This window comes from Plectropomus leopardus, chromosome 2, assembly GCF_008729295.1.
Source record: "Plectropomus leopardus isolate mb chromosome 2, YSFRI_Pleo_2.0, whole genome shotgun sequence".
NCBI classification, from domain to species: Eukaryota; Metazoa; Chordata; class Actinopteri; order Perciformes; family Serranidae; genus Plectropomus; species Plectropomus leopardus.
The window spans coordinates 3133679-3194626 of NC_056464.1; the positions used below are offsets into that span (position 1 = coordinate 3133679).

Here is a 60948-nt window from a genome sequence, read left to right on the forward strand (position 1 = left end):
CGGCTCAGACACCACAGAGACACAGATGGGATGAGCTCTTTCTTTTCACTGTTGAACAAGTCTGGACTATTCAGTGTCTCTGATTCACCGTGAGGGAGTGAGAAGTGTCTCCGTAGTGTGAAACCACAGGAAATGATTTCTACACTGTGAAGGAAAAATGATGCTTTGCACCGCTGATATTTTCCTGAAGTTCCTTTATTTTTGCTGTCATTACACCACACTCTGCAGACTGGTACTGTTTACACAATAGTTTGGTGGGAAAAAAGAGGTTGTGCATATCTTATTTGTGCAGAAGTAGTTTGTGAATTATCTTTCGGCCTTTTAGTCCAACCCGAAACCACTTGTGACTTTTGTGTATACTTCAATGGGCCAGAGGAATGTTGGACTAGGAAAATATATCCTTATTGTGTTCCTGTCTACAACCCTGGTCTGATTTGCAGGCCAGATCAGGCCAGAGCCAGACTCATTATTCTTGAGGCAGGAACTCAGATAAAGGTTGCTGGGGCAGAGGACATCACAGATCGAATAAATTATTAAGTGAAATCCTTCCAGGGCACAGACCAACCAGCTGCGTGCCTTTGGCCCTCACATCCTGCTTCATTAAAACTGGAAGAAGGCAGGGGTTACTTCCACAGAATCCTGAGTGACATCAGACCTGTTCCGGTAATGACTGAAATATTCCCCAGGTGCACGCCTAAACTTTTACTTTCATTCTTGCTAAATCACAGCTCCAGAGAAATAAGGCAGCTGAGCTCAGGAGAAACAGCTGCACTCTTGCCTTTGATGTTGAGTAAGGCCCATTTCCAAGCACACATTTTATCTAAACTGGATAAAGTTATTCACCAACAACTGCATTACTTTCTACGAGAGAATGAAATATCCAAAACTTTTCAGTTTGGTTTTAGGGAGCCACATAGCACTGAATCAGCTCTTTTTAAAATTAACAGTCAGTGTGTTTACATGATGTTAGAAAAAGTGGAATTCTTGTGTTAGTCCATCTAAAACTGAACTTGTAAAACACATGTCAACATGTTAGTCCGACTGAAATTGGACAAGGTTGAACAAAGTCGGACATACTGAATGGGTGTGGGGGTCGATTTACTTTTTCATATATACGTGTCCTGAACAGGCCTATGCGTTTCTGCGCACGCTTCATTGGCGCCATGTAGGCCTCTGACCTGGAAGTCGAATGGTATAAATTTGTAAAAGAAAGCTGAGAAAACCAAAAGAAGAAAAGGGGAAGAAAACAAAATAAGATGAAGGTGCAAAGTACAGTGTAGAGTATGAATGAAAAGTTGTACATGTTTTCACTGTTCAACATGTAACCTGTTTGCCAACTGTGTAAATTTCTTGGACCATCTTCCTGTTGACCTATTTCGTCACATATCAAACAAGTGTGGCAGTATAGAGACCTGTGGGTGAGCCTGCCTAACTAGCAACACCACAGCCAACCACCAGAGGCGCACCCTCCTATAAAATGGGCCGATCCCTCCCTGCCGGCTCTCTCTCGCTGCTCCTGACAGTGACGTCACTTCCGGGTCGGACCTTTGTGCTTGGACAGGTAACGCGGTTTGTCTGCTCACCTGCTGCTTTCGGCTCATGTGGCCGGGAGCTAATGTTTGTGTGTCATGCAGAGCGGCTGACTTGGGGCTTCCAGAGACTCCTGTGTGTGTGTGTCACCTGGATGGCCTGCTGCGGTGAGTTTCTCTCCCTCTCTGTAAACTGCTGCTCATGCCCGCGGCTAACAATTGCATGATTGTAGGTGAACGCCAGTAGCTGCGCGATTCTCTCCCTCTTCCTCTGGTGCGTCATACCCAGCCGACCCTGCTAACCGGTATGTAGCCTCCCGCATTCCTAATTGTTATAAGCACGTGTGAATGTGTAGAGGATGATTTGTCGGGTCCTCAGATCCCAGCCGCCCAAGAGTGTGTGAGCGTCAGCTGCCCAACAGTGCGCGAGTGACGTCGGCATCAGCTGATCGGGTGCGGGGGTTTAAAGCGACACATCGCCACAGCTGCAGGACCGCTGGCTGCGCTGCTGCTTTTTTGCTGCTTTGCTTTGTTTTACCGCTGCTGCTTTTCTTGCTGCTTTTGACCGCTGCTCTCTTGCTGCTTTTGCTGCTTGCTGCTTTTGACTGCTGCTGCTTTTGACCGCTGCTGCTTTTCTTGCTGCTTTTTTGCTTTTCTTTGCTTTTTTGCTTTTCTTTTGCTTTTACCGCTGCTTTGTTTGCAGCTTTGCTTTGCTTTGCTCCTTGTCCTTGTTTTAGGTGCTGCTTTTGGTGCTATGCTTTCTGTTTTTGCTTTTCCTGTTTTTCTTTGCTTCTGCACCAAGTTTTTAATCACCATTAATTCACCAATTTTAATGTAGTGATTGAATAGTGGGGTTAGATCCCTCCCCACATTTGTTTATTTCTTTTGTTTTTGTTCTCATTAGTTACTTATTTAGTTTCTCTGCCTGTTTGCCTAATTTGTTATCTAATTTCTTTGGTTTTGATATTTTGGTTGGGCAGAGGGTTATTCTTTCAGTATTTGTCTTTATTTCTTTCATTTGTGGTTGGTAGTTTGTATTTTAGTTTCTGATTTGTATATAAGTTTTGGATATTTCTGTTCGTTGAATTTTGTTGCGACCCCACTAATTTTCTTTTGTTTTCCTCTTTAGTTGCTGAGGTCCGGTGGTGGTGGTGGTGACTTGGTGGCGCCCCCCCCCCCCTTCTCGTGTCGTGTGCCCCCCCCTGGGTTCTGGGTTTCCTCACCAAGTGTGTGCTGTGTGTGACTGTCACGTGTGTTTGGGTGTTTATATTTTTGGTTGGGGATTCTCCACATCAGTCAGTAGCCCACGCACCCCGGTAAGCCTCAGCTTTAATTTAGTTCCCCCTGTTGGTTTGTCCCTGTGTGAATGGTGTTTTTAGTGTTTTAAATCGATTGTTAAAATAAAGAATAGTTGTTTGAACGGAACCGTGTCTACTCTGTCTTGGGTAAAACGAACTGCGTGCCTTAAAGGTGAAATTGGTTTAAAACTAATTCCTGGGGCGAAACTCCCCAGGTGGCGTTGTTGGCAACAATATAGTTGAAGTGTACAATCTGACCAAAAACTCTTATATTCTCTCAATTTGTTTATTTTTGTTTTTTATTGCTTTTTTAAAATTATTTATTTATTATTAATTTTTAGTTGCACATCAGCCTCGTTTTTTTTTTTTTTTTTTTAAAGAAATCAAGCCAATTTTCAGGTATTAAAGGGTTAAAGTAGTGGTATTTTTTGGTACCTACATGAAATTGCAATGTAAGTCATTGGCTGTATTCTGAAATGTTACCAAACGAAATCTAAGTAATGGCACAATGCAGTTCCTATTGCTACTGCTGCTAAAAAAATACCCTTTACTTTCTGACCCAGAATTAACCCACTTTCACATTTCTCTGACAGATTGTAACCAGGGCTTAAGACTGTTCACGAGAACAGGCGCAGGCAGCAGCTTCAGCGTCCTGAAATTCTCTCAGTAGTCTGTGAATTAGCACAGGGCAGATACATATCTGCTACATAGCTGAGCAACCACAAGATTCAACATGCATCTTCAGTCAACATTTACTCTTTAAATAAAAAAACCCCACCCGATCACATTTTGATAGCAAATGTATTTTACGCTTATCAGACAGTCTGCTCATCAGAGAGTTTCCCCGATGCTACGTGCAGCACCTACGTTTAGAAATTAGTCATCACATGCAATATTATCACAGTCAGAAAAAGGCAGTGTGGGACAGAAATAATTTGTCATCTGTATTAAACTGTTGTGTTTACGACCACAGGGGAAAGCTGTGCAATAATATACAGGCAGAGGTGTAGTTTTCCTACAGAGTAAACAGGAGGGTTTGGGGTTCCTCCACCAAAAATGTAATACTTAACTTTTGAAATCTGGATGACTCATGCACCAATTTGAGCATTTTCTGCATACATTTTATGGTGTAACAATAAATTGATTTTGTTTGCTACTTTCATATTTTTATTGGAGGAGACAAATGCGAGTGTTCTAAATATTGAGTGTTGACATGTGCCTGAATCTTACCTGTAACACAGGGGTCATTTCTAATAATTTTACATCATGTTCTCTATGTTGGAAAGGCCACAGAATGTCTCTGGTCCTTCTCATCAGACCTTTGAAGAATATTAAAATGTATTACAGCACAAAGTGACTGACATATGGTAAATGCACAAGTTAAAATAAATGATCTTTTTAGGCGATATATCACGCCTTTATTTCTAATGTCTCAGCTGCTCATTCTGCAGCTCTGAGACTTTAAACTTGATGCAGCAGATTTAAACATTATAATCTAAGACTATATTCAGGTCTGACTCTGTCCCATGATGAATGAGGCGTATAAATCACTTTAGTTTTTAGACAAATCAAAGTAAAATTAATTTTATGGATTGAATGGTATCTGTGGTAAATATTACCAGACTAATCTATCAACTGCAATATAACATCAGTGTTATAACAGACTTCAGCAAAGCAGAACTAACTAGCCTATATGAACAGAAGTGTAACGGTATGTATGATTTGAAGGAATTATATAGCAATTACTGTTAATTTACACCATCCTGATTAAAATATACAGTGACCTGTTCATGTGTTTTGTAGTTTTAAAGAAACTTATTTTAGAGCCACTATGAACAAATTGACCAGCAAACACCACAGACACATTCAGTAGTTCAGTGAGAGCCACAAACACACGAATATGGTCAAACTAAAATATACCGTCTCAGATTTTCTGCGTCACTGATAAACTGCAGGCTCCCGTGGGGAAAAATAAAGCTTTGCAAAGCTTTGTTAGGAGGCATTTATGTAACATTACGGCTCAACGAGTTGTATAAAATGTGTTATTAACGTTCTCGGTTCATATGCTGACACTGATTATAGGTAGATTGATGCTTCTCAAGGAGCTGTGAAAGATGCTTTTCAGCTGATTTCAAGCTGAAACTCAGAACATAACCTGCTCCTGACCAGATTAAGTTTGACACACAAGTTACCATGGTGATCCAGTCAGGTTAGAAGAGAGCCACCTTCGTAGTACAGGAAACCCTGGCTTTAGACTCAGCAGACCTCGCTAAGGCACTAATCTCACTTTGTAGTATACCCCAGGAGATTAAAAAACAAACAAACAAAGAAGATGAAAAAAAAACTAAATTATTTTTTAAATAATTTTAGAAATCATACTAATTTATTGCAATTTGATATTTCTTTCTAAGTTGCTCATTTGCTTTTTCCCCATGGTTTTGAAAGAAATCAAACCAAAACCAAAAGTTTAAATACCAGTCAAAGGCATATGCATGCAGCATAAGTAAAGTGATGTCCATCCACGTTTCAAAGGGTTTAAAGCTCTCATCAGTAAAAGGGTGAATGAATTGGTTGGTACTTGTCATTTTCCGTGAGTGTTTTAAAATTTCTATATGATTACTGTTTATCTTTTATGTTTTTTATTGTGGTTTCTTATGCTGCTGTCTTGGTCTCCCTCAAAAAAGAGATAGTTGATCTCAACAGGACTTCTCTGGTTAAACATGTGTCAAATTAAAAGTAAATAAAAATGAACTTAAAAAACCCCACATCTGACAGGCGGCATTGTGCATAATGAGTAGCCTACTTTAATTTGTGATATGTTCATAATACTTTTGTATTTTTATTTAAGTTAACATTTGAACATACAATACTTTCACTTGTAATTAATACATTTATACAGTGTGACATTTGTTCTTTTACTTAACATCTTCTCCACATTTACAGCACTGACATAACTGTTGCAGCTCCTTATTAAGTATATAAAATATAAATATATCCATCTATATATTCTCTTAACAAACTTGCAATATAAGGCTGTGCCTCTGTTCTGAAGCCTTTAACCGAGTTTCAGTTTCACATAAAGCCTGGAAAACACAAACCACTGCCAAGGCTGTCAAAAGCTTCATCTGTAACAGTGCAAAGGTGGTTCAGCATATCGCACACTATAAACAAGTCCCTGGCATAGCTCAGGCACAATACATGGATATGACTGTTCCTTTCCACCTGCACTGTGCAGCCACTGGACACCAACACAGTTAGACACAAGTGCAAAAGAAATATCAACAGCACCTTGGTACAATACTGGTACAATAAATAAGTGCACAGAATGAGATGCTAACATGTATTTCAGCTGCAAAAAGCGCGTTCTGTCTGTTGTTCAGTAGCTACAGAGAAAATCCTCCATCTGATTTCCTCTCTCATAATAAGTTTAATATCTCGCAAACCATCGCTCTTTATTGTACTTCGCTTCCGGAAATGTGGAAGTTCTGGGCGGGTGATAGGCATGGAAAGAGCCGCTCGGAAGGGTGACACAGGTGAACCGATGGTGTGTTTCATCCATTCAACAAGTCCGTGTTTACGCGCGTCTCTGGCGGCGAGTCCGCCTCCACGGATTTGCGGTAGATGACTGCGCCTCTGAGGCCGGCCAGAGACAGCCGGGCCCGCCTGTTGAGGTTGTGCAGCTTCATGAGGAAATCATCATTTCCAACAATATAAATCAGCGGGTTTATTGCGCTGTTTAGACACGCCAGACATCTGCCCACCTGGTGCGCAATGTAGATGTCGCGAAAACTGGGGTAGCAAATCCCATCTTCTTTTGAAATCCTGGTGCTCAGATTAAGATTTCGGAACACGTGGTAGGGGATGAAACAGATAGAGAACAGTATCACCAGAATCACGACCAGTTTCAAACACCGCTGCTTCAGTAAAGGGTTAATGTTTGCTTTTTTGGCAAGGACCACGACGACGTGTCCATAACACGCCAGGATGATCAGCAGCGGGATGGCGAACCCTGTGACGGTCCAGCCGATGCTGTAGGGCAGGTAGCGTCTGATCAGGTCTTTGGAGGTGGTGTCGAAACACGCATTTGAGTGCTCTCGATCATTCTTGTCGAAGAACATGTCGGGGAGGATCTGAAGAATGACGAGAAGCCACACCAGCGCGCTGATGGCCAGCGAGTGTCGGCTGGTAATTTTTCCCATTACTTTCATGGGGTGCACGATGCCCAGGTACCTGTAGATGCTGATGCACGTGAGGAAGCCGATGCTGCCGTACAGGTTCAGGTTGAAGGAGAAGCGGGTCACCTTGCAGAAAGGCTGCTCGAACGGCCAGACGCTATTGTGCGCGTAATAGTACACGAGGAAGGGCAGGGTGGACAGGTAGAGCAGGTCCGCCACCCCCAGGTTCAACATGAAGATGTTGATGCTCCCGATTTTGTTCCAGCTGTGGTACACACTCCTCAGCCCCCAGATGTTTGACAGCGTCCCGACAACAAACACAGTAACGAAGACGGGCGGCAGAAAGCTGTGCGTAAAGTTCAGGTTTATGCTCTCGCAGGTGATATTTCCAGACATGACTCGGGTTCCCGCTGGTTTTAATAGTTCCTTTAATTCAATATGAACTTCCCCTAAAAAGTAAAACAGCAGCCAGTGATCTCTTCTCGCTCACACCGAACACTACTCGTGCGTCGTGCAAAACAATCCTTATGTGAAAGCAACAAGATGCACGCCCACTTCCGAGTCTAGGGTGATAAGCACCAGGAGCCACGCCGACAGCCATGGTAATAGAAAACAAAAGCAAGAAATCAACATCACAGACACTTACAGAGAACAAATCAAATGATTTATTCCTGTGGAAAAATTGACATCACTCCTACCTGTCAGGGCAGAGGAGGCTCTGTCTGTAAATCAGCTAATCATTTTTGCTGTACCTGTATAAATTGGTAATTTAATTTATAGCAAAACATCATATTTTATTAACTCCATTCATGTTTTTTAATGCAAAAATTCTAATTTGTATATAATAACTAAAATTGTCAGATAAATGTAGTGCAATAAAAAGTGAATTATTGCCCTCTGAAATGTAGTGGAGTAAAAGTACAAAGGGACATGAAAAGAAAACACTCAAGTAAAATGCAAGTACCTCAAATTTGTACATAAGTAAAGTACTCTAGTAGTTACTTTCCACCACTGGATGAAATGGCCTATGGATTTTTTATTGGCAAAATATCCAAATGGCTTGCTTTGGATTTGGCCCTGTAGGCTGAAACACTCACACACTCCCTCTTGTCAAACACTGATCATGTACACATTAAAATCAAATGCAGACAACAAATGGCATTTTACTGAGATCTTATACATAAAACCACAAATAAAGGCAGTCTGATTATTCATTTATTCATCGGTTTAGGGGTGTTCTCAATTAAACAATTATTGTATCACTGCAGCTTTTTAAATCAAATCTGATCTTTTTGAAAGTAACTGAAAATCCATCCTAACATTTTCAAATGAATACTGCATATACATACCCAAATAAAACAAAAAAATATATATAACAAGATATGTGAAATTGTATATTCTAAAAATATGCATATTTTATGTAATGATAATTTTTGCATAGAACTCTATTCATATCTCAAATTACTGTGCAGCTGAGCTCCTTTTCCTTTTCCTTCTCTCAATGCCGCCATCGGAAAATCATGCACGTCTGTCAACTGCATTGCCATTTGCAAGCTTAGCTTAGCCTCAGTAGTAAGTAAGCTTAGCCTTACACCTGTAATAGCCATGTGGTACTGTCACTACCTGGGGCTCGCGATTATGGAGCCTGGGTCTGTTGAACTGCACTACGCTAATCCTGTTGCCTCTCGTGAGCATTCCTGCGCCCTCGTTTCCTAGTTTTCCCGGATCCTGGCCGTAACCTTGGCTGTGCCTGACCGTGGTGATAGCTGTGCTGATGCTGTGATCCTGCCTTTGGTTGTGCTCGTGCTGTAGCTGTACTGATACTGTGCCCCCCGCTCGCCCTGATCGTGGTCTTGGTCCTGGTTGCGACAATGCCGTGATCTTGCCTTTGGACAACTCCCTATCAATATATGCATGAGACTGTTATCATCACCCTCAATATCATCATAGAGTGCAATTAATAATTTCACACCTACCATTATTGTAATATGACATGCGTCTGTTTCTATTATTGCAGTGCCTCTCTCCCCCTCTCTCCCCCTCTCTTCCCCTCCCCCCTCTCTCTTTCTCTTTCCTTTTTCCCACAATTGTATTTCATTTGTTATTTACAACATCTATTGCATGTCTGTCCGTCCTGGAAGAGGGATCCCTCATCATCCTCTGTCGCTCTTCCTGAGGTTTCTTCCTTTTGTTTTTCCCCGTTTCAGGGGTTCTTTTTTAGGAGTTTTTCCTTGGGTGATGTGAGGGTCTAAGGGCAGAGGAATGTCGTACACTGTAAAGCCCTCTGAGAAAAACCATGTTTTGTGATAATGGGCTCTATAAATAAAATTGACTTGACTTGACTTTTATTAATTTTGTCCAATGGCACTGACATAATTCTTGAATATGGAGGCTCATGCGCACCTTCAAAGACTTTTGTGGACAGAAGTTTGGGAAGAGAGTTCCCACACACTGTCCGATTACATGCAAAAAACTCGGTCATCAGACCCTCATCAGGCTGAATGAATCTGATGAAGGTCTGTTGACAGCCATCAAAGCATGAAAACATGCGTTGTATTATTTCTGGGTGTCATTCTAGGCTATTGCATTTGAATTTGTCACTTTTACTATTTTCCACCTGATGACATCATATTCTACCATATTTGGCATATGGAGAAAACACATGCTATTTTGCTATGTTGCTGCTAATCATTGACATATCCCAGACTGTCATAATCAAAAAAATTCTATTGTGCATTTTTTTCATCTTAAAAACATAGTGGCATCATGACAATAACCTTGCATTTAACAGGTTAAAATTCTGAAAATAAATAAATTAAAATAAACTCAAGAAAGTATGAAATAATATTAATGCATAATAATATTTTAAAGCCTGATTTTGAAAAGCCCATTTTTTATGTGCAGAGCGGTATGAGTCTATTTGACACTGCACAAAAAATAATAATGTAAAAAAATCAATGTCGCTGCTAACTATTGACATATCCCAGGCTGTGATAATCAAAGACATTGTCTTTCCATGTAGTATATTAAAATAATTAATTTTGTGTGTGTGTGTGTGTGTGTGTGAATGTGTTTTTAAACCTAAAGTAATAGTGACATCATGACAAAACCTGGGTTAAAATTCTTAAAATTAATGGGTATTTTATAATTATGAATAGGACTTTTTTTTAAAAAAAAATAAGTCAATTAAAGTAAAAAATATTTTTAATGTGTAATATTTTTAAAGCTTGATTTTGAAAAGTGTATATTGTGCACAGAGTGATACAAGTGTGTGTAATATTAGTGTGTAATATTAGTGTCATTGTCAAGCAATGAGAATGGTTTTATTGTGGCTGCTTTATGTAATACAGTTACAGAGCAACAACAGCATTGTCTGTTTAAATACTGACTTTTTGGACTGTTTTATTTTTAAATTCAACACCATAAACTTCTTCAAAATGCTGTACCATAAGTTTTATCAACATCTGGAACGATGACTTTTTTGACTGTTTTTACCATATGACTTTTTTCATCATTTTAATAGTTGACTTTTTGGACAATTTCTTCAAATTTCTATATTATAATGTTCTTCAAAATGCTATACTGTGACTATTCAGATATTTGGAAGGATGAATTTTTCGCCCATTTTTTCCACATGCTATCGTATGACATTTTGTGAACTACTGCAGTATGACTTTTTAAATGCTGACTTTTTGGATTGTTCTCTTGAAATTCGACACCAAAAACTTCTTCAAAGTGTTATACTTTGACTTTTTTTGACAGTTAGAACAATGAATTCCTAACCCTAATCCTAACCCTAGCCCCGCCCCTAACCCCACTAGAGTTAGTCATTTTTCAACCTTTTAAATGTTGACTTTTTGGACTGTTCCTTTGCAATTCTACACCAAAAGCTTCTTCAAAATGCTGTACCGCAAGTTTTATCGGCATCTGGAATGATAACTTTTTGACCGTTTCTACTGCATGCTATAGTATGGCATTTTTTGACATACTATAGTATGAGTTTTTTCAGCATTTTAAATGTTGACTTTTTGGACCATTCTTTTGATATTCTACACTATAATATTCTTTGCAGGTGCACTACATACAAATGTTCAATAAGGGCTTGTGCAAAGGACAGATGAATGTATGGTTGTGTATGTTTTATGCTTGTTTTTTCACAGAATTCAGACCTGAACCTTGGCCACTGCAATGGCCTTAGGCATGTGGGGTGCACACTCTATCTGACAAGCTAGAGGCTGTCCTGATCTTTCAACATTTTTAATGTTCCCTGTCTTTCACACTGTATACTATAATGTTCTTCAAAATGCTATACAATTACTTTTTTTGACATTTGGAACGACAAATCTTTCGAACATTTTTTTACATGCTATAGTATGGCATTTTGTGACATACCATAGTATGACCTTTTTCAACATATGGGTGGTAGACCATCCTGACAGACATTTGTACCTTCCAGACTGACCTACTCTGCATTTAACTCTGTTAAAAAATGTCAGTATTTCTTTTTTTGTTTAAATTAATTTTTCCAGATTTCAGAAGGCGCAGATCTACTCAGTTCATAAGTGTTGGAACTTAAACTAGCTTGATTAAATGTTTTCTTGACAGTGTCAAGAAAGGACTTTAAAAAATAGCAATTTTGACGGATAGTAAAGATTTAATATTTGTCTTGTTTTTAGTGGTACTTCCCATCACTACTTTGACTTGGCTCAGAGGCCATTCTGATGACATTTATACCTGACAGAATGACCTAAGCTATCTTTAAATGTTGACTTTTTGGACCGTTCTTTTGAAAAACCACACTATAAAATTCTTCAAAATGCTGTACCATAAGTTTTATCAACATCTGGAGCGATTACTTTTTTGACTGTTTTTACCACATAATATACTATAATCACCATTTCCTCCCGCCTTGACTACTGCAACTCACCCCTTTATGGTATCAGCTCCACCTCCATCAATAGACTCCAACTGGTCCAGAACCAGCTGCCCGTCTCATCACACTCACCAAATCTTGGCACCACATCACCCCAGTCTTAAAAAACTGTCTCCCATTATCTTCAAGATCCTGGTCCTCACCTTCAAAGACCTTCACCAACTGGCCCCCCCTTACCTAACTGACCTCCTCTCCCCTTACCAACCCTCACGGCCCCTCAGATCCGCCTCTGCCGATCTCCTCTCCACTCATAAATCTGTCCTCCACACTTTTGGGGACAGAGCCTTCTCTAGGCTGCTCCCAGGCTTTGGAACTCCCTCCCCTAACAGATCCATGACTCCGTGAGTCCCTCGCCGTCTTCCAGTCCCGCCTCAAAACTCATCTCTTCTCCTTTGCCTATTCCTACCCCCCACCCACCCACCCCTTTTTTTGTTTTTTTGTAAAGCGACCTTGAGTCCAATGTATTATTACTAATGTTCTTCAAAATTCTATTATATGACTTTTTTTTGACATTTGGAACAATTAATTTTTCGACCATTTTTCCACATGCTACAGTATGGCATTTTATGACATACTATAGTATGAGTTTTAAACATTTTAAATGTTGACTTTTTGGACCATTCTTTTGACATTCTACTGTAATATTTTTCTAGATGCTATACCATATTATTGATATTTGGAACAGTGACACACTTCCTTTTTCACACACAAACAAAAAACAAAATATGACTCATGCTAAATTTTTTTTAAAATAGATTCTTTTGGGCATTTTCCATTTTATTTATAGGGCAGCTAAACAGAGAGACAGGAAAGTAGGGGGAGAGAAGGGGATATGACATGCAGCAAAGCGCCCAAGCCAGACTTGAACCTGTGCCACTGCAATGGCCTTAGGCATGTGGTGCACACTCGACCTGATGAGCTAGAGGCCGTCCTGATCTCTCAACACTTTTAATGTTACCTTTCTTCCATATTGTATACATAAGGTTCTTCAAAATGCTATACTATGACTATTTTTTTTGTACATTTGGAACGATTAATTTGTCGGCCATTTTTTTCACATGCTATAGTATGGTGTTTTGCAACATACTATAAAAACAGCTGATAATCCTGGAAACAGGCTAAATTCCAAGAAACATCTTGAATCCTCGAAATATTCTAAAATCCTAGAAATGTCTTAAAATCCTGGAATTTTCCTAAAATCCAAGAAACATCCTAAAACCCTAGACACAGCCTAAAATCCTAGAAATGTCCTAAAATCCAAGAAACATCCTAAAACCCTAGACACAGCCTAAAATCCTAGAAATGTCCTAAAATCCATGAATGTCCTAAAATCCTTTGAACTGCCTAAAATCAGAAACATCCTAAATTCCTGGAAATGTCCTAAAATCCTAGAAACATCGTAAAATCCAACAAATGTCCTAAAATCCTAGAAATCGCAGACAAAAGATGACAATCGTGACAGAAATGTGGCGATATCTTTGGTCGTGGCGCTAAAACGGTCGTGTTGCACAGTGAAAGAGGTTCAGAGATGGCTGTTGTCACAGTCTTGCGATCAAAGACAGCATGGGATAACATTCTGACAGTGTGAAAAATTTGAGACGACCATCTCACTGTGTGACTGCTGTTATGACCTGCGTCTCCTCACCAGCCAACAGAAGTGCAGCACGAAATGACACACTGAACAGCTCAAGACTGCTAAATGTTAGTAGATGCAAATAAATATTTACTGTCGTCTCTCATTGCTAAATTGACACGCCAAGTTGGCCTTTTTTCTCGAGCAACGACCGCATCCACATTCCCCTCCTCCTCATCTGACTTTTTCAACACACTATAGCGAGGGCTCAATTTGTTTATTTACATTTTACTCTTACAACTACAGCGGCATAGATAGACGACGCCCAGCGGCGATGCTTTGTTCATGCATACTGACGAAACAGGTGCTCTTTTTGATCCCTCCAGGTGGTCAGTCTCATGCTCTTCTTCAAGCTCACTGTCACTCTGAATTGACAGACATGTGATCCTCATATTTTGAAAACACTTCCTTTGTGTCATGCCTAAACCCATCTCTCTTCTTAAATCATTTCTAAGGCCCTCTGAGCAGAGGGTCATTTTGCCATCTTGATCAACTGTGATGAGGAGCCACAAAGGCAAAGGTTTTATATATATATTTGTGTGTGTGTGTGTGTGTGTATATGTGTTGTTTACCAAACCAATTTGCAACTGGGATAGAGTGTGAGAAAAAATGGAATGTAAGACAGATTTTTATTAATTTTAGGGTAAAATTAGCAGGAAAGTGGCAGCAGACTGGTGTTGCTGCTTGAAATGTAACACTTTTGCAACCTTGTGTGGGAATAGCAGGAGCACAAAGAAAAAAACATTCACACACACGCACGTATGCACGCATGCACACACACACAAACACACATACACGCAGAAGAAGAAGGGCACCCAGCACCTACAGTTTCCACACTTCTTTTAACCTCGACCACCTATGTAATATAAATGTGTGTGTGTGTGTATAGGTGGGGGGATGCACAGTGTGCAATTATTGAAAATGTGTTTATTAATATGTTCTTCACAGAAAATGACCCAAGGCCAATGACTCTGGGGTTAAAAAAATAATTAATTGCATAATTTTTCTTTTAGTAAACTTTGAAAACGGGTCCCACAGACCCGAACACCACACAAGGGTTAAAAAACTGTGTATTTGCACATCAGGTTACTCTTTTCTGAACAGCTATTGTTGAATGTCAAGTTTCCCATCCCGATTGTAAATTTTCCTTAATTTTGAAAGTCAACCATCATGTGTACGCTTGGTCACTTTCCTCACAGACGGGTCCGGCCCATCTTTCTCAAAAGTGGATGCGCCTCACAGCCAGGGCAGGGCACTGCGGGCAGCTGCGGCTGGGGACTGGCGGCAGTTGGAGACGCTGCAGGAGCACGACTCGATCATCATCACCTGCTGCAGGGTTAGCATGCCTTGGGGGCACCGGAAAACCATCCGCACTGTCCTGGTGTGGGAGGGGCTGCAGCAGCGTCCCTCCGGACAGGTCAGGGCACAGAACCGAAAATGGTAGGCTCTGGTGCTCCAGCAGCCCTGATGTTCAAGCTGAATGGACAGAGGTGATATGTAGCTGCTCTCACACACCCCAAAACCCTGAAACAAACAGTGACAGGCAAAAGGATGTGGTTACTATTATTACATGTCCAGTGATGTGCAGTCATTTTTACAGCAGTGTTGCTCAACCTACGGCCTGCTGGCCATATCTGGCCCTCCATCCACTTCCTTTTCACACACACAAACAAAAAACAAAATATGATTTATGCTGAGAATTATTTTTGTACTTTTAGTATACGTAAACTGCCAGAGGGCATAAAACAGCATCAAAATAGAGCATGTTTAGCTAAAAAAGTGCCAAGTGCCAAATGTGGATCCCCCACATCCAAGGACAGAGGTCCTAGTTAGGCCCCAAATGTCCTAAAATCCTAGAAATGTCCTGAAATCTCAGAAACAGCCAAAAATCCTGGAAACATCCTAAATTCCAAGAAACAGCCAAAAATCCTTGAAATATTCCTAGAATCCAATCCTAGAAATGTCTTAAAACTAACAGGTTAAAGTGTGTTAATCAAGGACTGACCGGCTGCAGCCTCCGGAGCCCCGGCAGCAGAGTCTGGCACGGCCTGACCTGGCACAGTCTGGTCTCAGTCTGCAGGCGGCAGGCCCAGTTCTTGTTTGTGGTGCGTGTGGAGACACCTGGGCCGCAGCTGTGGGAGCAGGGGCTCCAGTCTGAGGCCCACTCAATACAGTTAGAGATCGAGCCAAACGATGGGCTGGGCAGCCCACCCCCGAAGTCCTGACGCGCCTGCTCTGCTGGAAAGAAACACCGAAGAGGAAAATATTTGCTGTGTGCATCCAGCTGAAAGTTGTTTGAAGTGGACAGCTTTGATGAGAGCTGGTGAGACAGAAACTTTAGCACACATGCAGTCTGAAATGTTGTAAACTGCTGCTCAAGTGAGGTCAGTGTGCTAAGAATAGCGCTCACAGATGTTTCACACAGATGTTTGATCTTCCTGACATGTCTTTGGTATTGAAATGTTTATTTCACCACCAGTAGCTTGTCCAGACTTTTTTTCTTTACTGGGGTGGCCCAAGAGTGGACTGACTTATGCAGGAGTGGCATGAAATACGAGTGCTGCTGCGGGCTCACTCGTCGTCATAGCTTCAAATTATGATTTTTGTCTCCACTACCCATAACTACTTTAGTTACAAACATTGCAGTGCCTACACTCCTGTTTATAGTTCGGTTAAAAAGCTAAAGAGACTGACCAACCACAAAGCAACAGAGTAGGCGGCTTTCCAATAAGCCTCAAATTACACAAATTCAAATTACAAATGTAAAATATGCCTAATGGAAACTCACTATATGGCTGGCCTCATATATGGCTGCTCCCACGTATAAGGGACTCGCCTTTCCATTATGGCTCCATAACACACCTACATGGCCTTTGACTGGAAATAATGATAGCTAGTGCGGTGGCTGCAGTAGAAATAAAGCTGCTGATGTTTTGAACATCCTTCGCGGTGCTTCTTGGAATGTGCCCAATGAAGCCAAAATCAAACACCAGCTTTAAGTTATCACTCTGATAATGTAACCTCTTTTGAAATGTGTCTCCAGCCATCTTTGTTTGGTCTTGTCGATCATTAACCCCGTTACCTCCTGATGGATTTGAGGAGATGCTGTTGTCCAGGCTGTCACACACCCACTCTTTGCAGCAGCGCCCAGGGAGTCGCACCAGCTGAGGGCTGGGGCACTGATCAGAGGGCCTCTGCAGATCATCGGTGCACAAGGGCACGCACGTCACGCCTCCCCCCAGGCAGTGGCAGAGCTGGGCACAGGAAGGTTGAAAGACCTGTCCTTCTTCAATCCGCCTGCCATTTATCTCACAGCCCAGCTCGTTCCGACCTGAGCGCAGCACGGGGAGGAGGAGAGGAGGGAACGTGATTTGTGGGGAAAGTACCATGCTCAGTACTTTCCTTCTGTGCCAAGCATGAGGTGAGTCATGTGCAACATGTGCTGACAAATTACTTGGAAAGGAAATTTACTAGGAAACATGTTACTGTCATTACTATGAAAGAGTTAGTGAGAAATTCTCGATATGCAGCACTATAGTTGGGAAATGGAGTCACTGCTCTTTTTAATTTATGAACTACAAACACCTGTCACCTGTTCAAAAATGCTTTCCACTAAACAGCATGCAGGGAAAATAATTTCATAAAGGACCTAATTACATCCCAGCTAGCAGCATTTGTTTCAAAAAATGTTCTAAAAACAGTACAATATAATGTTTCAGTAATATTTTCAACTACAAGTTGTTTTTTTAGTTCCCAGAATGTTCTTAATGCTAGGGTAACATTCTCTATAAACATATACAAAATGTTAAAAACGGTTTTATATCACATTACTGGAACATTTAATAAAAAAATGTCTTGTAATCTCAAGCCCCAACATTCTGAAAACTTTTTCTGAATGTTGCTTTAAAAATGTTCTTTCCCTGTTGTCATGTAACATTGGGAGGACATTTTATAAACGACCATTCTGTGATTTGTCCCTTCTCAACATCACCAAAATGTCCTCAGAGTGTTGCAGTTAAAATGTCACCTTTTAGTCAGCGTTCCTTATAGAACTATTATTTGAAAGGATAAACATCCTTAGAACATTCTTTGAACATTAGATTAAAATTTTCGAATGTGTAGTATTTAAATTTAAGTGGCCTGAGTATTTCTTTGAGACTGACATAAATGTTTTGCATGGGCCTTCTTTATTGTCTTTTTGTTTTTGCTCATTGCACTTGGTCATAAAGCTTGTTTGCTTTGTTTTGTTTTGTTTCTTTTTTTTTTTTTTTTTTACGTTTGAAATAGATTCATTCATTCACACAACCTTTAAAGACATTCAATCTACTGTCATTTTAGGCTCAGAAAAGCAACAAATTCACACATTTATGAACCTTGAACCATCGAATGTTTGGAATTTTTGCTTGAAAAATGATTCAAAGGAATACTTTACGAACACAATGATCATTTGTATATCAATTTCTCACCCGGTGTAACACTGAATTTGTGAAGAAAAAGTTTCGCTCCCATACCTCAATGATGAATGAAGAATCCAGAAACAGAAAACCCTTAATGGGTTGAAGTCATGGGGTATGGAGGAGTGAAACTGACAAAATCAAAAATACATAAATAAATATGTCAATAAAAAATGAAAACGGCAAAAATGACAATATTTATTTAATTTCCCATTTTATTTAACATTTTATTTATCAATTCATTCATTTTCACATTTAATATTCCATTTTCATGATTTGCTTATTTATTTATGTATTATTTTCATATTTACATATTAGGAATGTCTGGGGTGATTTGGGTTCCCAGAGGCTTTAAATGTGGCCCCCATTTACTGCAATTCATCCAGAATTCATCCAATTCAACCTTTTCCTGTCTGGATTTCACTGTTGAGACATGAAAGAAAAATGTTTTCTATAGGAATAAGGGGTGAGGAATTGATGTACAAATAATCATTTGGTGGTTGAAATATCCCTTTAAATGATTGATAAAAACACATGAGAGATAAAAACAGATGCTGTAGTAGTAATGATGATGAATGTTGTTATATAGTAGTGGCATATCAGTTGCAGTTTTATCAGTATCAGTGCTTGCATCTTTAATCCAAATTAATCTGTTTCAGCTTCAGTGTGTGTTGTGTTCGCACCGACACACTGTCCCGGCCCTCCAGGGAAGCTGGCACTGTAGTCACACTGCAGCCCTCGCTGGGTGTCACAGGGCAGCCGCTCCGTGCAGGCCTCGCCCTCCTGACGAGCACAAACCTGGCAGCACCCACAACTGTCAAACATCAGAGGAACACCAACAAGGCAGCGCGGCACAGTGGGCGGGCACTGGCATGGCCCAGTGCACAGCTGGCACCACACCTAAAGTGAGAGTAACAAGGTACAGCTGCTGTTTATACTGTTGCACAGTATATTGTTGTGGTTTTTGTTTAATGTAACTAGTATCTGGCTCTATTGATATTAAAATAACTCTTGACTTACTAAAGCATGTTATGTAACAGTAATCCGGACAGTGGACAGTCTTAACTAGAACTACTGAAGATAAAGCTTTACTATTTACTACTTAGGACATTGTTTCCAGGAAAAAAATATATATGTATGCACACACACACACACACACACACACACACACACACACACACACACACATATATATATATATATATATTGCTGCTGACATCTTTAAGTGTCATATTTTCCATTCATTTTGTGGGGGTGAACCTGCCCTTTAACCCTTTGAAACCCTTTGAATTGGCTTGATTTGTCAAAAGTATGAGAGGAACTAATACACAATGAAAAAAAGGGCAAGAAAATTACTGTGAAACCATTAAAACAAAACAAAACTTACACTAACTAACTAAACTTAAAAAAAGAAAAGAAAAAGACAGTTAAAAAAAACAAACAAACAAGGAATGACATGGAAAAGGTGCCTAAAAATGTATAATTCTGTAATGTAATTTTAATAAATATAGTATTCCCCTAGCTTATTCCCCCTGACATTTTCCCATAACTAAAAAAACAAACTATTTTCTAAACCTGTTTATTTCTTAGATTTGTGAAACATTTCATATCAAGTTGCTTGTCTTTTTTTCTCCTCGTTTTTGAAAGAAACCACACCAGTTTGTTTTCGATTTCTTCTTTCGTCTCTCGTTTCCTGCCTCCTGTCTTTTTGACAGAATTCAAGGCAATTCTCTAAGGTTTCAGAGGGTTCATTGAAATATAAATCTTGAATACTTTTGCACGTTTCAGAGCCTCGCCTCACACTGGCTGGGAGAGGTCAGCATAGGTCAACTTGAAGCAGGCTTTTGTTCATTTTAGTATATATTGAAGTAAGCAAAAGTACATGTAACCTCTACTTCAGTCATTTTTGTACTGCTAAACCTCTGAACTTGGCTTCCTGTTGTTTGAACAATGTGTTCAGGATGTGGGGGTGCAGTTTTACTTTTCACCACATAGAACACACATGAAGAGGCCCTGTGTATTATGCCAAGTGATTTTAATTCAGGTAAAGCTGATACACGGTAGACATGCAATGGCAACCACCACTGCAGAGAAGTCAGAATAAAAAGAAAAGTGTGTGTGTGTGTGTGTGTGTGTGTGCGTGTGCGTGCAGTAGTTTAGGGTAAGTGTCTGCACAATGTAATGTTGATCTTTTGTAAAACCCAGTGTGAGTCATCTCTATTACTATGCAGCTCTATACACAAGTTCATACATGTGACAGTAGGTTATTATTTGTCAGGTCATGTGTATCCAAAAATATCATATCCACTTACACACTAGTGCTTTAACTACTATGTAATTGGAAGGGAACAGAAAGCTGTTGCACGACACTTTCCAGTGAGGCTGCAGTCAGCTCTCACTTTCATTGATCACAGAGTTTTGCTTAGTGCAGATGTTCAGGCTACAGCCTACAGGAGGGACACTATTATGCAAGAATGATGATATCAGATATTTCCAGTCTCTCAGTTTAACCTTCATGATGAGAAACCACTGACAGGCATTGTTAAACAATCTGCGGGATCTCTGCTTCTGCATTCTCTGAGCTGACTACATGAGCAACTTCTCACCTTTTTATGGGGAGGGAAGCTTTCATTTATCAACTACCACTGAGAAAAGATTAGTCACATCCTTCCAAGTATTCTTATATAACCAAAAGCACCCCCCATCCCCAATATATATGCACCATATTAATAAAATAATATGAATTTTAAAAAGTCTGTGCTACAAGAGGCAACGGCACACACTGGCCAAATGAATCATTAGCAAACTTAACAAATTGTCATTGTCATTGTTACCACTGTTTCTAGTAGCCCATTTCACTTTAGCACTCCAGGTTCCCTTGTCTCAAAGTCAACAGGATTTTTTGAATTTCTTTTTTGGTTAGGAGCCTGAACAGTACCAGTGCCCCAGGGATGGCATTTTTCTGTAGGCCAACCTGCAAACTAACGTCACCCTGGTTCCCTCGTGAAAAAGCCTATGGGATTTTTCCATTGGATTTTGGATCATTGCATAAAAAAGCTCTGTGGTAAACAAACATTTATGATACTAACACGTTCTATTCAGCAAGATAATCTCCACAAATGGACAAGACTTTCAGGATTTTTTTAAGCCTAAATGTAATGGCAAGGAGTAAAACGCTATTGCTAGGCTAAAAAGAGCTACACTACAATCGCATTGCCACCGCTGTGAGAATGTTCTGAATAGTCTCATTTAGCCACTTGTTAGCAACTGTCTTTTTTTAAAACACATAAGTCCTTCAAAATTCACAGTAGGGTATTTACTGACGTATGTTATGTCGTAGTAGAACAAAACGTGAGTATCTCTTTGTCTGTGCTGACCACAGATAAATTTTCTCTGATCTTTCAAAAAACCCATTGACTTTGAGACAAGGGAACCAGAGTGGCTAAAATGCTAATGGATTTCCATGGTTTTAGGACTCATTACTCATTACAGTTCTCTTGAAGGTCTGTGGTTAACACATAAACTGTATATAAAGATGGATGACACGCCCCCACTTACTATGCTTAAGTGAAGCTAAAATATCCTGGATAAGGCTGCTGCCATCTTGTGCTGGTGATGTAATTCGGAGCCGGAGTCTACGCAGTAGCGATATCCGTGGTGGAAGAGTTCCCACAAAAACACGCGTCCGACCAATTGCGAGCAGCCCCATTGAAACGAGCACATGGATTGGCTGTCACAGCTGTCAATCATGGCAGAGAACCCCCTTTTTGTAGAATTGAATAACTCATTAAAACTTATCATGAAAACAAACAAACAAACATCAGGGTATTGAGAACTACCTTCATTGACAAAAAACATCTTTGGGAAAAATGTATTTTGTGTGTACTTTGTGTAATTTTTTACATTGGCCGATTCACTAACATGGAGGGGCAGGCTTAATGACCTATACAGCAGACAGACACCAGGGGGCGATCCAGATTGAAAAGCTAGACTTTGGGGGAGCTGTCATGTTGTCCATCTTTATACACAGTTTATAGGTTAACACAAGCACAACACGAGACTTTCACATTTTGTTCTACGACAGAAAATACATCAGTAAATACTCCACTGTAAATTACAAAGCCTTTATTTAAAAAGGCAGTTGCTAAATGTGGTGTAGTTTGTTTATAGCCTAATGTTAGCTTTTTACTTCTAATTATGGCATTTATAGGCCTCAAAATCATAAACAATCAAGTGGTGTTCATTTGTGAAGATTATCTTGCTAAACCAAACTTGCAAGTATCATACGCTTTTGTTTACCATGGAGCTTCCAGTGGCAAAATCAAAACCAGGGCAATGCTAACCCCTGCATAAGCCTACAGAAAAACATCATCCCTGGAACACTCTTTTACTGCAGTTCTGTGTGTGATTTGTCTAAGTGGTGTTGCCCAGCCCATTCTCACTCCGAACTCAGAGTGCAGCTCTGCCAGTGCTTTCGGTGTACAAGCAGGATGCCAAAAGCCACCCTCCATATCAAAAAAAAAAAAAAAAAAAACCCAAAACAAACAAGGTTATGACCTGAAAACAATTGCCAGAATAATATATGGTAAATCTATTTCTGATTTCTAATTAAATATAGATTTAGTTCTCTTTGCATTTTTTTTTTTCCTTTTTTCCAATTTTCTAATAAATTTCTCTCACTTTTATCAAGTCATTTTCTTGTCACCATTTACTAATTTCTAGAAATTTGCAGAAAGTTGCTCATTAGGCTTTTTTTCCCAGTTTTCAAAAGAAATCTAAACAGTTTGCTAAAGAAAAATGATGTCGATTTCGGTTTCAGAGTGTTGCTCTGAGTCTTCTCAGTGTGATGACTGAATGGCATTCCTTTGCTTTGTCTTGCTGCCCTCCAACAATGAAAATCTGTCATTATGAAAACAACTGGGGCATCCTCTACCCAACTATTACCCACCACACTTCACCCCGTCACTGTCACACATTCCGTAACATTATCTTCATCACTAATGCAACCTTACAGAAAGGTTACCTCTGTGACTAAGAAGATGACCTTTCAGTGTGCTAAGAGGACATAAATATGTGTCTCATTTCGGCAGGTCTCACCTGAGTGATGATGCACAGCAGCAGAGAGCAAAGCAGCTGGGTGTCTCTTCTGTCCATCTTCCTCACCTCTGCCTTCTGTGCTCCTTCTCTAGTCCCGTCTCCCTCCCTTCTTCTTCTTCTTGTTCTTCTTGTTCTTGTTCTTGTTTCTTCTTCTTCTTCTTCTTCTTCTTCTTTCTTCTTCTTCTTCTTCTTCTTCTTCTTCTTCTCTTCTCCTCCTCCTCCTGTGAAGGTGTGGATGTATTTATTAAAGCTGCCGACCTCCATTGATTTATATAGTCTAGGTTCTGATGTCACAGGCAGTGGAGTGCAAAGTAAATAATTACTGGAAAGGAGTAAAAAGTCACAGGTCCATCTCCTCATCTCTGCAGCAAAGCTTTTCCACTGCCAGCCTGCGCTCTGGAGCATCTCTACCTGCAGGAGTTAGCCAGCAGATTTTGAATACTGATATGGACAGCAATTTCCTTTTTAACCCTTTATCAGTCACACTAAGAAATGACTTTAAAAAATTATACAACATTATAAACCATCGAATATGTTAACAAAATACATCAATTTCTTAAGAAAAAAAAAGAAATTCCCAGTATAATGTATTGTAAAAAGTGTAAAAGTCAATGTAATATCATAGAAATCTGAAAATATAAGTAAATTGATGCAATAAATATAAAAAAAAAAATAAAAAAAATAAATAGATACAAATAAAAATATATCTAGTAAAATGGTCTGTATAAGATGTATGATTAACAAAAATAAAACAAATTCTCAATGCTATATAAGAAAAATTAAAAAAACAAAAACAAAAAACAACAACAAAAAACCCCAAATAATACAAATCTAGCAGCAAAATCTGTGCAAAATGTATGTTAGAAAAAATAGTCAGTTTAATATAATAAAATAAAACTGAATATAATTACAGTATAATTACAGTATATAAATAACTAAAGCATGATATAAAAGCATCTGTATAAAATGAAATTGGGTTTTGCCACGTTTTTAGAAAAGCAATTTGTGAGATCTCTGATACTTCTTACTTTTTTTCCTTTATAACATAAACATCCCCTTCTGTCAGCTTTTCAATTAAATTTGAGCTTTAAGGTGTTGTTCTTTTTTTTTTTTTTTTTTTTTTTTTAATTTTTAAGGTTTTATTTTTAAGGGTTTTTTGGGAGGGGGGCCCAAGCAACTGAAGCAAATGGTGACCAGGATTCAAATGTTAAAAAAAAAAAAGTAAGGAGGATAACATAAAAAAAAAGATTTTTCTTTTTTTTTTTTTAAAAAAAAAAAAAGATAGAGTTATTTTCAATATACCACATGAAAAAGCTATTTTTCATGAAAAATAGCTTTTTCATGTGGTATATTATTTTACATTATTGCAGCCTGGGCTATGTCAATGATCTGCAGCAACACTGATTGTGACAGTGCACCTATGGAAATAGCATTTATTTTCTCCATATGCCAAATATGGTAAAAATTACATTACCAGGTGGAAAATAGTCAAAATGACAAATTCCAAGACAAAAGCCCAGAATGACACCCAGCAGAAAAATACAATGCATGTTTTTATGCTTTGATGGCTGTGGGATCAAAAATGTCAGTTTGAATGGGTTTCAAAGGAGCATTTTTGCACTTAACAGTTTAAATGTAACAAGTTAGTTTCCACAGTGTATTTTAAACTTATTGTAGCAGCTGAGCTGGAAATTCATGGATTAAACAAAATACACAATCTATACCAAAATATGCATGAACACAGCGAAAATTTCGAACTGGCAGAAACAATGATGAGTATTTGTCTCCACCCAGTGGTTGGTGAAAAGCTTCCTTCACATACATTAATGTATTACATTTTCGACACAAGGCCTCACTCCCTGACTGATTAACATGATACCCAGTGTATTCCATGAAGGGGCAGAAACATATTATCCACTGACACTGAGTAAGAGGATGTGGTGGTGAAATGTTACTAGTATACTTTAGTATAAATTTGAGGTACTTGTAATTTATTTTCTTTTCATGTCACTTTACATGTTTACTGCACTACATCTCAAAGGGACTGTACTTTATAGTTTACTACATTCATCCGAACACTGTAGTTTCTTTACAGTAAAAAAGCAACAACAAAACAAGACAAGTTCATAAAACATGTTTTGTTATAACTAACTACTTTTAACTAACTAGTTTATACAAGTACAGCTGTAACAATTAGTTGATTAATCTATGACTTTAATTAGAGAAGATTCATCTCCAACTATTTGGATAAACATTCAAGTCTTTTTCAATTTTCTTCAAATAATTTTGAGCTTTAGTGTGTGTGTCTTTTCTATTTCTTTCTTAAAAATTTTGAGTTTTTTGGGTTTATTTTTATAATTGTATGGGGTATTTTGGAAAGGGGTGGGGGGCATTTTTGAAGGTGTTATTTTTATTTTTTGGGCTGTGTTGTTTTCTTTCTGTCTTGGTTTCTTTCTTTCTTTCAATTTTCTTTTGATAATTTTGGGCTTTAATGTCGGTTTTTTTCCATTTATTTTTAATAATTTTGAGCTTCTTGGTTGCTTTTTGGGTTTCTTTTATAATATGGGGTATTTTGGAGAGGGGATGGGGGTTTATAGTTTTTTATATTTTGGGATTTTTAAAAAAAATTTTGTTTTGGCTGTGTTGTTTTCTTCTTTTTCTTTCTTTCTTTCTTTCTTGTGGTCATATTGTATCTTATCCATCAGCACATTCTGTTTTCTCTTAGCCTCCAACAGCAGTCCCTTTCCCCACTGAAGCTGAAAAGGGGACAGGAGAAAAGCTTACATTGGGTTGCAGGTTTTGGCAGAAGTGTCCAAGTCAAGATGAGAGGCAGCAGTGAACCTTTGGAGTTCTGACAGTGGATGAGCAACATTTCCAGCCACCATGTCTCTGAGACGTTTGTGACACAGCGATGCAGGAAACATGGGACAAGTGCTTCAGTGGCAACCCTGTCTTTACACAGTCGGCCCTCACATGACAGAAGTCTGTTTGCATTTCATTGGTGCTGTGTAAAGTGTGTAGTTCGATTAACTGTTTGATTATATTTTCTATAAATTTGTCCTGCAACCTGATTGTCCAAATACTGTTTCATAGTCCAGAGGATACAGTTTAAGTGGATGAATATGCAGTCTCTTTGTTTTGTTTAAGTTTTAAAGCTTCTGCCAAAAAAAAGTCAAATTCAGTGTAAAAAAAAACCACATCAAAATCTGCAAAGTCCACCAGCTGTAATATGTGCAGAACACAAACTTCTTCTCTGATCAGTCAAATCCACAGAAAGCAAAAACAGTTGCTTTGCATTTATTGACTTGACAATGTCTCATTCTTCTACTTGTTTTAAATGTTTTAAATTAATCTAAATTTGTTGTTTAGACCCAAGACTACAGGGCATGAATATAGGGTAGTACAGACATTTGACCACTTGATGGCACTGTTGAATATCAATTGGCCTGAGATGTTCCTGGTCTTGTTGTGGGCACCACCAGCACTGACACACTTTAAAAAAAAAGTGACATATATAATAGTGATGATGATGATGATAATGATGACGACGGCAAATAAATAATTACATGGTGAAAGTGAAAGAGTCAACCTCTATTCCAGGATCGCCACGTGCTGACACGGAAACCCTGTCTCACACAAATGTCAGAAACTGTTACCCTAAGAGATAGAAGGCCGATTGACTGGAATTTGAAATCTGTTCTCTATCTGAAGGTTTACTGTCTGTGAAAATTATATTTTGGGCCTTTTTTTCAACATTGTATACTTTAAGGTGTCTCTACAAGCAATAATATGACGTTTTCAGACATTTTTTTAACACTTCAGAATTTGACGTTTCTCCACATACTGTACTATGACGTTTTCGGCCATTTTCTCGACATGCTAAATTATGACGTTTTTGGCCTTTTTTTCAACATTGTACACTATGACGTGTCTGTACAAGCTATAATATGTAGTTTTCTGCCATTTTTGACATCAAAATTTGTCATTTTTCGACATACAATACTATGATGTTTTTCGCCTTATTTTTTTTTGATGTGCTAGATTACAACATTTTGGGCCTTTTTTCGACATTGTATACTATGATGCGTCACTACAAGCTATAATATGGATCGAGACTTATTTGGTACAGGTGACCTTTGAAGGTTGCTGTCCAAAGCACAGAACAAAAGTAAATGTCAAAAACACACATAGTGTCAGGAGGTCTGGCTCAGTGGGTTAATCAGGTGGTTAGTGTACTTGATGTTGGTGGTTCAAGACTTATTCAGGACAGGTGACTTTTGAAGGCTGCTTTCCAAAGCACAGAGCTAAAGGGAACATCATAAACATGTCAAGTCAATTTTATTTATAGAGCCCATTATCACAAAACATGGTTTGCCTCAGAGGGCTTTACAGTGTACGACATCCCTCTGCCCTTAGACTCTCACATCACCCGAGGAAAAACTCCCGAAAAAGAACCCCTGTAATGGAAAAACAAAAACAAGTGTCAAAAAAATAAGAAAAAAAAGTGTCAAGAGGTTTGGCTTAGTGGATAAATCAGGTGCTTAGTGTCCCTGTGGTTCATAGTTCAAGCCTCATTTGAGGTGCTTGCTTGGAGATCCAGAGGTTGTAGAATCAAATCCCTGTTCCCACAACCAAGAACTGTGTATTTTAAAGGTATCTAGACTAGGGAGGGAAGTTGGGGGGAGAGTCTCAAGGGACAGGAAGTGCAGTCAAGAGGCAGGAAGTTAGGTTGAGTGACAGGAAGTTGGATTGAAAGACAGGTCAAGAGGAGACAGTCAAGAACTTCATTGATTATCGGCCTGACTCATATATCGGTCGAGTTGTCCTGAAACAGATAAAACCAGTATCAGCAGATGCGTCTGTCAAAATCAAGGAATATCGGTAAAGGAATGTCGATGTAAAATATCAATGTAAAATCTGAGGTAATTTAGAAACTGTGATGTAATAACATACTTTGTCCATTAGCGAGTACTGACATGTTTTAATATTCAAGTGTGTTGTGTTTGTACCTCATGGTAATAATTGGAACTGACAGGAAAGTTCAGACACATGCATTTAAATAGCTAAATAGCATGTCGAAATATGTAGTCATAGTATGTCAAAAAAAATCAAAACATGACAGCTGAAAACCACATAAAATAGCATCGTCGAGATACGTCATAGTATAGAATGCTGAAAAGACAGTCAAAAACATCATAATATAGCATGTCGAAAAACAACCGAAAATGCTATACTGTAGTATGCCGAAAAATGTCAAAACATGACATGTCCAAAAAACAGCTGAAAACCTCATAGTATAGCATGTGGAGACATGTCATTATATAGCAGGTCGAAAAAAACAATCAAAACACCTTACTTTAGTATGGCAAAAAATGTCAAAATATGACATGTCCAAAAAACTGCTGAAAACCACATAAAATAGCATGTCGTGACACGTCATAGTATAGATTGTTGAAAAGATGGCCAAAAACATCATAATATAGCATGTCGAATAAATGACCAAAAACGTCATACTATAGTATGGCTAAAATGTCAAAATATGGCATGTCCAAAAAACTGCTAAAAACCACATAAAATGGCATGTCGAGACACATCATAGTATAGAAAGCCGAAAAAACTGCCAAAAACATCATAATGTCGAAAAAATGTATGAAAACGTCATAGTATAATGTTGAAAAATGTCAAAATATGACATGTCCAAAGAACAGCTAAAAACCACATAAAATATCATGTTGAGACACGTCATAATATAGAATGTTGAACAAAGGTCCAAAAACATCATAATATAGCATGTCGAAAAAATTGACCGAAAATGCCATACTATGGTATAGCGAAAAAAAATTAAAATATGATGTGTCCAAAAAACAGCTGAAAGCCACATCACATAGCATGTAGAGACACGTCATAGAAGTGAATGTCGAAAATGCCAAAAATGTCAAAATATGACATGTCAAAAAACAAGCTGAAAACCACATTAAATAGTATTATAGTGTCAGCTAACATGGCAGGAAAATGACATACTATAGTTTATCGTCCAAAATGGCATAAAAACTTCATATTATACTATGTCGTCCAAAATGCATAAAAATGTCATACTATACTATGTCGACCAAAGTGGCATAAATACATCATAGTATTGTATGTCGTGTAAAATGCCATTAAAACGTTATAGTATTCTATGCTGTCCAAAATGGCATAAAAACGTCATACTAGAGGCGTCTGGTGGCTCAGTGGATAAAGCAGGCGCACCGTATATGAAGGCAGTGTCCTTGCCACAGCGGCCGTGGGCTTGATTCTTTGCTGCATGTCATCCCCTTTCTCTCTCCCTTTTACACTGTCAATTTTCTGTCATATCTCATAAAGGCAAAATGCCAAAAAATGATCTTTTTTTCTTTATAAATTTTTGATGACATTCTATACTATGACTATTTTTATGATTTTTTTGATGACATACTACACTGACTTTTTTCATGATTTTTGACAAAATAGTCTATTAAGTTTGATTTTAGGACGTCACTCTGTACTATGATGTTTTTTTTATGGTTTTTGGATGGCATACCATACTAGGACATTTTTCCTTATTTTTGGAAGACACACTATACTGTGAGGTTTTCTCTCATTTATATATTATGATGTTTTTAATTCTTTTTGACAACATACTATACTATGATGTGTTTTTCATGATGTTTTTAGAAAATTATGATTTTTGGATGACATACCATACTATGACTTTTTTTTATGATTTTTGGATGACAAACTATATGATGACATTTTTTCTAAATTTTGGACAACATACTGTACTATGACGTTTTTTTGATGACATACTATACTAATGTGTTTTTTTATGATTTCTGGACACCACACTATACTATGATGTTTTTGATGAATTTTGGACAACATACTATATTAGGTTTTTTATCATTATTATTTTTCGATGATATATTATATATGACTTCCTTTATGATTTTTGGATGAGATGCTATAGCATGACGATTTTTACTGTTTTTGGTTAACATACAACAAAATAGTGGTTTGTATTGTTTTGTTTTCTGGACAACGTAGTATAATATGCATTTTTTATGATTGTTGTAGGCCATAGTATACTTTAACTTTTATTCAGGATTTTTAGAAATCATTATAAAAAAGCTCAAAATGATGCTACGTTATGAATAACACAGGACTTGATGAATAATTTAGGGAGGATTTAGTCCAGTTAGTTACATTATAGACATTTAGGTGTTTAGTGGAGAGTATTGTAGGATGAATACCTCTTGCATGTGTTGTTATAAATTATGTACATTACATCAGCCAAAGCACTTTTATTTTAGCATGAGGAAATGCATCCTATCACTTATAACACGCTCCTTATAACACACACAACACGTCAGTGACATTCAAGCTGAGCCGCTAAGAGGCTGCAGAAAGCTTCAGTCCCACCAAAACAGTGAAGGGAGGACAGCTGGAAATGAATGCTTCTTGCTTCCTGGTGTATCAGCCCTGAGGGGCGCACTGTATGTGGTGCTACATAACAAAAACACAACATCTACACTGCACATTCACAAACACAGGGATCCTGCTTTTACATGCTGACTGCCGGACAATGTTTGGCCTGTCACATTCCAACAGTGCATCCTCTCAGGGCTGGGAAAGTCTCAGGGAGAATGAGCATGCTATTGTTGGTGATTAATTACACAGATCACGGCTTGTCAACTCTGTTCAGCGCCACAACAGAGACCAATCAGAGCTCAGGCTCAAGCTGCAGAGAACCCTATGCTTGAATTACTGCAGAAAATCATTGGCACACAAATAATTTAATTTAAGGAATAATGTAAATATTCCTACTAAATTGAAAAAGGACCATATTTGATGGAAACTTAATCAGTATGATCCATAGACCTGTACGGAGTCAGGAACACATCCATAGAATAATTATGAACTTTTTAACGTTGATCAATTAACAAAGCAGTTACAATTACATTTGCATTTCGTTTATGCATTCAAACTCACAGTTAGAAGACTATTAAACAGATCGTTATATTAAGACCTTTGACAATTTCTGACACCTGCATCAGAGGTAACTAAGAAGTTTTATGATGATCAGACAGACGCTCATTCATTTACGAACACATCTGTGCCGAACGATGCTCTTCTTTGGCAAATGCTGTCGCCCCCTATTGGTAAATTGAAAAAACATTTTGGGGACAGTAATCTATAGCTTAACCCTTTAAAATCTGGGTTGACATCACTTCTTTTGCTACTCTCAGATGCCTTTCACAATACTAAAAACCTTTAAACTCAAAGAAAATGTTTTTTGTTTGGCTTTTTTTTAAAAAAAAAAACATGATAAAAAAGACAATGAGCAACTTGCAAACTAAAAGAAATTAGTAGATTTAAAAAATGACCTGAGGAACGTGTCCAGAAAATAATATTTTTAATTATTATTGAGTCAATTTGATTATTTGTATTATTATTATATTATTATTATTATTATTATTGAAATTTGTTACAAAATTACTGTAATTTTAAGCTATTTTATGGCCAAACTTGGCCATAAACAAAGACAGGTCAATGCAGGGAGACCGGGGGCAATTGTACCATCGAACCATTGAGTCAACAACGAGTTTTCCTGCCAAGACTCATTTCTGAGGTACAAAAGTAATTTTTTTCAACGACAGTATTTTCTTCATACTGTCTGTACCTTTAATGGTCTTGATTGAACTCTGTATAGTTTTGATGACTATTTTGTTGTTTAACATTTGATGTATTTGTCAAATATTCATTATTTCATTCATAAGATATTCATTATTTCATTCATACTTCATTATTTCTAGCCTGTAAGGTGGTTTGTGTCATGGGTGGTACCATTGGGGGCAATTGTAACACTGTTACAATTGCACTATTAAAATGGTGCCTAACTTAAAGACATCAATGTGGATTCATTTTTTTTCTAATACAAACCCCAATTCCAATGAAGTTTGGGCATTGTGTAAAATGTAACTAAAAACAGAATACAATGATTTGCAAATCCTTTTCAATCTATATTCAATTGAATACACTACAAAGACAAGATATTTAATGTTCAAATTGATAAACTTTATTGTTTTTTGCAAATATTCACTCATTTTGAATTTGATGCCTGCAACACGTTCCAAAAAAGCTCTGACAGGGGCATGTTTACCGCTGTGTTACATCACCTTTCCTTTTAATAACACTCAGTAAGCATTTGGGAACTGAAGACACTAATTGTTGAAGCTTTGTAGGTAGAATTCGTTCCCATTCTTGCTTGATGTACGACTTCAGTTGCTCAACAGTCCGGATTCTCTGTTGTCGTATTTTGCGCTTCATAATGCGCCACACATTTTCAATGAGAGACAGGTCTGGACTGCAGGCAGGCCAGTCTAGTACCCGCACTCAGGGACATCCCTGAAAAAGACGTTGCTAGGATGGCAGCATATGTTGCTCCAAAACCTGTATGTACCTTTCAGCATTAATGGTGCCTTCACAGATGTGCAAGTTACCCATGCCATGGGCACTAACACACCGCCATACCATCACAGATGCTGGCTTTTGAACTTTGCGCTGATAACAGTCTGGATGGTCCTTTTCCTCTTTGGCCCAGAGGACATGACGTCCATGATTTCCAAAGATAATTTGAAATGTGGACTCGTCAGACCACAGCACACTTTTCCACTTTGCGTCAGTCCACCTCAGATGAGCTCGGGTCCAGAGAAGGTGGCGGCGTTTCCAGGTGTTGTTGATATATGGCTTTCGCTTCGCATGGTAGAGTTTTAACTTGCACTTGTTGAAAAGGATTGGCAAATCATTGTATTCTGTTTTTTTCTGACTGAAGTCAATATTTAGTGTGAAACATGGAATCATACAACTACAACAAAAGGTAGCTCAAATAATCAATATTGAGCTTTGGACAAGTCTTGTATGCTACCTGGTGTAAATACACCAGAAGATGAGTATTGTAAATTTCATATTGCCTGCCTAAGAGAGTTCAAGACATGCTAAGTGGAAAGGGAGGTCCACTGTAAATATTTGCAACTTAAGCCTGATGAGGTTGTTTTATTCTGAAATATGTGTAACACTACTGTGTAGTGGTTGTGTTTTAGTAAAGAGACTACTGAGAAATAAATGTGTATGGTCATTACAACCTTGCTAAAATAACAGTTTAAAGTAGCCTAAGACTTTTTGCACAGTACTGTGTATAATTACAAGAGGATAATAGAACCTGCTTAGTTCCCATGTCTCCGACACATAGAAGTCATTGTGATGTTAAGAATCCACATCGTTTCGAGGTATTTCCAACCTTTATTGAAACAGAGCCCTGATATGTACAAAGTCAGCAATAAAAAACATGTTTTCATTCAAGCAAATGTCTTTAGTATCATGTTCAACCAAGGTCTGTAAATTCGGTGAAAATAAAGGGTCAAGTCATCTGAACACAACAAGTACCAGTTGGGGTACAGTTCCTGTCAGGATGAGAAGCAGAGGACTAAAACCAAACTCAGCCGGTCCTGGACTGTCCCACAGTGTGTCCAGGGAGGCACAGTTGCATAGAAGACAGTTGCATGTTAAAGGAGTGACCTACTAGTCATTAGAGTTTAGTGAAAAAGGGTTTTCCTGCACACAATGACATTATTCCAACCAACACCAAAGAAACCCTCCAGAGGCAGCTCCACAGACACTGAGGGGAACATTTGGAGGGTTTTTCTTAAATCTTATTATATTTGAAGTACATTCGTTACAAATTAAATATAAGCAATCCCTCAGAAATCCGAACAATGAACTGTATGTGAGCTGGTATCTCTAGCTTCGTGCTACCATTAGCTCATCTTAAATTCAAGATTATCATTGTGAGAAACTGAGACGGGGTTTTCACAAAAGAAATGAACCAAAGTACATCATGGCTTGTGTTGAGCTAAAGGTGTGTAAACATGTGTAATGTAAACCCATTTCTTTACAATGCATCAGCAAAAACATACAGTCACGCAACTGACAAAACCAATGTGATGCATTCACAGTCTGAGGAAAACTGCAAGTCACTGTGGTGACTTTGAATAAAAAGCCTTGAAATCTGCCAGGTTTTCTCAAACTGAGGAATGTCTTTGCTGGAAAAAAATCAAACTTATGGCTCAGTGAAGAAAGAAAAAGGTGCAGAAACATGAGGTAGTACATTAAGAAAGAAACAGGATTCTTTTTCATCTTCCAGGGTCCCAGTTTAGTTCAGACAGACTAGACTAATTGTGACAGACTTCACGACTTTGGTTTCAGGGTAAAAATATCCACTGAGCCTCACTGTACAAATGTTCCAAAATTATTCTAAATTCATTATTTTTCACATTCCACTTTTGTTCCCAGACACAACTAAACCTCACATGGGCCTGCTCCGGCAACACTCACATCAAGTGTGATTATCTCTCAACAGGAAACAAATCCTGTTCATCACAGTTTAAAACCTGTAATGCACCTTAACCCTTTTGAAACCTGGAGCCACATCACTTTTCTTGTGCTGCTTTGAGATGCCCATCACAGTATATAAGCCTTTGAAACCTGAGCTAATTGGTGTTATCAAAAAATTAAAAAAAAAAACATCGGAAAAAGGCAATGAGCAACATGGTAAGAAATGTGCCACAAACTGTAAAAAAATGAGTATATTTTAGATTTTTTTTTAAAGCTAAGGAAAAATGTCCTTGGAAATACTATATACATTAGCATTGTAATACATATTTAAAGTTAAGTTACAGAATTTCTATACATTTTAAGCATTTTTTTTCAGATCATTTCCTTGCTTTTGTTTTTTCCTTCCTTGCTTTGTTTTTCCAAATTTCAAGGTAATTTTCTTTGACTTTTTTTAAGAATACATTTTTTGCTGATTTTGGGGTCTTTTTATAAAGAAATCAAACCAATTTGCTCAGGTTTTAAAGGGTTTGAGCTTATGAAATAACTGCAGTTATAAGGCTTTAATATGAACATCACAAGCTCAAACATTCAATCCCCAGTTCCCTTTAAAAACATGATTCTACTCAACAAATAAGTGATCCGTAAAAAAAAACCAAAAAACAAAAAAAAAAAAAACAGAGTATAAATATATCCTATTCCAAATAAATCACATGGAAATTCATATTTGTGTGTGTGTTGGGGTGGGGGTGGGGGGTCATACCTCATCCATAGCTACACCCAAAATACTGCAGACACTCAATTATCAAGACCATATACCATGAATAATACGTTTGGAGTGCCAAATCAAAGAAAAACAAAGCAGCTGATCTTGAGCCAAATTTTACCTGACTAGCAAATTCAAGGCACCATAGGTATTAACAATGAGATTACAGTGGGAATCAAATTTAAATGACAAGCTGTCAAATAACTTTCTCAGCACTGGGTTTCTCGTCAAAGGCAGAGAAGGGGGGTAAAATAAAGTTGAGCATGTGAAAATGTTAACATCTTTTCTGATAACACTCCTTATTAAGCTTGGGTGGTATCACAGTATCATGGTATACCAGGATATTTAGAAATTCCAAAGGCATGTTTTCCAATATTGTCATAAATACAGGTGCTCCTCTCTCTATTGTATAGACTCATTGTATGTAGTGCACAGCATGCACCACCAGAGCCCAGTCTCCAGTCTCTACAGGGAAGATTACATGAAAGGATAAGTGAAGGGATAAGTTACAGGACTGAAAACAGATGGCGGCCAGCAACAGGTTAATGCTGTGCTCTTATACCCTCTTATGGCCATTAACCAAATTGACATTTTAGGAGGGTATCAAACATTACATACCAACCAAGCCTACCCCTTATTAAAAAAATATTCAATCCATTCCATGTGTACTTGTTCAAGTTGAGGCTTGTTTCTGCTTTTCTTTTCAACACAGTTAAGCTTTTGCAAATGTATTATGCATGTATGTAAATGTATTGTTTTATTTTCACATTTTTAAAATTAAACACAGGCTTTTATGACTAAAGGGGGCAGAAAACATATCAACTCTACAATTTACTAACTAGCTTTTACATCATGCCAACAAATAGTCTGTCCAGCATGTCCATTAGAAACAAGCAAGTGAGAATATTCAGCCACTGCATCTTAAGTGCAAACCAGCCTACTGACTACATTTCACTGAAGATGCATATTTGAGTATTAAATGGATGTACTGTTTGCAACATCGATGTGAACCTTGGAAAGGTGGTAGAGTTAAAAACAGATCAAAATATGAATACGATGAGGAAAACAAAACTGGTGTAAAATATCAAGAACAAGCTAACAGGGTTTGGTGACACTATGATTTTTACTGTGAGGCTATTGAAATGTGGTACTCAATCTCCATTATGGTTAGGCAACTATCACTTTAAAAGCTTTGGATACATATGGACATAGTGAGCAACTGCTGTGAATAATGGCTACTTTATTACAGTGCTAAATTCACAGGACTTTTTTAAGTACTTAATTCGTCGGATTAGCCAAAACCTTTTATATGGTTATCCCGATATGAAATGACACATGCCATGACTGAAGACTTATCATACAACCCACTTCTAAAAACTTACCATGACTCCTATGCAGTGTACTTTCATGTAAACCAACAGATCTGGAAGACCAAAAATAAACAACAGAAAAAGGGAGGTTTTCTTCAAATCTCACTGGGGCAACACATGGCAATAAGTTGTAATCAACATGGACCACCGCGAGACAGGCATCGGGAATACAATCTTAACTGTCAGCAAAGTCAAACATTTGACATATGACCAGACTTCACTGAAGTTTTAGACAAAATAACAGAAACTCTATCACACGAACAGAAAGGTTTCCAGTAGCCGTGTGTTTCTGATGCCAGTGTTTCTAATAAATATTATCAAAATGCCTGACACACGGAGGCTGCTGTCAATAAATACAGAAACTACTGCTGCACTTAAGCTTAAATCTTGAGTCAATCAATGGTTCAGAAGTGTCACTATCATGTTTTTCTAATGGCAGTTTCTCCAGATCTCTATTTTTTAATCAAGCTTACCGCTGAGACATATTGTTTCTTGGTTTGTTGAGCAAGACAAACACTAATGGAATTGGTAGACGACCTCACTGTAAACAATATAACAACAAAAAAACAAAAAACAAAACAAAAATCCCATTTCAGCATCCAGACTTCAGGAGTAACGTGCTTTCTTTGCTTCTCCTTTATCTTCACAGTCTTCTGATTGAAACAGCGAGACCCTCACTGATGTAGCAGCTCCCGGTACAAACACCAGTCTGCAGAGAAACACAAGAAAAAGAACATTTTTATATATTTATATAAACATTAACATTTCAAATGTTCACACTTGTTCACGTTTCTTGATGTCTGTCTAGATTCATATGTAGCCATGACAATAATAATAATTATTGAATAACTGAAAGAAGCTACAAATTCTTATACATGGATGCTTCACACACATCTTCAACCTGGCAGCACAGAGGATCTTTACAATCAGCACAGTTTCAAGATCAGCAATTCAGTATCTGACAACTTCGGTGTAGTTGACCTTTGATTTGATCTAAAATTCCATCACGTCGCAATTTAATTGAAATTTTGTCATAATTTGCATTAGAATTCCTGACTTGTGTAAAAAAACATGTTTTGTGAGGTCACAGTGACCTTTGACCACCAGTTTTTCATCAGTTCATTTTTGAGTAATAGCAAAAATTTGTGCCATATTTGATAAAATTCCCTAAAGGTCATTTTGAGATAAAGCATTCTCGAGAATGAGATGGACACAAGGTCACGGTGACCCTGACCATTGAATTCTAATCAGCTCATCTTTGAGTCAAAGTGGATGCTTTTGCCAAATTTGAGAAACTTCCTTTAAGATGATCTTGAAATATTGTGTTCACAAAACATCTGATAGACCAGGTCACAGTGGCCTTGACCTTGGACCCCTAAAATCTCATCCTAGAGTCCAAGTGACTTTTGTGCCAAATTTGAAAAAAATCTTCAAGGCCATCTTCAGAAAACACATTCACAAAAATAAGATGTACACAAGGTCAGAGTGCCCTTTACCTCCCATGTGTATGTAATGATGCTGATTTCATAATGTATGCTGATGACACTGTGCTGTTTGCCCTTCGGAAAAATGCAACAGAGGTTGCTATGAAATTAACAAAAGGAATGCATAAAATTATTCATAATACTGCTGCTCCTCCTTTAAAAAAATTTGTTACGCTCAGCTCAGAAAAAAACAACAAGAGCCACTTTGTCAGCCACCAGGGGAGAGTGCAGTATTCCAAAATGCAAGACTTCCTGAGGAAAATCATCTTTTCTTTTGTAGCCATAAGTAAGTGGAAAACTCTTCCCACAGAGCTAACATTTACCAACTTTCAAAGCTTTTCATGTTTAACTAAACGTTGGATAGTGTCACAGCAAACCTGCACACATTTGTGATTCAATGTGTGGGAGGCTCAGGATTCGGGATTGTACAGCATTATGCATATCTAAATTTTATTGATTTATTTGAATTTTATTTTTTATCTTGTGCGTATTTGTGAATGTGGGGGGGGGGGAGGGGCGTAAACTGGTTTTAGGATGCGGTGCCCTCATATTTTCATAATTTTAGCACAAATTTCAGATTTGTCTCGATTAGATAGAGTGGGGTGGGATATGGGGATAATAATGTTGTTAGACATGTTGTTGCTAGAACCTGGTACAATGCATCTCTCCTTATTATATAAGGATTATGTTTTATTGTGCACTGTCCATGTCTAAATAAAATTACATTACAGCACATTGACCACCAAATTCTTATCAGTTGATCCTTGAATCCAAGAGCATCTTTGTGCCAAATCAGAAGAAAATTTACTCAAGGTGTTCTTGAAATTTTGAAAGAGAAATCTGACAGAACAGTGACCTCTGACTACCAAAATCATTGTTGAGTCAAAGTGGACGTTTGTGCCAAATTTAAAGAAAATCCATCAAAGTATTTTTGAGATGTTGTTCACACAAATAGGATGTACATACTCCAAAACAGAATAAAACACACTGAAGTGTATCAACAGCAACAGGCAAAAACAGAGATTTCAATATGCGTGTGTGTGTATGTGTAGTTAGTTCGGGGCAGAAATCTGATTACAGACCTGTCGCATGTAAAACAGGTTACAACAGTCTGACTGCCTGTGTAACATGATTTCTCTGAGTAACCTGTTTTCTGGGTCCATGTACACATTCTGATTGTTGTGCAAACACTTCATGTCAATAAGAAACAAGCTGGTTGTGCTGGGCAGCATTGGGTTTCAAACTGACACATGAACACATTCACTGGCTTGATTGGCATGAATGGCCCCCAGCAGATTCAAGTTTCTCTGCACCTTTTTTCAAGCATCAACAACAGGCCAAAACATCCACAAGTGCAACAGAAATATTTTATCAACTATGAGGATTGTCATGAAATGAATGGAATACTCTCAAGTCATGTTCTTAAAATATTCCCTTGTTCTAGCTTCTGTTTTAAGAATTGCAGTGTTTCTCCATTTTACATCAAATTCAACTAAATTGCTTTTGACCCTTTGAAACCTGGATCAACACCAGTTTTGTTGTGTGTTAAGATGCCTTTCACAAGCATTTAAAAACCTTTGAAACCTAAGCAAATTAGTTTGATTTTGTTTTTGTTTTTTAAACAAAGGAATGGAGGCTGTGACAAATTTGACAAGAAATGCCTTGCAAACTGCAAAAAAAAAAAGGAAAATATGACAAGATAGTGATCTGAAATCAGTTTCAAAATAGAGAGAAAATTATTAGAAAATTATCACCAAAAAAACCCCAAAAAACACAAAAAACCAAAACAATTTCTTAGCACTTTTTACAGTTACTTCTTACTCATTTTTTGGTTCATTTCTTGTTCACTTGCCCATTGCCTCCTGACCATGCTTTTGGGAAAACAAGCCAACTGGTTCAGGTTTCAAAGGTTCAATAAGGTGACAAATGAGAAATCTGATGACATCGCTTTTGGGCTTTTGGAAAAATTAGATGTGCTTTTATCATTACTTTCAAAACAACCCAATATTCAACTAATCAAGAAAATAAATGATAGGTTTATTGATAATGAAAACAAACCTTAGCCCTAAAATACATTCAATCTTCCAAAGGGACTTGAATGTATTTTATTATTATTATTATTATTATTATTATTATTATTATTATTATTATTATTATTATTCAATTTTGGACATTTCTTTACACTTTGGTTTAAAATGTTGTCACATTATATCTTCTTATATCTTCTTATGATTCAACCTGAATACATTTACACCTGGTATCAGTATGTCTTCAGTGTCCATACTGAGAACCAGTTGAAAAGCAAATGCTCTGTCGAGCTCAAAGAACCGGACGTGACTCCTCTTGTTGAATTGCTAAGTTTGGCCTGAATACTTTCATCAGATCAAACTGAAAGTGGACACTTATTGACTCCAACAATGAGTACCTTTAATATCTTTAAGCTTTCTTGCTAGTAGCTGAACTTGCTAACTGGCTAATGTCTGCTGCCTCGCTTACTTGGAACAGTCAGGCATCATTACACATTTCTGTCCACGAATTTGTTGCATGTGGATAAAAAAAACACAATTGCATTTACAATCATGGCCCCTAAAAACTTGCCCCTAAAAAAGTCTTGATGCGTTTACATCTGAACTTTCATTGCTTTCATGTGGTCAAAAACTGACTGCAATCCAATCACCCAAAAGTCATGTTAATACAAAGAGTAAAGGGGGGGGGGGTCTTCACAAGATGTAACCCACAAGACTTCTGAAGATTTGACAGATAAGAACACACCTCTAATCTGCTGTAGGACAAAGGAACAGTCCAACAGTGATCACATCACTAACTTCACAAAGTGACCTCGATGAGATGGCTTCTAAAGAATATGCGGCCACAAGGTAATTTACACCTCTCTTTGTCACTCATTGATCTAACGTCTTGTGTGTGTGGCATCAAGACAGCTCGAAAGACCTTCTGAACATTCTAACGACCTTATCTGAAACATCGAGTCTGACTGTGCAGCAGTGAGGGCGTGAAGCTCGCAGCAGCCTATAAACAAAGAGATCTGCTGAGTCACTGCAGCAATGCCACGCTGCTGCAGCATATTGTCTGTGACTCTTTTACAGCAATGTACACTGTACTGCCAGTGCCCTGCCACACACACACACACACACACACACACACACACACACAAACATGCTGTAGCAACAGTGAGTAAAGCTGACATGATAAAAAACAGTAAAGGTGTTTTTTGAGGATATGGGATGAGGTGGGACAGACAGTCCAAAATTAGCCCCGCCAATCACTAAATCCGAATAAATATCTATGTTGGCGGTACGGATGTCAGTTTCAGTTAATTTAGCTTTTGGTGGGAGAGAAAAAATGGTTGTCAACTACAGATCATCATTTCTTTTTAATCTGAAGCTACACTGCCTCAGTGAGCTTTAGCGCTGAATTTCAAAGTGCTATCCATTATAGGATGTAAATGTCTTGACTTTCTTTTTATTTTTCATTGGTTACTAACAGACAGTTTAGTCAGCAGCATTAACATGTGGAAACATGACCAATGCCCAACACTTTGGCCTCTCTGCACTGCACACCCCCCAGGTCAGGGTGGAGCTGATGTTGGGTGGCTCACGTCTGCTAGCTAGCAGCTACGCTTATTCGGCGATCGGCTGGTAACACTGTGGCAGAACTCCCTGCTGCGGGAACATTATGCCCACTCTCCGGTCTGTGCTGACACTGCTAACAGGACTGTGGGATACACTGATGTTGGGTTGAGATCGTTAGGAATGGTTATCATCAAATGAGCGTCTCCACTAGCTAGCTGCTACCAGAGCTTCAGTTTACACCAGTGGTGCACACTGCTGTAAACTGAAGAGTAGTAAAATCAACCTATAGACTAACATGTATAACTGGTCCAAGATGTTCTCGGCGGTTTAACGATTTATAGTTAACCATTAACATCCCTAGTTGGTAGATAAAATAAATGAGGTCAGTCGCCATTTGCTTGTAACAGGGTTCTGATTTTGGAAAACTTCACTACAAAGTGTCATCACCACAACACATGAATTGGCTAATTTTTTTTTCACTGACTGCTAACTGGGGGCAGCATGCAAAGTATGATTGTTATTACTATATTGCCATTGCTACGGTTATGTTTACTTTATTGAGCCGGGTGCTACGGAGAATTTCGTGCTCACAGCAAAGAGTCTGCAAGTATGTGGCTACACATTGTTGGAGTTCCTCGACCTTTAATGAAAAATTAAGAGCACATTATTTTTGACAGAAACACCAACAAAGCGAGCTGAAGGTAGGCTACTCACAGGTAAGACCTGCTCTTTTGTTTGTGTTCCTTTTTCATGGCTGGTTAACCAATATGTCTGTAAATTTCTTGTGTTTACCAGTCATTGGCAGATAGACTACAGAGTTAATTTTGGACCCTGGGGACAGACACTCAGGAGGTTTTCACCGAGGTCACGGGCCTGCTGTCTATCACACTGACAGGGCAGCTGACTGCAGGGCCACAGACACTTTCAAACAGCCTGGGAGGTTCTGTGCTCCATCTCACATCATTTAAAACAGTAAATATGTTTTGTAGCATGTAAGTGTGTGAACCACTGTGTTAAGGATGATCATCAGCCATTGTGCAGCAGTGAGGAGCTGCAGCCTCTGCTGAATCCTGCAGCACAAACAGTCCTTTGTAAAATCAGCGCTGCATCATCGTGTAAGGGGGCTGCTGTGTTGAGAGATGTGCAGCCGCTTGGCTTGTCACTCACACATTGTGCCCGGCGATGCTGTCGTAGATTTTCCTCATGCAGTCTGTTACATAACTGGCTTAAAAAGGTTCAGGCAGGGACTGAGAATCTAATCCTGCAGCCAACAGAGACAACACATTAACAGACCATTGCCGACATGCAGTTTTATGTAGCGGGAGATGTGGCTGACTGATTCAGAGTCTGAATTCACACTTATACTGAAATGCTGACTTGCTGCAGCGTAGGCTCTGCAAAGACATTTTGTACATGGTCGCCTGATGTACACCTCCCCAGAAATGTAACAAGTCCTGGCGACAAGACATCCCATTTCATTTTTGTATACTGAAAACCTTTTCCCTCAGTGGAAACAAGGCTTTTATCTACTTTTTTCACAGATAAGAAAAAATAGTTGCAAAGACAAAAAGTGCCCACAAAGTAGCATTTCAAGTATTGTGGGTGCTTTATCTGGGCTTCAGTCCATAATGACAGTGATTCTGGGGTTGGCTTTCACTAGGTGTGTTTTCATTATCTCTCAAATAGTGCATTTACACCTAATGGAAACACATCAATTAAATCACACATTATATCACAAAAAGTTTTTATGCTCGCATGAGGTGGTATTTCTGGTGAAAACTGCAATGTAATCACTTTTTGGCTTTTCTAGGTCACATGATGCGATGGCTATGTGCTTGTCTGTAGGAACTGGCTCCCTCATGATGCAGCAGGAGCTACAAGAGCTGTTATTACATCACATAACTCTACAAAAGTTGAGCAGATTGTTCGGAAGTTTTGAATCCACAATTCCTCTGTGAAATCGTGGACTATGAGCTCCCAGAAATCCCTCATATGTGGGGCTTACCTTTCCGTTATTGCTCACATAACACGCCTACGTGGCCTTGGATTGGAAATAATGATGGCTGCAATAGAAATAAAGCTGCTGATGTTTTGATGTGATATCTATCACCATGCTTCTTGGAATGTTATATGGAATGTAAGTTGCAGAACATCACTCAGTGGAAACTAGGGCTTAAACGATTCCTCAAATAATTCGAGTAACTCTATCACTAAAAAGCCTTGAAGCAAATTATTTGCCTCAAGGCGCCGTTTAAATCCAGATAACCATGCAGTGCACTGTGTTTGGCACAGATGGTTATTTCGGACTGCAAAACATGGAGGAAGATGGCGAAGAAAATAGTCAGGGGCAAAAAGAACAGACAGCCCAGAGGAAAAGACAAAAAATGTCCAAAGTTCTGGGACCACTACAGGTTGAAACGAAAAGAAAACACAGTCCAGTGTATCTACTGTAAAACTGAATTAGCTTACCACAATAGCACACAATAGCACGTCGTAAATGCTGCAGCACCTCAGCCGAAAACATCCAGTCTATGCACAAGGTAACATTAACAATACTTTGGCAGGAGCGATTAACATAAAATAATGTGTTTTATAGTTGAGATTAAGGCTAGTAAAGAACATTATTTAATGGCTGGTAGGGAACCTAAAACACTATGGTGGCTACCTTGCAGGTATTATGTGGACCTACATTAGCTACGTTTTGTTCAAGAAAAGAACCTACAGAAAGTAAACTGATGTAGTCAATGAGTGTCAGGGCATGAACTTCATGTTATTATTAGAGTAGTCTCTCAAACACACTCAGACACACATATACACACACCCCTCACACTCTCTTACACACATACACCTCTTATACACATACCCACCTAGCCTAGTAATAAGACAAGATAAGATAATCCTTTATGAGTCCCACAATGGAGAAATTTGCATTGTTAGAGCAGTAAAAGAAAAAACTACAGCAAAAACAGAGATCAGAATTAATTTAAAACCTCAGTAATAATAAATTATTAATAATTTCTAAATTAATTTATAGATAAAGTTTTTTTAATGTTTCAAAAAGCAAGATATGAGCAAGAGAAAATTGGAACAATAGAAATAAGAAACTAAGCAGTTCAAGAATGTTTACACCATTGCAGATGACTAAATATCAATAACAATTATACTATTTTTCAGTAGATCGCAGAGTGGGACTATAGACAGCTTTGTGCAGAGAGCCCTTCAGCTGAGCAAGCAGCTGAATATGCAGACAGCATTTTTAAACATGATCATCACAGATATGCGCCCGCTGTCCATGGTGGAGGATGAGGGGTTTCAGAGGATGAGTTCTACTTTTAATCCAAAGTACACCCTTCCCTCCAGAACCTACCTCACAAAAATGATGGAAAAAAAATATGAAGACACCACAGTGAAGTTGAGGAACACCCTTAAGGCGGCTGACAGCTTTGTCCTCACAACAGACATTTGGACCAGTATTGCAACTGAGGCCTATCTTGGTGTTGTGTGCCACTTTCTTGGGGAGGATTGGAAAATGAAGTCTCGCAGTCTGACAACAATGCCTCTTGAAGAGAGACACACGGCTGCAAATATTGCAGAGTGACTTGAAGATGTCATCGCTAAATTTGAGATTCCACCACAGAAAATCAAAGCCATTGTCCACGAAAACGGTGCTAATGTTGTAGCAGCAGTGAAGATTTCGGCAGAAAAGCATGGATGGTGCAATGTGCAGGTCACACGTTGAACTTGGTGGTGCAAAGTGCTCTAAAGAACGACCAAGCTATCTCTTAGTGTGTGGCTGCTACAAGATCCCTTGTCGAACACTTTAAGAAGAGCGAACTGGCATGCACCAAGTTAAGGGATAAGCTGCAGCAAATGGGCACACCGCAACACATGCTCGTGCAAGATGCAAGTACTCGCTGGAATAATACTTACCACATGCTGTCCAGGATGTTGGAACAGAAATGGCCAGTGACTGCTGCACTTTCTGACCCAGCCATAACACCAAGAGGAAAACACTACCTCAATCTCAAGCCTGAGCAATGGAATATGACTGAGGAGCTGAGCCAGGCCCTTGAGCCACTTTAAGAAGGTACACTGTTTCTGAGTGGTCAAGAATATGTTACCCTCTCTGCACTTCCACAGCTAGTGCAAAGCCTCAAGAGGTCCATGCAGGGTTCAGCTTTTGAGACTGCACCAGTGAAGTCATACCAGACTTGTGTGACAGAACAAATCACAACAAGATGACAGGGACTATATGTGTTTCAACCTGAATCTCCAGTTCTACTTGCTGCTGCTTTGGATCCCAGATTTAGGAAACTTAAGTTCTTGCTTTCTGAAGAAGTATTCAAGGTCCAAAGCACAGTTCAAATCATGGCACTGGCTGCCAAGAAGGAAGCGGTGCAGATCAATTCAAGTTAAAAAAAATTGAGCCCCAAGCACAGCACAAGACAACTCAGAAAAACATCCCAGGGGTGGTTCATCATTCATCAAAAACCTACTGGGATAATCAGACACCAGCACCAGTGATGAAGAGGATGAGGAGCAGAAGTTAAACCGAACTGTACAGCGACTGTATTTTGGAGAACATCCCCTGTCCAGGAAGGATAATCTGCTTTCTTGGTGGAAAACAAATGCGGCACGTTATCCAATGCTGTTAAAACTGGCAAAGTTGTTCTTATGTATCCCAGCAACATCTACACCATCAGAGCATCTGTTTTCTCAAAGCAGGGCAAGTCTGAGTTCTGAGCATATTTTGCTTACTTTTCTTCATGTCAACCACAGGCTCCTTTTAAAGACTTAGGCATGCACAAACTCACATACACAGCCGCATCCTCGGACTTCCGGGGTCGCGTAGCTACAAGATGGCAGCCTAGTTTTAGTGCTCCTTGACCGACACAGAAAACAGCCCTAAAAAAGTTGAAAATATCCTGAACAACGAGTTGAAGCAAATATGACGGACAATAGGGCTAATAAGGGAACATATAGGAAGACCAGAAGCACCGCAGCGGTAGGAGATGAGGAGGAATGGCCTCCGCTAACTCAGCCTAGCCGAAGTAGCTCCCCAACGCTACACGAGGAAAATGAAGCAGAAGACGCAACCCTGCACTCCATCCTAAGCGAGATAAAGGATTTCAGACGGGACAACAACCAACAACTCGCTGAGATTAAGCAGGAATTGCACAGCACCAACAACAGACTGGAGGAGGCTGAGGGGAGGATCGAAGAAACCGAGACAGCACTGCAGGCCATGGCTACGTTAATGAAAAAGCTAATGAAACGCCAGGCTAGCATGGAGGCTAAGCTAACGGATCAGGAGGGGCGAGCCCGCCGGGATAATCTCCGGATACATGGCATACCTGAGAAGGAGGAGGGAGACAACATGTGCGCCTTTCTGGAGAAACTACTGAGTGATACGTTGGATATCCCCGGACGAGCACACCGGAGCCAAGCACCTGCACCTGAGGAACCACAGGCGAGACCCCGGTCCATAATAGCAAAGTTTACGAGTTACAGAGTCAAGGAAGAAGTTATCCGCAGAGCTTGGCAGAAAAAGGCAGTGTATTACAAAAACACCCGCTTCTTCGTGGATCACGACTACCCGACCGCGGTGCTTAAGAAACGTTATGAGTACACTGAAGCGAAAAAGATCTTGAGGGAGAGAAAAATTATATTTCAAACCCCCTATCCGGCCAAGCTAAGGGTCCACTACGACGACGGCACAGAGACATATCAGAATGCAGCGGACGCCACAGCAGACATGGCGAAACGAGGACTCCCCGTCACCATCATCACGGCCCCAATCGACACGGATCATCGGGAGTTACAACTACTTTCATCATGGCAGATGGCCGGAGACCTGAGGGGAACATCAGACGCGGATGCAGGAGCACAACGACAGGAGAAACTCTCCCACAGATCTTACAAAGAGAGGCTACAGCAGTTTAAACACACACACTTAACAAAGTGAGCTCCAACGGTGACCTGTACTCATATGATCCCAGATAAGTAACTTGTGTTTATTTAATTTCATACAGCAGATTCTTTTATTTTGGTCTCAGAAAGAGCTTACCAGGAATTAAGATTCTTAAATCATAACTTAAGCTAAGAGGGGGAGAGATGGAGGGAGGAGACAGAGAAAGGGGAAGAAAGAGACGGCAAGAGACCAGTTAGTTTTAAGTGAAGGAGGACATATCTCATTTATTTTGATTTTGGACTCAGAGACCCAACCTAGAAGGAAAAGAGGGAAAAAGAAAACGTTATTTTATATGATTTAGGTTATAAAGACTGCAAGGGTCCAACTCACCTTGAATTTTATTTTTGAGTTCCTTTTTTTGTTTGTTTTTGCCTCCCCATACCTCCCCCCTTTCTTTTTAATTTCTTTTTAATTATTTTTTTGTTTATTTTTATCTTTTCTTACTCTCCCTCCCCCTCTGTTATTTTGACTTGATCCTGATCTCCAAAGGACTCAACCTGGATCTGAGACACTTAAAAGAAAAAAAATTGATACATAACATGGGACTAAATGAGACCAATCTCTTCTAAGTTTAGTTAATTATTTGGATTTTCAACTCTGAAGGATCAATCCTTGATGTAAGACTCAGAAACTACATAAACTGAGAAATGGGGTCACGAGTGAAGCCTCTTCGATTTAAGGGATTTACCAGGAAAAAACACACACTTACAGTTACTAATCAAGGTCTCCTATAGCTATTTATACAACAATGTCGGGACACTGAAACGCAAAGGGCATGTCAAAGACATGAGCCCATCTTCCAGGGATCCTCTCTCGGGGAGGAGAGGACTTCCCCTCAAGGAGTGCTTAAACACCAGAAGCACCCGAAAGGCTTGACTCGATTGAGCCTCATCGATGGAGGCAACAAACACTAAAGTAAATAAAGAAGACTCATTTAGATGTAAGTTATTTTTACATTTGTACAAAGTTCTGTTCACTAAGTTCATGAATGTTTACGGGATGTTTAAGGTCTTAAAAAACACAGCACAACACAGGGAGAAAGACGACACAAATAACCTGCAAAATAAATGACAGACAATCAAGATATTAAGATTATTTCATATAATATAAATGGAATCCTGAATCCAGTGAAAAGAAGTAAGATTCTGAGTAAACTGAAAAAAGAAAAAGCACACATTGCATTGTTACAGGAAACGCACCTGAGCTCAACTGAACATGAGAAATTGAGGAGGCTGGGTTTTTCAAAAGTGTTCTACTCATCATACAAATCTGGTCATAGAAGAGGTGTAGCCACCCTAATATCTCAAAGACTCCCCTTTGAGAAAACCCTGGAGATTAAAGATAAAGAAGGGAGATATTCACTGATCTCAGGGAAAATAGAGGGCACTGAAGTTTCGATACTGAACGCTTATATCCCCCCCGGCAGTAATATAGCAATCTATAGAAAAATATTTGACTTAATGTCAGAAGCAACAGGCATTCTTATCTGTGGAGGGGATTGGAACATTCGAATTAACCCAAGGCTAGACTCTTCCAAAATGTTTACACAAACCCCAACCCATAAAAAAATTAAGATTCTCATGTCAGAACTTGGGGTGATTGACCTATGGCGAGATCTTCACCCATCAGAACGAGACTACACTCATTATTCTAACCCACACGACGTGTACTCGAGAATTGATTACTTTTTCATTTATAAGAGGGACCGCCATAGAGTACAGCATTGTGAGCATGGAAATATTGACTTATCAGATCATGCTCCTATCCTGTTAACAATCCAAATAAACAATAGCCCAAGAAATACATTATGGAAACTAAACTCCAGTATCCTTAATGATCAGCAATTTAAAACACAAATAAAAAGAGAAATAGAACAGTTTTTACAAGAAAACAACAATAACGAAGTTACCTCAGAAATAGTATGTGCAAAAAAAAAGAAAGAAAGACAAGAAAGTTTAGCAAAATTAACTAGAGAACTGGAAGAGCTTGAAACAAAACACAAAAAGGACTCAAATCAGAATACTGTGTTACAACTAAAAGAAACCAGGAAGGCAATAAACACTTGGTACACCCAGGAAACACAAAAAAAAATGTTCTTCACAAAACAAAAATACTATGAGACGGGCTCAAAGTTCGCAAAGCTGTTAGCAAGGAAACTACAAAAACAGAAAGCAGACAGCACTATTCACAAAATCAGGAACCCAATTACAAAGAATCTGGTATATAAAAGAGAAGAAATACAATCAGCCTTTCAAAAATATTACGAAGAACTATATTCCCAATCACAATTAGAGGAAGAACAAAATATTAGAATTTTTTTAAACTCTCTTAGCCTACCTATCCTAAACGAGGAGCAAAATAATGAATTAACGGCAGAAATAACAGAAGAAGAATTAGACAAAGCCATATCAAGGCTAAAAACCAACAAGTCACCCGGACCAGACGGATTTTCATCCGAATGGTATAAAGCCTTTAGGACCGAACTAAAACCATATCTCCTTCATATATTCAATAAAGCTTTAAAAGAAGGAAAAATCCCACCAACATGGAAGGAGGCCACCATAACAGTCATACCCAAAGAGGGAAAAGATAAATTAGAATGCGGCTCGTTCAGACCAATCTCAATTCTTAATATTGATTACAAACTATACACATTGATTCTCGCAAGACGCGTTGAAAGAGTTCTCCCCCAGCTCATCCATACAGATCAGACTGGATTTGTTCCACTGCGACAAACACACGATAATATAAGACGATCACTACATGTATTAAGCCATATTAAAGAATAAAAATTACAGGCTCTATCGGTCAGTTTGGACGCAGAGAAGGCCTTCGACTCGGTGAGCTGGGGGTTCCTATACCTGGTCCTTGAGGAATTCGGTTTTCACAAGAGTTTTGTTAACGCAATTAATTTGTTATATAACAACCCTACTGCCAGAGTTAAAATAAATGGGCATCTATCAAAAACCATTAAACTAGAAAGAGGTACAAGACAAGGTTGTGGGATGTCACCGCTTCTTTTTGCTCTCTTCATAGAGCCGCTAGCCCAATGGATCAGGCAGATAGATAACATCAATTAATAAAAATAATGACGACCACAAGGTGGCGCTGTACGCAGATGATATCTTGGTGTACCTAACTGAACCATCTAAATCTCTCCCCGAATTATTTAAATTACTATAACAGTATGGTAAATATGCAGGATATAAGCTAAATATCCAAAAGACACAAATTTTAAAACTCAATTATAACCCACCAATAGAGCTCCAAAAGAGATTCCACATGAAATGGAACCAAGAAGCAATAAAATATCTTGGAATATTATTACCAAAAGATATAACCACAACTAAAAAAATGAACTATGATCCACTTATAAATAAAATAAAAGCAGATATTGCAAGATGGAACTCAAATCCATTCATGAGTTTAACACAAAGAATAGAATCAATTAAAATGAACATCCTTCCTAGGATTTTGTACCTGTTTCAGGCTCTCCCGGTCGAAATTAAATCCCAACAGTTTAATGAGTGGGACAAAATTCAAGATTCATCTGGCAAGGGAAAAAACCGAGAGTAAGATTTAAAACGTTGCAACTCCCCAAAAAAGAGGGCGGAATGGCAGTCCCACATTTAAGAAATTACTTTTACTCAACTCAGATCAAGCCATTATTACATTTATGTAATCAGGAATATAACGCAAGATGGAAGGATATAGAAAAGACCCTAATTAAGGATCCCCCAATTCAAGCAGGTAATAAGGAAATAAAACAAACAGTAAGTAAATTAAAAAACCCATGGCTGAACTTCCAACTTAAAATCTGGAACACAATCAAAACAGATTATAAATTACTGGATAAACTATGGTTCATCAGATGGACTGCATATGATCCTGACTTCAAACCAAACCAATTAGACCTCAGATTTAAAACCTGGACAAGCAAATGGATCTCAACATTCTACTCACTTACAAATAAAGGAATACTAAAAGACTTCCAAACGCTAAGAAGAGAATTCTCCTTAGAACAGCAGGACTTTTATAGATTTTTGCAACTTCGTAATTATTTTTGATAAATGCAATAAAACACTTCCTGTAGACCTGGAAGATGCAATATTAAAAGAATTCTTGAGGTCATATTCAAATGAATCAATTAAAGGTGCCATCTCAAGGTTGTACAAAGGCCTCCTAACAAAAAAACCATACACCACAGAATATATCAAAAATAAATGGGAAATAGAAGGACAACTTGACATAACCAAAGAATGGCTTAACTACTGTGAAATTCTATGGAGATGCACAAGTGCACACACATGGAGGGAATTTGCGTGGAAATGTTTGATAAGATTTTTCACAACTCCAAAGATGAAAATTCACTACACAGGGGAAGACTCCATATGCTGGAGAGGATGTGGAGGTCGAGATGCAAATCATTGGCATGTGTTCTGGAAATGCCCAGGGTTGCAGAATTTTTGGTCAGGGGTCCATAAAACAATGGAGGAGATATTTCATATAAAGATACCCAACCAATTTGAAACCTTTATCTTAGGCAAATCAGATTTTATTACCGAAAACACCAATAGATATCTTTTGATAATTATGGTAACTGCAGCTAAGAAAAATATCACCAGACACTGGCTGCACCCCGAACCTCCTACAGTGAGTGAATGGATGGACACGGTTGACGACATATACTGAATGGAAAAAAATCACACACTCACTTAACCTACAAATGGACAGATTTAATAAAATATGGTCAAAGTGGGTCTCCTTTGTTGAAAAAAAGACAACCTAACTGAAGGGACACAACAGACTAATCCTTATTAAACAACAATCTCTGAATACACAAATAGAATACAGGCCTACTACTGCTAGTTCAAACTCCCATATGTGTTGATACTCTCTAATTAACTTGTGTTTTTCTAATATACATCCCAGTTCTTATGTTTCTTCTGTTCTATTGAAGTTTATTATTACCCACCCCTTCCCCCTTCTGGAAGGGAGGGAGAGGAAGAGAGGGAAAAAAAAAAGGAAAAAAAACCCAACAACCTATTACTAATTTTCCACTGCTGGTATTGTGCCATGTCATAACTAAATATTCTATTTTTTAGGGGGTAAACTTAAAAAGAGGAAAAGGGGGAAAAGGAAACAGTGAGGCTGCGGTTTATGTGGAGCAGTAAAATCCACTTTTGAAAGTGATAAATTGATCTGTGAGGTTCTGACAATACTCTGTACTCCATTGTTTGACTTTATTCTTTTGACAAACATTTACTTCCTTTAACAAGTGTACTGGATGTTTCAAATGTGTACTGTACCTTGTATGGAATAAAAATTGTAAATAAAAGAAAAATAAATACACAGCCGCATCCTCACTCACATTTTTAGTTGTCAAAAGTTAAGTTGCACAATTTGAAAGGCAGTGTTTGTTATTATGCCTACGTTTTAAGTTGTATGTGTACCTTTTTTGAAAAGGGATTTAAATTATTTTTCTTTCTTTCTTTGTTTTTGCACTTCAGAAAATGTTTACTTCTTTAAAAAAATAATAACTGTTTACTGTAGCTTGTATATATATATTGCAATTTAAGCAACAGACATTTTTTTCAAAAAGGAAACAATAACTTGTTCATTTAAGAAGTGTTATTTTCTCTTTTGTATATGACTATTGCTCTTGAATAAAGCAAAAGTGAATTTAAATTTTAATGAAAAAAAATCAGAGCACGCAATATTTCTTATTTGATTACTTGCCAGAATAATCCATAGATTGTGTGTCAAAACCACAAGCTCTGTGTTTATTGTGTTTATTTGATCTGGGAAGATGAATAAAAAGTGATGTTAACACTAGAAGGGCCAGACTTCCATACCTACAAAAATTTCTAGATTATTTAGGTAGAGGCTCCAAATAAGCCAAGTGGGTTTTCTGTCCCTCTGCACTGCATGTCTCCTTCATTCTTGTGATTTTATTTATTTTTATTATTATTTTGCCAAAAAAAAAATGCAAACGTTGCTATTTGTTGAAGCCTCCATCAAAGCACTTGGGAGTCAAAATTTGAGAGCCCCAGTCTCCCCTACTGTATGTCCCTCACAGCGCAACTCATGTCTGACGCAGCGCAGCAGATCTCGATGATCTATCTCCAATGACAGTTGGTGTTTTTTCTTCATCCCTGGCATATCATATCATACCTTAAGAATCACTTTCCAATAAACATTAAACTTCTGTGTCCGCTATCGAAGTTTTACTTTTGACATAGACAGTGATAGTTGCTAAGCAATCAGGATGCAGCTGCCACCACGCGAAAATTTAGGCTTCCACTTCAAAACTAAACCATGGCAAATCTGTATGATTATCATGAAGATCTGTGGCCCAAACACATAAAAAGGATCACATTTTCTTTACCGTTTGTGCAATTTGTATAAATATCATCTAATCTGCTGGACTCCTCCTCGTCTCTCCTGCACTCTGGCTGCTCCTCTCGGCCCCTCCCGTCTCTTGAGGTTGAACAGCAATATTATCAGACGTATTATTTTTATTGATCCTGGACAACACCTGACACCAACGCTTTTCGGACTGGTTTTGGTGGGAATGCAGTTTTAGTTAGCTTGCTTAAGTATCCACTTTTCCATTACACATTCCTACAACAGAGCAGTAGTTTGCAGTGCACATACAAGCAGTGTGGGGAGGGGCGGCCAAGTTCAAATGATGCATTTACAAGCAGTAACTGACAATCCCTGCACAGAAAACCTTTAATAAACTGAATCATTTTCTGCCAGCAATGTTTGTCATTTCATCTTGCCTTAGTAACGGTCAGCAGACTGACAGGCAGGAGGCAGAGTAGGTCAGCTGGGATGTTTGCAGCTCCTGCCCCCACCCTGCTTACAAAATATGCACTCCTACCCATCCCCCTACAAGAGCAAGGCACATAATGCAAGAGCAAACAAAGGCAAAAGGTATGAGACAGCGTCTTTCACTCACACACACACACACACACACACACACACACACAAAAGACAGTGATTCTGGTACCCCAGTTATAGAGCAGGCAACTCACCATCATATGTACTTAACATGTACTGTGTACAAAACAACAGGAGGAGCCAGTAATGCTAAGTCAGCCTCTTGAAAAAACACACCCATCTGTGTGCTGATGGATGTGCAGCCCTCAGGCCAGGAGGTGGCCGGGGCTGCTTACATAAGACAGCAGGAGAGCACATACACTGAGGGCATTCTCTTAAGTTACTTAACATGTGTTCTGGGCAGGGCACTAACATCAACCCCACCCTTGCTCTTTACCATTCACTTGCACATATAAATTAACTCAAGAATGTGTCATGTCTCAACACCTCACACTGCAAATGTCATGTTCTGCTACTGACTGACAGCCACCAAAGATACTGATATGAATGTGGAGCATTTAAACCCATCACAGCCATGACTAACCTCACACTGGATGCGAGAACCATGTTTAAACGACATTAAGCCTCAGTGATGTAAAAAATTGAGTGAGCTATAATTAAACAGATTTATGGATGTTTGTTTCATTTGATTGAGAGTGAGTTTGACCATGTAATGTGTCCGCCTTGGTATAATTTTTGATACATTGTGTCTCGTCGGTTAAGGAGCTGAAATTACTGTGTTGACCTGGGTGTTGTGTTCCCATCGGTGCCAATCGGAGACGGATGGGGATAAAAACCCATGTCTATTGCAGAGTCATTTGACCCGGGTGTGAATGCTGATCATACCCATTCCCATTGCATTGAAACCAAGATGTTAATGGGTTTTCTGTGCTGTGGGAATGAGGCTTTTGAGTTTGCTGTTATGTGCAGCGGGGTACACACTACAAGATAATCGTGACGATTTAGGGCATTGCATACCACATAACACAGGAACAAAACTGTTGAATCTGTCATTATTTGTCATTGTGTGTGGTCTCTCACATTTCTACTTTAAATCACTTACGATTTTTAAAAGTCGTTTAGTGTGTGCCAGACTTACTGCAAGCTGCATCTCTCTAAATCTGGTGGGTAAAACGTCCCACCTGTCCCACCCAAGATTCCATCCTGCCAGCTGTCCCTTTACCTCTGATCCCGGCCTGACTGTCCCCCCATTCCACGATCGCAACTTTTATACTGAACAGCAAGGCAGCATAAAGGTGTCATATTCTTGCTTTGGACAAGCTTTGCAAACGGGGCTCCGGCTGAAATTTCACTGCCCACAACCACACTGCGGGAAACACTTCGCATTGAGCACATTAAGTCTGTTGAAGTAATAACTCCAGAAGGGAACTATGAACCTGGAGGCAGCAGGACAATGACCTTCAGCAATGGGTATATTCACATGTTTATGCTGATACATCACCTGGAATTCAACAGCCTAAAAGCATATTCAAAGGTATGTCATATGTCTTTTTTGCTCAATAGGTACTGTGATCCATATATAAATAGTATATCCACATTACATTAGAAGTGCAATAACTCGTATAAAAGACAGAAAGCAGAACGAACAGCACATTAACCTTTGAATCTTAGATCAACATCACATTTCTTGTGTTGTGTTCAGACACCTTCACAAGTAATCTGAGCAGATAGGTTTGCTTTATTTTGACAACATGGAGGGAAAAACAATGAGCAGCGTGAAAGAACTATCCTGCAAACTGCCAGAAATTTGTAGATTTGTTAAAATATTTTAAAAGAAACAAAGAAGCAAAATGTCCAAAACACTATATTATGATTGCCATAATTACTGTATATATTTAAAAATTGTCTTTCAGAATTATTTTGATTTTTAAGCACTTTTTTTAACGTTATTTTGTTCTTTGTATTTTGTTTTTTACTTCTTCCAATTAAGATAATTGTTTTGTTTGTATTTTTTCATTAACTTTGATTCATTTTTTCGTCTGATTTTCAGGTGATGTTTGTGAATTTTGGGTCATTTCTTCTTAAGTTGACTATTGCTTTTTCCTTGTCTTTTTGAAAGACATCAAGCCAATTTGCTCAGGTCTCAAAGGGTTGATAAAAAAGATGCCAATAATAAAAGCATACGTACCTGTAAAACATTCTGGCTGAGGGCTCGTGCATCTCACATAATCTGGTCCATTCTGGCCTGCAGCTCAAAAGCATCCGGCCGGTCCTGAGGGTTGACGGCGAGCATGTCCTGCAGCAGCTTCCTCACACCATCGGACATGCATGACCTGCGTTTCTGTGGGATGTTCAGTACCATCTTTGGATTCTCTAGCAGTGCCTCACCCACTGGCACAATGTCCACTCCTTGTCTCACATATGTACCAAGCAACTCCCGCTTAGACTCAGCGTCAATGAAAGTTATTCTCTCCAACATGGCCCAGATGATGATGCCGAGGGCAAATATGTCAGCCTTGGCTGTGTAATGGCCCTCCCACACCTCAGGAGCCATAAAAAAGTCTGAGCCGCAGGCCGATGATAACCAAAACTTGTTTACATTAATGTTTTTGTTCTTGTCCTCACGTTCTTTGCTTTCGCTGGTGTTTCCCAAACCAGCGCAAACTTTACTCAAGCCGAAGTCGGCCACCTTGAGAACTGGAGTCCCTGACTTCTCTGAGATGAGGATGTTGTCAGGTTTGAGGTCTCTGTGGACAATGTTGTTCTCATGCAGGAAAGCGACGGCGCTGGTCAGCTGGAGCATGAAGCTGTTGTTGGTTTGCGGGTTGGGCCGTCGAGACAGGATGAAGTGGTTGAGATCGCCGCTTTCACAGAACTCCATGACGAACCAGAGGTAACAAGGCTCCTCTGGAGGACCAAGCACTCTCTCACCTGCAACAGATGGACATCAGTCATTCACACAGTGATGCAATGATATACACTCAGGGTTCATACACATTTTTATCAATACATTTCCATGACTCTGAGGCAAACTTTCAAGACAAGACATTCTCTTTAACTACCAACAAAACTCAGTCATTATCAGTCCTTTTCATTAGTATATAAAGTCCTTTTAAAATATATATTTTTCAAAAAAATATTGGATTCAACACAGGATTAGAACTGAATATTTAACTATAACTCAGGGACTGTTTGTTATTTGTGAGCTGGTGGGTGAGTGGGGTGGGGGTACATAAAGGGGGAGACATGTCAAATATTTCTTCAGCACTAGGGAAGGACTTAGAACATTTAGGCCATTTTTTCCCATAAAAAACAAAAAAGCAATTTTTAAAGAAAACATTTTGGCATTTTTTAGTTAATTTCTGGCAGTTTTTGAAGAACAGATTTTGACTTTTTCTGTAAAATTTGCAGGCATATTTTAAAATACTTAAAATGACACCATTTAGTTTTTTAGCATTTAATAGTTAGACACTGTAAAATCAAATAAATTCGTTAGATCGTTACATTGTTTGACAGTTCCTAGACACAACAGGTCTTATTTTTCAAGGTATACTTAGTTTACAAAAACTCTTCCAGGCCTGGAAATAGCTATATGCAAATTTCATGACTTTTCCTGTTTTTGAGCCCTGTACACTAGCCCAAACATCTACGTATGCAGAGGAAAAAAAAGATCAATTTTCTAAAACCAATAATAATCTTTGAGTTTTACTGGGACAATTCACTCGGTTACTAGCTTTTGAGATGATCCACTGATTTATTTTGGTAGTTATTTCAAGCAGTAATATGTGAAAAACTTAGTTGATACAGGACTGAAACAATAACAATTTCCCAACAACTAGTGGGTGTGCACTCTAATTAGGTGACACTTCGATCTTTTTTCAGGGTGTTTCTTGAGCAGGTTGTGTAGGTGATATTTATCTGAATCACTGTTTAGAGTGTAAACTGCATCCATTATTTATAGACTTTATGCTTCTGATGCTAAAACTACTCCATACAGGTCATTGATCCAGATGCATATTTCAAATAACTGTAAACAAATGAAGTACCACTGCTGCACTGTAAAATCTGAATCTAACGTAGATTTTACCTAAAAAAAATAAAATGTGAAGTTTTTGCAACTTAAAATCAGCAAGTTTAATTAAATCAATCTTTCAGTTCTAACTACATCAGTAACCCAAGTATACCAAGCTATACATCTGTATTCTGCCAGCTGCACACTAGTCAGTGATATTTGTATTTTCTTAAACATGTTACAAATTAAGTCAGAATAACTTTGTTTATTTAAGTTGCTAACACTTAGAAAGACCAAGTTCATTTCACTTGTCATTTTTAAGTTGCAACAACTTCACAAAATTAGGAAAATACAGCTAAATTTTGAGTAAACTTAAAGTAAACCCATTCAGGGCAAACATAAATTAAGAATTATGGTTATTTTTACATTACTTTTCAATGCATTGCAATCCCTAGATTATTTTAAGTTAGATCAACTTGCCAGGTTTTTACAGTGTGTAAAGTAAGTCTTACTGCATGAAGCCAGACACTCATTAGAGGTTTGAGAGATAGCTGAGATAAATCACAGTCTTTCGTGATACCATAATGTGATTTATTGTGGATACCACAAAACCTGCACAAGATGTGCAAAAAGGGAACCTGCACAGCACACAAAGACAGCCTTTATAAAATGAATGACAAACTTTTTTCGATGAGATGGATTTCGATTAAGTACAATGACTGTCAAATGAATGTGCTAAATTCCTTCTGTGACTACAGCAGACTCCATTTTAGTGAGTGAGCCTGGGGAGCTTCCTCACAAAGTCTACCCATCCCCCAGCTAGTTTCTATCATCATGGCGACAAAAACAATAACGCATAGGATAGGAGGTCAAAACGACTCATAACAATCTCTCAAATTAACAGTACGTTCAATATATCGACCACGACTCGCTGCTACAACATAGCAGCTGGTTTCTGCTGTGTTAGGGGCTGTGTTTGATTTGGCATTGATTTAAAACCAAAAAGATTATCTAAAACAGTTCACACAGCTAACGCTAGGGATCTCGCCTCACCTTCTAGTGAACTCCCCGTGAATACAAATATGCAATTTCACTTTATATTGGATATGCCGACTGGCCAACAAGTCAATGCTAAAACCATTTTCTGAATTATTGGGGTCTGTGTTTTCTCTTGCATTAATTCAAACCAAAGGCAGCACTTACATAACACAGTTAGCACAGCTAACGCTAGGAGGCTACCCTCACCTTTTAGTGAAGTCTCCACCTGAAAACGGTAGGCCTGTACAAATATCTAGCAATTTCACATTACGTTGGCTATGTCGTTCGGACACAAATACATTGCTAACAGATAACAGCTAATCTCTTAAGTATTATGGACTGTATCTGATTCGGCATTAATTCAAATCAAAAAGTACCACTTACTTAACAGAGTTCACACAGCTAACGCCCGGGAGCTAGCCTTACCCTTCAGTGATGTCTCCACCAGCCGCAGGTACTGTTTGGACCGTTTGTTGCCGTGACTCATTTTCTGAGCCATCCCGTTCCTCTGCAGCACACACTCCTCTAGCTGCACCACATTTTCATGCCGTTTCTCCAGGCTCGCCAGCGCCCAGAACTCTTGCAACGCGAGCTCCACGTTTTCCGGCGCGTCGCATCGCAGTTTCTTCACGGCTACTTTCGCCCCGGACCTCCGGGCCACCGCTTCGTACACCACGCCGTATGTGCCCCGGCCCACCTCCCGCAGCAGGCTGTAGCGGGGCGCCATGACCCTGCGCTCCAGGTTGTCCTGCTTGAAGAGGCCGGTGTCCTCCTCCATGTCATGGTCTTCTTCCGTGTTTCCCACGCTCAGACACCGCAGTACATTGGACTCGTCAGCTCGCGCTCCGGTTTGTTGTTTGCAGTCGGCTCGCGCGCTCCTCGTACGTCCCCGCCAGTGGTTACCGCCGACCGTATCCATAAGTCCACGCGAATCCGTCACGATTCAGAAATTAAAAAGTGTAATGTCCACATGTTGTAAACAACACCTGTGGTCACACAAAAATACATGAAATTTCAGCAGCAACGAAGGCTAAAGAGGGAGGAGGGTCAACGGAGGGAAAGATCGATACAATGTATACCAGAATTTCCGCTCAAGACTTTCAAAGTAAAACCTGTAATGATGAATGTGTTTCTGTAAGATGAAGTACATTAGAGGACTGATTTTTAGTTGGATATCATAAGATATTTTGGCAAAAACCTTTCTTTTCAAAGAAACGGATTTGTTAATAATATTCAAAAATCCAAATTTAAATAATAAACTTTATACTGAAAGAAAGGGGGAAATTAGAGGTTTTGTTATGTATAGGTTATCATGGAATAATTTTGCTAGTCTGGTTTGCCTGAGA

General features: G+C 38.8%; 3 protein-coding genes across 3 annotated transcripts; all 3 read right to left on the reverse strand.

Moving 5' to 3' along the window:
* Positions 1-5612: 5612 nt before the first annotated feature.
* Positions 5613-7546, reverse strand: LOC121951228 (P2Y purinoceptor 1-like). The gene has a single exon (XM_042497486.1). It carries the CDS (start codon positions 7396-7398, stop codon positions 6379-6381), a length of 1020 nt encoding a protein of 339 aa, XP_042353420.1. The 5' UTR covers positions 7399-7546; the 3' UTR covers positions 5613-6378.
* A 7258-nt stretch (positions 7547-14804) lies between these two features.
* Positions 14805-46563, reverse strand: LOC121951211 (CCN family member 5-like). The gene is made up of 6 exons (XM_042497464.1): positions 46550-46563; positions 23120-23231; positions 18706-18922; positions 16651-16899; positions 15574-15806; positions 14805-15092 (listed from the first exon to the last, which is right to left on the reverse strand). Exons 1-6 carry the CDS (start codon positions 46561-46563, stop codon positions 14805-14807), a joined length of 1113 nt encoding a protein of 370 aa, XP_042353398.1.
* Positions 35006-60614, reverse strand: LOC121961082 (serine/threonine-protein kinase 35-like). Its single transcript, XM_042510935.1, has 3 exons — positions 60029-60614; positions 56741-57483; positions 35006-37370 (listed from the first exon to the last, which is right to left on the reverse strand). The coding sequence occupies exons 1-2, from the start codon at positions 60519-60521 to the stop codon at positions 56774-56776; spliced, it is 1203 nt and encodes a 400-aa protein (XP_042366869.1). The 5' UTR covers positions 60522-60614; the 3' UTR covers positions 35006-37370; positions 56741-56773.
* Positions 60615-60948: the final 334 nt, after the last annotated feature.

Coding starts and splice junctions, on each gene's coding strand:
- LOC121951228 (XM_042497486.1), bottom strand. CDS start 7,398: ATGTCTGGAAATATCACCTGCGAGAGCATAAACCTGAACTTTACGCAC.
- LOC121951211 (XM_042497464.1), bottom strand. Junction 18,923..23,119: donor TGCTGTGCATCATCACTCAG/GTGAGACCTGCC, acceptor CTCTCACTTTAG/GTGTGGTGCCAGCTGTGCAC. Junction 15,093..15,573: donor GGCTCCGGAGGCTGCAGCCG/GTCAGTCCTTGA, acceptor TGTTTGTTTCAG/GGTTTTGGGGTGTGTGAGAG.
- LOC121961082 (XM_042510935.1), bottom strand. CDS start 60,521: ATGGATACGGTCGGCGGTAACCACTGGCGGGGACGTACGAGGAGCGCG. Junction 57,484..60,028: donor GGTGGAGACATCACTGAAGG/GTAAGGCTAGCT, acceptor CATCTGTTGCAG/GTGAGAGAGTGCTTGGTCCT.